Source organism: Pseudophryne corroboree, chromosome 12 (genome assembly GCF_028390025.1).
Source record: "Pseudophryne corroboree isolate aPseCor3 chromosome 12, aPseCor3.hap2, whole genome shotgun sequence".
NCBI classification, from domain to species: Eukaryota; Metazoa; Chordata; class Amphibia; order Anura; family Myobatrachidae; genus Pseudophryne; species Pseudophryne corroboree.
Window position 1 is genome coordinate 141,134,348 of NC_086455.1, and position 60,948 is coordinate 141,195,295.

Genomic DNA, 60,948 nt, shown 5'->3' on the forward strand with positions numbered 1-60,948 from the left:
GGTTGATAAAGAGATAGTAGTATACTCGTAACAACTAGTATGACGACGGTATAAAGAATGAAAAAAAAACCACGGTTAGGTGGTATATATTATAATACAATTATGGTTGGACGGACTGCCTGCCGAGTGCCGACACAGAGGTAGCCACAGCCGTGAACTACCGCACTGTACACTGGTTGATAAAGAGATAGTAGTATACTCGTAACAACTAGTATGACGACGGTATAAAGAATGAAAAAAAAACCACGGTTAGGTGGTATATATTATAATACAATTATGGTTGGACGGACTGCCTGCCGAGTGCCGACACAGAGGTAGCCACAGCCGTGAACTACCGCACTGTACACTGGTTGATAAAGAGATAGTAGTATACTCGTAACAACTAGTATGACGACGGTATAAAGAATGAAAAAAAAACCACGGTTAGGTGGTATATATTATAATACAATTATGGATGGACGGACTGCCTGCCGAGTGCCGACACAGAGGTAGCCACAGCCGTGAACTACCGCACTGTACTGTGTCTGCTGCTAATATAGACTGGTTGATAAAGAGATAGTATACAATACTACTAATATACTGGTGGTCAGGCACTGGTCACCACTAGTCACACTGGCAGTGGCACTCCTGCAGCAAAAGTGTGCACTGTTTAATTTTAATATAATATTATTTATCATGTACTCCTGGCTCCTGCTATAACAACCTGCAGTGCTCCCCAGTCTCCCCCACAATTATAAGCTTTATATACAATACATTGATGTGCAGCACACTGGGCTGAGCAGTGCACACAGACTGAGTCACTGTGTGACTGTGTATCGTTTTTTTCAGGCAGAGAACGGATATATTAAATAAAACAAACAACTGCACTGTCTCTGGTGGTCACTGGTCACTGTGGTCGTCAGTCACTAAACTCTGTCTGCACTCTCTTCTAATCTACAGTATCACAGCAATCTCTCTCTCTCTCTCTCTTCTAAATCTAATCTAAATGGAGAGGACGCCAGCCACGTCCTCTCCCTATCAATCTCAATGCACGTGTGAAAATGGCGGCGACGCGCGGCTCCTTATATAGAATCCGAGTCTCGCGAGAATCCGACAGCGTCATGATGACGTTCGGGCGCGCTCGGGTTAACCGAGCAAGGCGGGAAGATCCGAGTCGCTCGGACCCGTGAAAAAAAAAGTGAAGTTCGTGCGGGTTCGGATTCAAAGAAACCGAACCCGCTCATCTCTAGTGAATAGTGGGATATCCAGCTGGGAACACCATCTGTGTGGTGATATATGCTTTTTTAATATTCCTTATGTGAGTGCAATTGTTCATTAAAATTTTGTCTTTTATAAAACGATATTGCACCATATATCTGTCTCTCTAAAGTTTCCAGCTCCCCGATGATTCATTTTGGGGTGTGGAGTTACATCTTGTGAGGATGACATGCACATTTGATTTGCACCCATGTGAGTGGAACCAATAAAAGGATCCATAATGCCAAATATCATCTGGTGTTGCACTATTTTTCTTCTGTTTTTAATTTATAGATTATTGGGAGGAAGTTATCCTCCTTGACAGAAGGATTGTATATTTGAACCATTGGTTATAATGTGTGAGCAATTCCTTTAATGTATCGAGTGTGTTTGGTTTATAGTAGTGCCACGTGTTTTTGACTTGTGTTGGTTTTTTTAGACAGACATTAGGTCGACAGGGTCAAATGGTTGACAGGGTCTAAAGGTAGACGTCTAACATGTGGTGTCTAACTATTGACTGTCCATCTAGACACTGTCTATCTATTATATAGTACACCCAGGTGTTTTGGAGTCAGGTTTGAGACACTTTCCTGTATGTATCCCTGGTTTTGTGTGGGTCTTGTCAACGTGATTATTCACCCTTTTTCTTACCATTTTGTGTGTTTTTTTCTGTTGTATTGACTGTTTTTATTGATTTTTTTTATATTTTTGGTGATTGTTTAGTCAATATATTTTTAACATTTACCATTTGAACTATCTTGTTATATGACACATTTCTCCCGAGGGTCTGATTCTATATACCACGGTGGAATCAAGGTTTCTTAAAAGGCATGGGGATGAACACATGTGACTGCAGTTTATGGGCATGAAAGTGGAGGCCAGTAAAGAAAGCCATCCTCAGATGCCTGAAGAAACCTTTATGTGAACATTGGTCACCTGTATTAGATGAATGCCACAGAAGTCTTCTTCCTTCTCTATGCACTGGAAACGTGAAAGGTTACGTCCAAAGTATTGTATGAAGAAGTCCTTTTATGATTGATGCCATTATGTGGATTTATTTAAGAAAAGACAGCGCCTTTGAATCCTTTTCATTGTATTAATTGGGTATTGTATATGAGTGACTCGGGAAAAGGACTATGCAACAGGCTTAGGTGCATGTTGTAAATGTTGATTTATTTTTGATCCTAACTAGAAGGCTCCACACAAACATAAAAAGTGTAATGCAAGTTTATTGAAAATTAATTATGCTGGAATAAAAAGCTAAAAGTTCTTCATGAAGTCCTTGATTGTATCCAATGTACTTTTGTGCCATGATGAACATTGAAGAAGTTTAGTTAAGGTGAGCAGCTAATGATCTGGTTGATCAGATAAGCTTTAAACTCTTTTATACTGTGAGCAGCTAATTTTTAGCTTTCTAATCTGGAACAAATTAGTTTTTATTAATACTACACTGAAGTGGCCTTCTGTGGTATTTGACTTTTTCATAGAATCCAGTTGAAAAGGTCATATGGTTGGAGGATTATGGAGACAGCTAGATATCTCATAAATATACAGATGAGCTCAAATTACACTTTTTAAATTACGCTTCTATATAATATGTTAGAATTTTAACACCATCACTCTGTGGGTCTTATTAAGGTTTGTCAGCAAACCAAATAAAGCACACTAGTGGGCAAAACCATGTTACACTGCAATATGTGCAGAGAGATTTAGATTTGGGTAAGGGGAAATCTAAATTGCCGTTTAAAATAAATCAACCAGTATTTACTATGCACAGAAAAAATATAACCCACCCAAATCAATCTAATGGTGCCCATACACTTGTGCGATTGCATTCGACGCGATATCGGGTCCGATTTCCCTTGAAGCTCACCTTGAGATAAATCGCATCGAAAGTGCTTTTTTTGTGCATTTGATGCGCATACAATTTTGAGATTTATCGCATGCCCCTTACGACCAGAAATCGGATGGCATCGGATGATCGAATGCGCGCGCATCTCATGCTGACCAAAGCACACCAGATTTATCTGCAAGATTTCTAAAATTGAAATAAAGGCTGGCCTATCTGGGGGATATATAAACAAGCAGCCATTTTATAGTCTGTGCACTTCTGTTTGCTCTGTGACTAGAGAAGTTTGGTTTATACCTGCTGCTCGTTCCACATTGCTAGCTACCGTGCACTGCTTTGTTCTGCTTGCATTACAAAGTGTTTTGATACTGCTGTGTGTGTAGAGATGGATTCTACTCGCTATCAGGCTCTCATGTGCTACTCTGTGCTGAAGATGAGGGGAGACAGGGAGAGGGCCCAGCAAAGGCGGAGAGAGAGATCTTGCTGGACGAAGGAGTGTCTGTTTAAGCGACCTACTCATTCCTACATGCCCCTCCTGGATGAGAACAACCCAAATAACTACCACAACTTCCTTCCAGGAGTTGCTGCGTCTGGTGACCCCCCTCATACAGAAGCGGGATACCAAATGGCGGGTTCCTATCCCTGCTGAGGAGAGGCTCGTGGCTACCCTGCGGTTCCTTGCTACTGGACAGGCATTTCAGGAGCTGAAGTTTGGGACCCGTATCTCTGCGCAGGCTTTGGGACACATCATACCTGAAACCTGCAAAACTATTATCAAAGTGCTTCAGTACAAGTACTGCAAGGTAAGAAAATTACACCACATATTGCTTGTCGTGTAACAAAATGTTTTATTTTGAAAACTGTATTTGGTAGAAAAAATTTGCTTTTTATTTCAAGACATAATTGTATTAAATATGTGGCCAACATGGCTAAACTTTAGCAAACCGTTTACATTTTCATAAGGCAGAAGTAAAAAAGACAAATTAAGGCGCACCCTGCAGCTGAAAAATATGTTGCTCTGGAGGTATCACCAACCTCTATTTATAGACAGAAATGGATACAGAAAATGGGCAAACACATAACATCAAGCGCTGGGAGATAAAATTTCAAACCTTCCCTTGTGAGTGTAAAAAGAAAGGTTTCAATAAAAGGCGATTTTCCTCTACTTCTTAGGGTGGGGACTCCAATCCTTCATTCACATCAGGAATCATGACATGTAAGAGAATACAGTACAATGGTGTAGTATGTCTTCACAGGATCACACTTCACCCCAGTGGTTCTAATTAAATAGACAATGGGTGTTGAGCCTCCACCAGATCTTCATAAAATTTAATAGAAAAAGAGTGTACCCAAACTCACAATGGAAATGGGTGTAGTAAATATATAAAGGTATCTTTGTGTGAATAAGGAGTCAGAAAAGACCGTCTAAAGGGCGTACCCCAACTCACAGTGACTAGGGGTGAATGAAGCCTATAAAGGTTTCTTTTAGTAGGTACTTCGAATCACAGCGTACCCCAACTCACAGTTTAACAGGTGTTCGTAATCATATCATAGTTTCTTTCATTCTCCAGATAGCCAGACAGAAAAATTGATGCAAAAAGGATTTATTCCATAAAATAGTTCATAAAATATTCCCGCAGGAAATAAACAAATGACAAAACTTATTTAAAAAGGAGCAAAGATGAACGATCACACCACCTGGTTAGGACACCTGGTGTATATCACCTGAGCATGCAGATTCCGGAATTCTTATCGGTGCATCCAGGGTCCAAAATCCGGGTGGGGAGATCGTGCATAAATGATGAAAAAAAGCGCTCCTGTCTGCTCCCAACGCGTTTCAATCTCTACAAGAGATCTTTGTCAAGGCCTGCAGACCAGGAGCCCATGTACCGGTATTTATACCCACAGTGAGCAATGAAACAGGAAATGAGGTCACACAATGGTGGTATTCACATATAATGATAATCTTTACATAGAGTCAGTATTACAATCAATTAGTGGCTATATCCAGTTGGAAATGTAGAAAAACACAGTTTGACTTGATTCCGCTGTGCATTAGCTTAGCTTTGCGGTACAATAAACCACAATGGCGGAAGAGGAAGTAAATACCCGTGGAACGCATGCGTTCCACCGGTCACATGGCACGCCAATCATATGACGCGCCGGCCATGTACTAGATGCCGAAGTCCTTCACCATTCTAAAACATAATGAAAGCGGGCGGAAACACTCGTCCGTGAACCGCATACGTTCCACCTCCCGAGGGGTCAGTCATGTGACACCACCCAGGAACTGAGTGTACGTGGAACGCAAAAACGGGAAATCAGACAACTTCACCAGTATTTAAAACATTTCCAACTGCATGTACATGTTTGCATATCTCAGCATAAGGAAAATACAACATCCACAGTATGGATAGTGAAGCAAAATGATCATAATCATATTAACATTAAAGATCTTGATTTTCGATATTTTCTTGCAAGTACCTTTTTCTTTTAAAGAAAGGAAGTCCATACACAGTCCATACAAAGACCATAAATAGTTTTAAAACTAAAAAGGTTTTATCTATCTTCATCATATCGTAGCCACTTGCTCGAAATTTCTCACACATTAAACTGTACCGATATGGAAGTGTTTTTGACACATTGAAATGTGTGAGAAATTTAGAGCAAGTGGCTACGATATGATGAAGATAGATAAAACCTTTAGAGAGGTAAAGGAGATTGATAGAACTACACTCCTTAGACCCAAGTCTGTTGATAAGAATGATCAAAAAGCAAATCGGTTTGAATGGGCATTTGTGACGAATTATAACTGCCAATATCGGGGTATAGAGAAAATCCTTAACAAACATTGGGGACTATTAACTAAAGACCCCATTATTGGCACTCAAATCCCAAAGAAACCAGTTTGTATTTATAGGAAGGCATCTAATCTGAAGAATCAGCTGGTCACAAGTAGGTTACGAGGACCAGAGAGAAAAGGAAAAATTGTATCCAAGGGTTTTTTTTAGATGCGGCCTTTGTCAGGGATGCAAGAACATCAAAGGTGAGGGCCGCAATAAAATTGATAAGGTGGATTTAAATGGAAAGGAATTTGTTATTAATCAATTTATTACTTGCAACAGCAAGAATGTCATCTATGCTGTGAAATGTTCATGCGAAAAATTTTACATAGGGAGGACATCGAGACCATTAAATGTGAGAATAGGTGAACACATAAGAAATGTTAAGAATGGTCTGGAGACTCATGCCTTATCACTTCATTTTAAACAAAATCATCAATGTTCAAATTCACATATTCTAGGCTTCTACGGCTTAGCCATTGTTGAATATGATGTTAGAAATAAGGATATTGCCAGTAAATTAGCCAACAAAGAAATGTCTTTTATTTACAATTATAAAACACTTATACCAAATGGTCTCAACAGTGACTTTGAGACCAAGTGGTTTCTGTGAATGATTCGAATTGTTTTTTTTCCTCTTTTTAGTTTTAAAACTATTTATGGTCTTTGTATGGACTGTGTATGGACTTCCTTTCTTTAAAAGAAAAAGGTACTTGCAAGAAAATATCGAAAATCAAGATCTTTAATGTTAATATGATTATGATCATTTTGCTTCACTATCCATACTGTGGATGTTGTATTTTCCTTATGCTGAGATATGCAAACATGTACATGCAGTTGGAAATGTTTTAAATACTGGTGAAGTTGTCTGATTTCCCGTTTTTGCGTTCCACGTACACTCAGTTCCTGGGTGGTGTCACATGACTGACCCCTCGGGAGGTGGAACGTATGCGGTTCACGGACGAGTGTTTCCGCCCGCTTTCATTATGTTTTAGAATGGTGAAGGACTTCGGCATCTAGTACATGGCCGGCGCGTCATATGATTGGCGTGCCATGTGACCGGTGGAACGCATGCGTTCCACGGGTATTTACTTCCTCTTCCGCCATTGTGGTTTATTGTACCGCAAAGCTAAGCTAATGCACAGCGGAATCAAGTCAAACTGTGTTTTTCTACATTTCCAACTGGATATAGCCACTAATTGATTGTAATACTGACTCTATGTAAAGATTATCATTATATGTGAATACCACCATTGTGTGACCTCATTTCCTGTTTCATTGCTCACTGTGGGTATAAATACCGGTACATGGGCTCCTGGTCTGCAGGCCTTGACAAAGATCTCTTGTAGAGATTGAAACGCATTGGGAGCAGACAGAAGCGCTTTTTTTCATCATTTATGCACAATCTCCCCACCCGGATTTTGGACCCTGGATGCACCGATAAGAATTCCGGAATCTGCATGCTCAGGTGATATACACCAGGTGTCCTAACCAGGTGGTGTGATCATTCATCTTTGCTCCTTTTTAAATAAGTTTTGTCATTTGTTTATTTCCTGCGAGAATATTTTATGAACTATTTTATGGAATAAATCCTTTTTGCATTGATTTTTCTGTCTGGCTATCTGGAGAATGAAAGAAACCATGATATGATTACGAACACCTGTTAAACTGTGAGTTGGGGTACGCTGTGATTTGAAGTACCTACTAAAAGAAACCTTTATAGGCTTCATTCACCCCTAGTCACTGTGAGTTGGGGTACGCCCTTTAGACGGTCTTTTCTGACTCCATATTCACACAAAGATACCTTTATATGTTTACTACACCCATTTCCATTGTGAGTTTGGGTACGCTCTTTTTCTATTAAATTTTATGAAGATCTGGTGGAGGCTCAACACCTATTGTCTATTTAATTAGAACCACTGGGGTGAAGAGTAATCCTGTGATGACATACTACACCATTGTACTGTATTCTCTTACATGTCATGATTCCTGATGTGAATGGAGGATTGGAGTCCCCACCCTAAGAAGTAGAGGAAAAACGCCTTCTATTGAAACCTTTTTTTTTTTTACACTCACAAGGGAAGGTTTGAAATTTTATCTCCCAGCGCTTGATGTTATGTGTTTGCCCATTTTCTGTATCCATTTTCATAATGCAGCACATGTGCATCATTACACTTCTGAAAAAAACCAAAAACCTATATATAGCGACAAATGTGGTGCATTCTGATACTACGGCGTTGAGTGGTACCGCAGCCAGGGGCACAGTGCACACATGCAGCTTGGGGTAGGAAGATAGGTCCCCGGTACCATCAACCTGCACCAAGTTGCATGTGTGCATCGTGCCCCTGCCTGCGATGCCACTCAACGCCGTAGTATCACAATGCACCACATCTGTTGCTATATATAGCAATGGCAGCATTACATTTGTGTAACGTAAAAAAAAATGCCATATATATATATCAATATAACTATTTTTATAAATATGCAGCCAACATGGCTGAACTTTTTCAAACAGTATCTTTATAGTAGCATCTGGTGCAGTATGAGATATGGTGGTAGTGGCACATGATTTCAGACTATATCGTGAGGAAGAGTGCCTGTGGGTGACTGAACAAACAGAAGAGAGAGACTGCCTATAACCGCCTGGTGGAGTAGTCAAAGCCCACCTTCTTAGCGGACACTGTAGCCTGGGTCTGGAAAAATATTGCAAATTTACGGACTGTCAATACACACATGAAGGTAGGTGCAGATTGAGGTTCCCGAAACCAACAACCTGCCCCTAGCAGCATGTGTGTATTGCGCGCCTGAAAGCGGTGCCACTCTTAACCATGGTTTTCATGATGCATCATTACATTTATGAAATGAAAAAAAATTACTATATATAGCAGCAGATGTAGTGCATTCTGATTCTACGGCGTTGAGTGGCACCGCAGCCAGGGGCACAATGCACACATGCAGCTTGGGGTAGGAAGATGGGTCCCCGGTTCCATCAACCTGCACCAAGATGCATGTGTGCATTGTGCTCCTGCCCAGGGGCGGATCCAGAACAAAATGACAGGGGGGGCACCATGACAGGGGAAGGCGGGGGGGGACTTTTGCGCACGTTCCTGGGAAGGTGGGTGTGGTCTCATAACAAGGGTTGTGGCGTCACAGTGCCATACCAACGAGCCACAACCTCATTTTATCACGCTGTGGGCATGGAGTACAGGTCTGGTGTCTGGTGAGTGACAGGGTGAGTATACAAGGACAGGTCTGGTAGGGGATGGAGTGAGTGTGCGGGGACAGGTCTGGTAGGGGATGGAGTGAGTGTGCGGGGACAGGTCTGGTAGGGGATGGAGTGAGTGTGCGGGGACAGGTCTGGTAGGGGATGGAGTGAGTGTGCGGGGACAGGTCTGGTAAGGGATGGAGTGAGTGTGCGGGGACAGGTCTGGTAGGGGATGGAGTGAGTGTGTGGGGACAGGTCTGGTAGGGGATGGAGTGAGTGTGCGGGGACAGGTCTGGTAGGGGATGGAGTGAGTGTGCGGGGACAGGTCTGGTAGGGGATGGAGTGAGTGTGTGGGGACAGGTCTGGTAGGGGATGGAGTGAGTGTGCGGGGACAGGTCTGGTAGGGGATGGAGTGAGTGTGCGGGGACAGGTCTGGTAGGGGATGGAGTGAGTGTGCGGGGACAGGTCTGGTAGGGGATGGAGTGAGTGTGCGGGGACAGGTCTGGTAGGGGATGGAGTGAGTGTGCGGGGACAGGTCTGGTAGGGGATGGAGTGAGTGTGTGGGGACAGGTCTGGTAGGGGATGGAGTGAGTGTGTGGGGACAGGTCTGGTAAGGGATGGAGTGAGTGTGCGGGGACAGGTCTGGTAAGGGACGGGGTGAGTGTGTGGGGACAGGTCTGGTAGGGGATGGAGTGAGTGTGCGGGGACAGGTCTGGTAGGGGATGGAGTGAGTGTGTGGGGACAGGTCTGGTAGGGGATGGAGTGAGTGTGTGGGGACAGGTCTGGTAAGGGATGGAGTGAGTGTGCGGGGACAGGTCTGGTAAGGGACGGGGTGAGTGTGCGGGGACAGGTCTGGTAGGGGATGGAGAGTGTGTGGGGACAGGTCTGGTAAGGGATGGAGTGAGTGTGTGGGGACAGGTCTGGTAGGGGATGGAGTGAGTGTGCGGGGACAGGTCTGGTAAGGGACGGGGTGAGTGTGCGGGGACAGGTCTGGTAGGGGATGGAGAGTGTGTGGGGACAGGTCTGGTAAGGGATGGAGTGAGTGTGTGGGGACAGGTCTGGTAGGGGATGGAGTGAGTGTGCGGGGACAGGTCTGGTAGGGGATGGAGTGAGTGTGCGGGGACAGGTCTGGTAGGGGATGGAGTGAGTGTGTGGGGACAGGTCTGGTAGGGGATGGAGTGAGTGTGTGGGGACAGGTCTGGTAGGGGATGGAGTGAGTGTGCGGGGACAGGTCTGGTAGGGGATGGAGTGAGTGTGCGGGGACAGGTCTGGTAGGGGATGGAGTGAGTGTGCGGGGACAGGTCTGGTAGGGGATGGAGTGAGTGTGCGGGGACAGGTCTGGTAGGGGATGGAGTGAGTGTGCGGGGACAGGTCTGGTAAGGGATGGAGTGAGTGTGCGGGGACAGGTCTGGTAGGGGATGGAGTGAGTGTGTGGGGACAGGTCTGGTAGGGGATGGAGTGAGTGTGCGGGGACAGGTCTGGTAGGGGATGGAGTGAGTGTGCGGGGACAGGTCTGGTAGGGGATGGAGTGAGTGTGTGGGGACAGGTCTGGTAGGGGATGGAGTGAGTGTGCGGGGACAGGTCTGGTAGGGGATGGAGTGAGTGTGCGGGGACAGGTCTGGTAGGGGATGGAGTGAGTGTGCGGGGACAGGTCTGGTAGGGGATGGAGTGAGTGTGCGGGGACAGGTCTGGTAGGGGATGGAGTGAGTGTGCGGGGACAGGTCTGGTAGGGGATGGAGTGAGTGTGTGGGGACAGGTCTGGTAGGGGATGGAGTGAGTGTGTGGGGACAGGTCTGGTAAGGGATGGAGTGAGTGTGCGGGGACAGGTCTGGTAAGGGACGGGGTGAGTGTGTGGGGACAGGTCTGGTAGGGGATGGAGTGAGTGTGCGGGGACAGGTCTGGTAGGGGATGGAGTGAGTGTGTGGGGACAGGTCTGGTAGGGGATGGAGTGAGTGTGTGGGGACAGGTCTGGTAAGGGATGGAGTGAGTGTGCGGGGACAGGTCTGGTAAGGGACGGGGTGAGTGTGCGGGGACAGGTCTGGTAGGGGATGGAGAGTGTGTGGGGACAGGTCTGGTAAGGGATGGAGTGAGTGTGTGGGGACAGGTCTGGTAGGGGATGGAGTGAGTGTGCGGGGACAGGTCTGGTAAGGGACGGGGTGAGTGTGCGGGGACAGGTCTGGTAGGGGATGGAGAGTGTGTGGGGACAGGTCTGGTAAGGGATGGAGTGAGTGTGTGGGGACAGGTCTGGTAGGGGATGGAGTGAGTGTGCGGGGACAGGTCTGGTAGGGGATGGAGTGAGTGTGCGGGGACAGGTCTGGTAGGGGATGGAGTGAGTGTGTGGGGACAGGTCTGGTAGGGGATGGAGTGAGTGTGTGGGGACAGGTCTGGTAGGGGATGGAGTGAGTGTGCGGGGACAGGTCTGGTAGGGGATGGAGTGAGTGTGTGGGGACAGGTCTGGTAGGGGATGGAGTGAGTGTGTGGGGACAGGTCTGGTAAGGGATGGAGTGAGTGTGCGGGGACAGGTCTGGTAAGGGACGGGGTGAGTGTGTGGGGACAGGTCTGGTAGGGGATGGAGTGAGTGTGCGGGGACAGGTCTGGTAGGGGATGGAGTGAGTGTGTGGGGACAGGTCTGGTAGGGGATGGAGTGAGTGTGTGGGGACAGGTCTGGTAAGGGATGGAGTGAGTGTGCGGGGACAGGTCTGGTAAGGGACGGGGTGAGTGTGCGGGGACAGGTCTGGTAGGGGATGGAGAGTGTGTGGGGACAGGTCTGGTAAGGGATGGAGTGAGTGTGTGGGGACAGGTCTGGTAGGGGATGGAGTGAGTGTGCGGGGACAGGTCTGGTAAGGGACGGGGTGAGTGTGCGGGGACAGGTCTGGTAGGGGATGGAGAGTGTGTGGGGACAGGTCTGGTAAGGGATGGAGTGAGTGTGTGGGGACAGGTCTGGTAGGGGATGGAGTGAGTGTGTGGGGACAGGTCTGGTAGGGGATGGAGTGAGTGTGCGGGGACAGGTCTGGTAAGGGACGGGGTGAGTGTGTGGGGACAGGTCTGGTAGGGGATGGAGTGAGTGTGTGGGGACAGGTCTGGTAGGGGATGGAGTGAGTGTGTGGGGACAGGTCTGGTAGGGGATGGAGTGAGTGTGTGGGGACAGGTCTGGTAGGGGATGGAGTGAGTGTGCGGGGACAGGTCTGGTAAGGGACGGGGTGAGTGTGCGGGGACAGGTCTGGTAGGGGATGGAGAGTGTGTGGGGACAGGTCTGGTAAGGGATGGAGTGAGTGTGTGGGGACAGGTCTGGTAGGGGATGGAGTGAGTGTGTGGGGACAGGTCTGGTAGGGGATGGAGTGAGTGTGCGGGGACAGGTCTGGTAAGGGACGGGGTGAGTGTGTGGGGACAGGTCTGGTAGGGGATGGAGTGAGTGTGTGGGGACAGGTCTGGTAGGGGATGGAGTGAGTGTGCGGGGACAGGTCTGGTAAGGGACGGGGTGAGTGTGTGGGGACAGGTCTGGTAGGGGATGGAGAGTGTGTGGGGACAGGTCTGGTAGGGGACGCAGTGAGTGTGCGGGGAGAGGTCTGGTGGGTGACAGGGTGAGTATACAAGGACAGGTCTGGTAAGGGACGGAGTGAGTGTGTGGGGACAGGTCTGGTAGGGGATGGAGTGAGTGTGCGGGGACAGGTCTGGTAGGGGATGGAGTGAGTGTGCGGGGACAGGTCTGGCAAGGGACGGGGTGAGTATGCGGGGACAGGTCTGGTAGGGGATGGAGAGTGTGTGGGGGCAGGTCTGCTAAGGGACAGGGGGGGGGGATTGGGGGTACTCTTTCTAGGGGGCTGACACACAGAGACAGAAGCTGACACACAGGTGCTGACACTCAGACAGATACTGACACACTGTTGCTGACAGATACACACAGAAACATGCTGACAGAAAGCTGTTGACACACAGACGCTAACACAGACAGACACTGACACTGACACACAGAAACATGCTGACACACTGACACAGACAGATGTTGACACAGACACTGACACACAGATGCTGATACATTGACAAACAGATGTTGACACAGATGCTGACTTACTGATATACACAAACTGACACTGAGGATTCAGGAATAACTTTCCTGCAGCTCTCCTAGGCATCCAAACCCTGACCTCCTATCATAGCACAGTCCCATCTTACACAGTGTGCAGGGAGAGGACGCATTGCAAAGTCAGACATACTCACGGTGATCAGCGTCACTTGCATATGCTTCCGGTCGCGATTCCAGTTCCTACAGGCTGCTGGTGATCAAGGGATGTATTGCTCCAGGGTGCCCCGTGCTATAACACTGTTTGTCAGGCCCTGGATACCTGGCTCCTCGGTGCGCTCGCTGCCGCTGGTTATTTGCCTTGAGGGCAGCAGCCAGCAGATACTCTAGTCTTCTCTGCCGCGGCTCCGGCTTGAATGAGTTTCTGAGCATGCGCAGAAGCTCTTATCGCCGCAGCCGCGGATATAGGAGCCAGCCAAAGTGAAGGGGGAGCAGCACGGCCACTGAAGTGAACAGGGAAGCCGGCCGACTGGTAGTATGTACCGGCATCCCAATCCGCCGCTGTGACCACACTACTCCGCTCCGGCCAGACCTGCTTCCTGGTGACACGCTATATTCATAATACAGTAGCTGCATGGGCTGTGGGGACCGCAGGTTGCATGTGGTCCCCACAGCCCATGCAGCGTCTGTATTATGAATATATCCTAAATGACAGGGGGGGCACGTGCCTGGGTGCCCCCCCCCTAAATCCGCCACTGCTCCTGCCTGTGGTGCCACTCAAAGCCGTAGTATCACAATGCACCGCATCTGCTGCAATGTATAAGTGCATGAATACACTTGTGAACCCAAAAAAAATTGTATATTTATTAGAGATGAGCGGGTTTGGTTCTCCGAGATCCGAAACCCCCCGAACTATCACATATTTTACACGGGTCCGAGGCAGCCTCGGATCTTCCAGCCTTGCTCGGTTAACGAACGTCATCCTCCCGCTGTCGGATTCTCGCGAGATTCGTATTCTATATAAAGAGCCGCGCGCCGCCGCCATTTTTTTCACTCGTGCATTGGAGATTGAACGGAGAGGACGTGGCTGCGTTCTCTCCCTGAAAAGCTCCGTAATCTGTGCTCAGTGTGCTGCAAATATCTGTGCTCAGTGTGCTGCAAATATCTGTCCTCAGTGTGCTGAAAATATCTACGTTCCCTGCTTGAAAACGCTCCATATCTGTGCTCAGTGTGCTGCAAATATCTGTGCTCAGTGTGCTGCATTGTGGGGACTGGGGACCACCAGTATATAATTATAGTAGTACAGTACAGTAGGCCATTGCTGTATCTTGCAGCTCTGTGTCAAGTATACTATCTCTGTGCTGCATTATTGTGACCAGTATGTATACTGTACTGTGCGATGTGTGTTATACACTTGGTGATTTTATACATCCTGTAATCTGTACTGAGCGATGTGTGAGATACACCTGGGGATTATACTAGAGATGAGCGGGTTCGGTTTCTCTGAAACCGAACCCGCACGAACTTCATGTTTTTTTCACGGGTCCGAGCAGACTCGGATCCTCCCGCCTTGCTCGGTTAACCCGAGCGCGCCCGAACGTCATCATGACGCTGTCGGATTCTCGCGAGACTCGGATTCTATATAAGGAGCCGCGCGTCGCCGCCATTTTCACACGTGCATTGAGATTGATAGGGAGAGGACGTGGCTGGCGTCCTCTCCATTAGAAATTAGATTAGAAGAGAGAGAGAGATTGTGCAGAGTCAGACAGAGTTTACCACAGTGACCAGTGCAGTTGTTGTTAGTTAACTTTTATTTATTTTAATATAATATATCCGTTCTCTGCTATATCCGTTCTCTGCCTGAAAAAAAACGATACACAGCAGCAGCCAGTCACACAGTGTGACTCAGTCTGTGTGCACTCAGCTCAGCCCAGTGTGCTGCACATCAATGTATAAAAGGCAAAGCTTATAATAATTGTGGGGGAGACTGGGGAGCACTGCAGGTTGTTATAGCAGGAGCCCCCAGGAGTACATAATATTATATTAATTTAAAATTAAACAGTGCACACTTTTGCTGCAGGAGTGCCACTGCCAGTGTGACTAGTGGTGACCAGTGCCTGACCACCAGTATATTAGTAGTATTGTATACTATCTCTTTATCAACCAGTCTATATTAGCAGCAGACACAGTACAGTGCGGTAGTTCACGGCAGTGGCTACCTCTGTGTCGGCACTCGGCAGGCAGTCCGTCCATCCATAATTGTATTATATACCACCTAACCGTGGTTTTTTTTTTCTTTCTTTATACCGTCGTCATAGTCATACTAGTTGTTACGAGTATACTACTATCTCTTTATCAACCAGTGTACAGTGCGGTAGTTCACGGCTGTGGCTACCTCTGTGTCGGAACTCGGCAGGCAGTCCGTCCATCCATAATTGTATTATAATATATACCACCTAACCGTGGTTTTTTTTTCGTTCTTTATACCGTCGTCATACTAGTTGTTACGAGTATACTACTATCTCTTTATCAACCAGTGTACAGTGCGGTAGTTCACGGCTGTGGCTACCTCTGTGTCGGAACTCGGCAGGCAGTCCGTCCATCCATAATTGTATTATAATATATACCACCTAACCGTGGTTTTTTTTTCGTTCTTTATACCGTCGTCATACTAGTTGTTACGAGTATACTACTATCTCTTTATCAACCAGTGTACAGTGCGGTAGTTCACGGCTGTGGCTACCTCTGTGTCGGAACTCGGCAGGCAGTCCGTCCATCCATAATTGTATTATAATATATACCACCTAACCGTGGTTTTTTTTTCGTTCTTTATACCGTCGTCATACTAGTTGTTACGAGTATACTACTATCTCTTTATCAACCAGTGTACAGTGCGGTAGTTCACGGCTGTGGCTACCTCTGTGTCGGCACTCGGCAGGCAGTCCGTCCAACCATAATTGTATTATATACCACCTAACCGTGGTTTTTTTTTCATTCTTTATACCGTCGTCATACTAGTTGTTACGAGTATACTACTATCTCTTTATCAACCAGTGTACAGTGCGGTAGTTCACGGCTGTGGCTACCTCTGTGTCGGCACTCGGCAGGCAGTCCGTCCAACCATAATTGTATTATATACCACCTAACCGTGGTTTTTTTTTCATTCTTTATACCGTCGTCATACTAGTTGTTACGAGTATACTACTATCTCTTTATCAACCAGTGTACAGTGCGGTAGTTCACGGCTGTGGCTACCTCTGTGTCGGCACTCGGCAGCCCGTCCATAATTGTATATACCAGTGACCTAACCGTGGTTTTTTTTTCTTTCTTTATACATACATACTAGTTACGAGTATACTATCTCTTTATCAACCAGTCTATATATTAGCAGCAGACACAGTACAGTGCGGTAGTTCACGGCTGTGGCTACCTCTGTGTCGGCACTCGGCAGCCCGTCCATAATTGTATATACCAGTGACCTAACCGTGGTTTTTTTTTCTTTCTTTATACATACATACTAGTTACGAGTATACTATCTCTTTATCAACCAGTCTATATATTAGCAGCAGACACAGTACAGTGCGGTAGTTCACGGCTGTGGCTACCTCTGTGTCGGCACTCCGCAGCCCGTCCATAATTGTATATACCAGTGACCTAACCGTGGTTTTTTTTTCTTTCTTTATACATACATACTAGTTACGAGTATACTATCTCTTTATCAACCAGTCTATATATTAGCAGCAGACACAGTACAGTGCGGTAGTTCACGGCTGTGGCTACCTCTGTGTCGGCACTCGGCAGCCCGTCCATAATTGTATATACCAGTGACCTAACCGTGGTTTTTTTTTCTTTCTTTATACATACATACTAGTTACGAGTATACTATCTCTTTATCAACCAGTCTATATATTAGCAGCAGACACAGTACAGTGCGGTAGTTCACGGCTGTGGCTACCTCTGTGTCGGCACTCGGCAGCCCGTCCATAATTGTATATACCAGTGACCTAACCGTGGTTTTTTTTTCTTTCTTTATACATACATACTAGTTACGAGTATACTATCTCTTTATCAACCAGTCTATATATTAGCAGCAGACACAGTACAGTGCGGTAGTTCACGGCTGTGGCTACCTCTGTGTCGGCACTCGGCAGCCCGTCCATAATTGTATATACCACCTAACCGTGGTTTTTTTTTCTTTCTTTATACATACATACTAGTTACGAGTATACTATCTCTTTATCAACCAGTCTATATATTAGCAGCAGACACAGTACAGTGCGGTAGTTCACGGCTGTGGCTACCTCTGTGTCGGCACTCGGCAGCCCGTCCATAATTGTATATACCAGTGACCTAACCGTGGTTTTTTTTTCTTTCTTTATACATACATACTAGTTACGAGTATACTATCTCTTTATCAACCAGTCTATATATTAGCAGCAGACACAGTACAGTGCGGTAGTTCACGGCTGTGGCTACCTCTGTGTCGGCACTCGGCAGCCCGTCCATAATTGTATACTAGTATCCAATCCATCCATCTGCATTGTTTACCTGAGGTGCCTTTTAGTTGTGCCTATTTAAATATGGAGAACAAAAATGTTGAGGTTCCAAAATTAGGGAAAGATCAAGATCCACTTCCACCTCGTGCTGAAGCTGCTGCCACTAGTCATGGCCGAGACGATGAAATGCCAGCAACGTCGTCTGCCAAGGCCGATGCCCAATGTCATAGTACAGAGCATGTCAAATCCAAAACACCAAATATCAGTAAAAAGCCTCTTTTTTTCTTTGCGTCATGTGCTGTTTGGGGAGGGTTTTTTGGAAGGGACATCCTGCGTGACACTGCAGTGCCACTCCTAGATGGGCCCGGTGTTTGTGTCGGCCACTAGGGTCGCTAATCTTACTCACACAGTCAGCTACCTCATTGCGCCTCTTTTTTTCTTTGCGTCATGTGCTGTTTGGGGAGGGTTTTTTGGAAGGGCCATCCTGCGTGACACTGCAGTGCCACTCCTAGATGGGCCCGGTGTTTGTGTCGGCCACTAGGGTCGCTAATCTTACTCACACAGTCAGCTACCTCATTGCGCCTCTTTTTTTCTTTGCGTCATGTGCTGTTTGGGGAGGGTTTTTTGGAAGGGCCATCCTGCGTGACACTGCAGTGCCACTCCTAGATGGGCCCGGTGTTTGTGTCGGCCACTAGGGTCGCTAATCTTACTCACACAGCTACCTCATTGCGCCTCTTTTTTTCTTTGCGTCATGTGCTGTTTGGGGAGGGTTTTTTGGAAGGGACATCCTGCGTGACACTGCAGTGCCACTCCTAGATGGGCCCGGTGTTTGTGTCGGCCACTAGGGTCGCTTATCTTACTCACACAGCGACCTCGGTGCAAATTTTAGGACTAAAAATAATATTGTGAGGTGTGATGTGTTCAGAATAGGCTGAAAATGAGTGTAAATTATGTTTTTTGAGGTTAATAATACTTTGGGATCAAAATTACCCCCAAATTCTATGATTTAAGCTGTTTTTTAGGGTTTTTTGAAAAAAACACCCGAATCCAAAACACACCCGAATCCGACAAAAAAAATTCGGTGAGGTTTTGCCAAAACGCGGTCGAACCCAAAACACGGCCGCAGAACCGAACCCAAAACCAAAACACAAAACCCGAAAAATTTCCGGCGCTCATCTCTAGATTATACTAGGGATGTGCACTTGAAATTTTTCGGGTTTTGTGTTTTGGTTTTGGGTTCGGTTCCGCGGCCGTGTTTTGGGTTCGACCGCGTTTTGGCAAAACCTCACCGAATTTTTTTTGTCGGATTCGGGTGTGTTTTGGATTCGGGTGTTTTTTTCAAAAAACCCTAAAAAACAGCTTAAATCATAGAATTTGGGGGTCATTTTGATCCCAAAGTATTATTAACCTCAAAAACCATAATTTCCACTCATTTTCAGTCTATTCTGAATACCTCACACCTCACAATATTATTTTTAGTCCTAAAATTTGCACCGAGGTCGCTGGATGACTAAGCTAAGCGACCCTAGTGGCCGACACAAACACCTGGCCCATCTAGGAGTGGCACTGCAGTGTCACGCAGGATGGCCCTTCCAAAAAACACTCCCCAAACAGCACATGACGCAAAGAAGAAAAAAAGAGGCGCAATGAGGTAGCTGTGTGAGTAAGCTAAGCGACCCTAGTGGCCGACACAAACACCTGGCCCATCTAGGAGTGGCACTGCAGTGTCACGCAGGATGGCCCTTCCAAAAAACACTCCCCAAACAGCAAATGACGCAAAGAAGAAAAAAAGAGGCGCAATGAGGTAGCTGTGTGAGTAAGATAAGCGACCCTAGTGGCCGACACAAACACCTGGCCCATCTAGGAGTGGCACTGCAGTGTCACGCAGGATGGCCCTTCCAAAAAACACTCCCCAAACAGCACATGACGCAAAGAAGAAAAAAAGAGGCGCAATGAGGTAGCTGTGTGAGTAAGCTAAGCGACCCTAGTGGCCGACACAAACACCTGGCCCATCTAGGAGTGGCACTGCAGTGTCACGCAGGATGGCCCTTCCAAAAAACACTCCCCAAACAGCACATGACGCAAAGAAGAAAAAAAGAGGCGCAATGAGGTAGCTGTGTGAGTAAGCTAAGCGACCCTAGTGGCCGACACAAACACCTGGCCCATCTAGGAGTGGCACTGCAGTGTCACGCAGGATGGCCCTTCCAAAAAACACTCCCCAAACAGCACATGACGCAAATAAAAATGAAAGAAAAAAGAGGTGCAAGATGGAATTGTCCTTGGGCCCTCCCACCCACCCTTATGTTGTATAAACAGGACATGCACACTTTAACCAACCCATCATTTCAGTGACAGGGTCTGCCACACGACTGTGACTGAAATGACGGGTTGGTTTGGACTCCCACCGAAAAAGAAGCAATTAATCTCTCCTTGCACAAACTGGCTCTACAGAGGCAAGATGTCCACCTCATCATCATCCTCCGATATATCACCGTGTACATCCCGCTCCTCACAGATTATCAATTCGTCCCCACTGGAATCCACCATCTCAGCTCCCTGTGTACTTTGTGGAGGCAATTGCTGCTGGTCAATGTCTCCACGGAGGAATTGATTATAATTCATTTTAATGAACATCATCTTCTCCACATTTTCTGGAAGTAACCTCGTACGCAGATTGCTGACAAGGTGAGCGGCGGCACTAAACACTCTTTCGGAGTACACACTTGTGGGAGGGCAACTTAGGTAGAATAAAGCCAGTTTGTGCAAGGGCCTCCAAATTGCCTCTTTTTCCTGCCAGTATAAGTACGGACTGTCTGACGTGCCTACTTGGATGCGGTCACTCATATAATCCTCCACCATTCTTTCAATGGTGAGAGAATCATATGCAGTGACAGTAGACGACATGTCCGTAATCGTTGTCAGGTCCTTCAGTCCGGACCAGATGTCAGCATCAGCAGTCGCTCCAGACTGCCCTGCATCACCGCCAGCGGGTGGGCTCGGAATTCTGATCCTTTTCCTCGCACCCCCAGTTGCGGGAGAATGTGAAGGAGGAGATGTTGACAGGTCGCGTTCCGCTTGACTTGACAATTTTGTCACCAGCAGGTCTTTGAACCCCAGCAGACTTGTGTCTGCCGGAAAGAGAGATCCAAGGTAGGTTTTAAATCTAGGATCGAGCACGGTGGCCAAAATGTAGTGCTCTGATTTCAACAGATTGACCACCCGTGAATCCTTGTTAAGCGAATTAAGGGCTCCATCCACAAGTCCCACATGCCTAGCGGAATCGCTCCCTTTTAGCTCCTCCTTCAATGCCTCCAGCTTCTTCTGCAAAAGCCTGATGAGGGGAATGACCTGACTCAGGCTGGCAGTGTCTGAACTGACTTCACGTGTGGCAAGTTTAAAAGGTTGCAGAACCTTGCACAACGTTGAAATCATTCTCCACTGCGCTTGAGACAGGTACATTCCACCTCCTATATCGTGCTCAATTGTATAGGCTTGAATGGCCTTTTGCTGCTCCTCCAACCTCTGAAGCATATAGAGGGTTGAATTCCACCTCGTTACCACTTCTTGCTTCAGATGATGGCAGGGCAGGTTCAGGCATTTTTGGTGGTGCTCCAGTCTTCTGTACGTGGTGCCTGTACGCCGAAAGTGTCCCGCAATTCTTCTGGCCACCGACAGCATCTCTTGCACGCCCCTGTCGTTTTTCAAAAAATTCTGCACCACCAAATTCAAGGTATGTGCAAAACATGGGACGTGCTGGAATTTGCCCATATTTAATGCACACACAATATTGCTGGCGTTGTCCGATGCCACAAATCCACAGGAGAGTCCAATTGGGGTAAGCCATTCCGCGATGATCTTCCTCAGTTGCCGTAAGAGGTTTTCAGCTGTGTGCGTATTCTGGAAACCGGTGATACAAAGCGTAGCCTGCCTAGGAAAGAGTTGGCGTTTGCGAGATGCTGCTACTGGTGCCGCCGCTGCTGTTCTTGCGGCGGGAGTCCATACATCTACCCAGTGGGCTGTCACAGTCATATAGTCCTGACCCTGCCCTGCTCCACTTGTCCACATGTCCGTGGTTAAGTGGACATTGGGTACAACTGCATTTTTTAGGACACTGGTGAGTCTTTTTCTGACGTCCGTGTACATTCTCGGTATCACCTGCCTAGAGAAGTGGAACCTAGATGGTATTTGGTAACGGGGGCACACTGCCTCAATAAATTGTCTAGTTCCCTGTGAACTAACGGCGGATACCGGACGCACGTCTAACACCAACATAGTTGTCAAGGCCTCAGTTATCCGCTTTGCAACAGGATGACTGCTGTGATATTTCATCTTCCTCGCAAAGGACTGTTGGACAGTCAATTGCTTGGTGGAAGTAGTAAAAGTGGGCTTACGACTTCCCCTCTGGGATGACCATCGACTCCCAGCAGCAACAACAGCAGCGCCAGCAGCAGTAGGCGTTACATGCAAGGATGCATCGGAGGAATCCCAGGCAGGAGAGGACTCGTCAGAATTGCCAGTGACATGGCATGCAGGACTATTGGCATTCCTGGGGAAGGAGGAAATTGACACTGAGGGAGTTGGTGGGGTGGTTTGCGTGAGCTTGGTTACAAGAGGAAGGGATTTACTGGTCAGTGGACTGCTTCCGCTGTCGCCCAAAGTTTTTGAACTTGTCACTGACTTATTATGAATGCGCTGCAGGTGACGTATAAGGGAGGATGTTCCGAGGTGGTTAACGTCCTTACCCCTACTTATTACAGCTTGACAAAGGCAACACACGGCTTGACAAATGTTGTCCGCATTTCTGGTGAAATACTTCCACACCGAAGAGCTGATTTTTTTGGTATTTTCACCAGGCATGTCAACGGCCCTATTCCTCCCACGGACAACAGGTGTCTCCCCGGGTGCCTGACTTAAACAAACCACCTCACCATCAGAATCCTCCTTGTCAATTTCCTCCCCAGCGCCAGCAACACCCATATCCTCCTCATCCTGGTGTACTTCAACACTGACATCTTCAATCTGACTATCAGGAACTGGACTGCGGGTGCTCCTTCCAGCACTTGCAGGGGGCGTGCAAATGGTGGAAGGCGCATGCTCTTCACGTCCAGTGTTGGGAAGGTCAGGCATCGCAACCGACACAATTGGACTCTCCTTGTGGATTTGGGATTTCGAAGAACGCACAGTTCTTTGCGGTGCTTTTGCCAGCTTGAGTCTTTTCAGTTTTCTAGCGAGAGGCTGTGTGCTTCCATCCTCATGTGAAGCTGAACCACTAGCCATGAACATAGGCCAGGGCCTCAGCCGTTCCTTGCCACTCCGTGTGGTAAATGGCATATTGGCAAGTTTACGCTTCTCCTCCGACAATTTTATTTTAGATTTTGGAGTCCTTTTTTTACTGATATTTGGTGTTTTGGATTTTACATGCTCTGTACTATGACATTGGGCATCGGCCTTGGCAGACGACGTTGCTGGCATTTCATCGTCTCGGCCATGACTAGTGGCAGCAGCTTCAGCACGAGGTGGAAGTGGATCTTGATCTTTCCCTAATTTTGGAACCTCAACATTTTTGTTCTCCATATTTTAATAGGCACAACTAAAAGGCACCTCAGGTAAACAATGTAGATGGATGGATACTAGTATACTTATGGATGGACGAGCGACTGCCGACACAGAGGTAGCTACAGCCGTGGACTACCGTACTGTGTCTGCTGCTAATATAGACTGGATGATAATGAGATGAAATCAATATATATATATATATATAATGGGGGGATAAGGGTACCGGCGACCAATGTTGTGTGAGTGTACTGAAATCTAAGATTTATAAGCCAAAAAATATAAAATTTGAACAAACAGTTTAATAGCACGTATAAATAAAATACATAAAATTTCCAGATAAAGAAATTTTAAAACACACAGGTAAAAGATTAAGTAAAAAATGTAAAGGTAAGGACTTAGCTTTTTAAAATAGGCAAGGGGGTCACTGCAGGGAGCCCAACGCGTTTCGTCAAATCTGTGTTTTAAAATTTCTTTATCTGGAAATTTTATGTATTTTATTTATACGTGCTATTAAACTGTTTGTTCAAATTTTATATTTTTTGGCTTATAAATCTTAGATTTCAGTACACTCACACAACATTGGTCGCCGGTACCCTTATCCCCCCACTGTATATCTCTTTGGCAGCACTGTACTAGCGTTGCAATCTTAAGGGGTGGCAGACGCCTATAACAAGGATCGTTGTGTTTTTAGTATCTTTTAACTAATTTATATTCAAATTATTACTGAGGTCATACCCCACAAGTGGCGCCGTATCATCCTTTGCAATATATATATATAATATCACTAGTACTGCAGCCGGACAGGTATATATATTTATTATGTAATGACTGATGACGGACCTGCTGGACACTGTCAGCTCAGCAGCACCGCAGACTGCTACAGTAAGCTACTATAGTAGTATGTATAAAAAAGAAAGAAAAGAAAAAAACCACGGGTAGGTGGTATACAATTATGGATGGACGAGCGACTGCCGACACAGAGGTAGCTACAGCCGTGGACTACCGTACTGTGTCTGCCGCTAATATAGACTGGATGATAAGGAGATGAAATCAATATATATTATATCACACTAGTACTGCAGCCGGACAGGTAGATATATTTATTATGTAATGACTGATGACGGACCTGCTGGACACTGTCAGCTCAGCAGCACCGCAGACTGCTACAGTAAGCTACTATAGTAGTATGTATAAAGAAGAAAGAAAAAAAAAAAAAACACGGGTAGGTGGTATACAATTATGGATGGACGAGCGACTGCCGACACAGAGGTAGCTACAGCCGTGGACTACCGTACTGTGTCTGCTGCTAATATAGACTGGATGATAAGGAGATGAAATCAATATATATATATATATATATATAATATCACTAGTACTGCAGCCGGACAGGTATATATATTTATTATGTAATGACTGATGACGGACCTGCTGGACACTGTCAGCTCAGCAGCACCGCAGACTGCTACAGTAAGCTACTATAGTAGTATGTATAAAGAAGAAAAAAAACCACGGGTAGGTGGTATACAATTATGGATGGACGAGCGACTGCCGACACAGAGGTAGCTACAGCCGTGGACTACCGTACTGTGTCTGCTGCTAATATAGACTGGATGATAAGGAGATGAAATCAATATATATTATATCACACTAGTACTGCAGCCGGACAGGTAGATATATTTATTATGTAATGACTGATGACGGACCTGCTGGACACTGTCAGCTCAGCAGCACCGCAGACTGCTACAGTAAGCTACTATAGTAGTATGTATAAAGAAGAAAGAAAAAAAAAACCACGGGTAGGTGGTATACAATTATGGATGGACGAGCGACTGCCGACACAGAGGTAGCTACAGCTGTGGACTACCGTACTGTGTCTGCTGCTAATATAGACTGGATGATAAGGAGATGAAATCAATATATATATATATATATATAATATCACTAGTACTGCAGCCGGACAGGTATATATATTTATTATGTAATGACTGATGACGGACCTGCTGGACACTGTCAGCTCAGCAGCACCGCAGACTGCTACAGTAAGCTACTATAGTAGTATGTATAAAGAAGAAAGAAAAAAAAAAAAACACGGGTAGGTGGTATACAATTATGGATGGACGAGCGACTGCCGACACAGAGGTAGCTACAGCCGTGGACTACCGTACTGTGTCTGCTGCTAATATAGACTGGATGATAAGGAGAAGAAATCAATATATATATATATATATATATAATATCACTAGTACTGCAGCCGGACAGGTATATATAATTTATTATGTAATGACTGATGACGGACCTGCTGGACACTGTCAGCTCAGCAGCACCGCAGACTGCTACAGTAAGCTACTATAGTAGTATGTATAAAGAAGAAAGAAAAAGAAAAAACCACGGGTAGGTGGTATACAATTATGGATGGACGAGCGACTGCCGACACAGAGGTAGCTACAGCCGTGGACTACCGTACTGTGTCTGCTGCTAATATAGACTGGATGATAAGGAGATGAAATCAATATATATATATATATATATAATATCACTAGTACTGCAGCCGGACAGGTATATATATTTATTATGTAATGACTGATGACGGACCTGCTGGACACTGTCAGCTCAGCAGCACCGCAGACTGCTACAGTAAGCTACTATAGTAGTATGTATAAAGAAGAAAGAAAAAAAAAACCACGGGTAGGTGGTATACAATTATGGATGGACGAGCGACTGCCGACACAGAGGTAGCTACAGCCGTGGACTACCGTACTGTGTCTGCTGCTAATATAGACTGGATGATAAGGAGATGAAATCAATATATATATATATATATATATATATATAATATCACTAGTACTGCAGCCGGACAGGTATATATATTTATTATGTAATGACTGATGACGGACCTGCTGGACACTGTCAGCTCAGCAGCACCGCAGACTGCTACAGTAAGCTACTATAGTAGTATGTATAAAGAAGAAAGAAAAAAAAAAAACACGGGTAGGTGGTATACAATTATGGATGGACGAGCGACTGCCGACACAGAGGTAGCTACAGCCGTGGACTACCGTACTGTGTCTGCTGCTAATATAGACTGGATGATAATGAGATGAAATCAATATATATATATATAATATCACTAGTACTGCAGCCGGACAGGTATATATATTTATTATGTAATGACTGATGACGGACCAGCTGGACACAGTCAGCTCAGCAGCACCGCAGACTGCTACAGTAAGCTACTATAGTAGTATGTATAAAGAAGAAAGAAAAAAAAAACCACGGGTAGGTGGTATACAATATTATATATATATTATATACAATTATATATATATATATACCATAGTTCCCAATGCTTACCCTGAAAGGGTTTAGACAAAAGGAGACCAGCACACCACCATATGAAAAAATATGAATAAGTATCGACATACAGGTTATTTTTCATTATGTCCTATAATATACTTTTTATTATGTGTTATTTTCTTTTTTCATTTGATATTCTTATGCTGTATTTTTTATTTTTATTTTTATGTACAGATTAATGTATGTGACAAGTTGTGTACCTTGAACACATAGGCGGTGACATTGCCAGTGATCTGAGGCCGTTTTTTGTATTGGCGGAAGTTGATTGTCGCGATGACGCGACATCACTTCCGGCACAGCGGTACTTATGCTAGTGCCGTGGAAACGTACTCCGGCACTTGAGTTCCGTTACATGGCGGATGTTGACAAACGCGGTCGCGTGTTGTCACTTCCGGTACAACGGAACTGTTGATAGTGGTCTGGGCAACTTTGTCTTGCTTTTGTAGTTCCACACTGGTCTGTTCACATACCCCTGGGAGGTTTTTGAATCACTGGTGATTGGGCAAAACAGGTGTATCTGATTTATGCAAATTGCACAGCTTTATAAGGTTCTCTGTTTGAACATTATGTTGTAGCTGACCCCATGATGAAGGTGTGACAACCGAAACGGGCCGTTGGGATGGCTGTTCTGCTTGAATACTGCTGAAAGCCTCATGATGAGTACTAAAATTTTTTTTCAAAAGGCCTGATAATGCTACTGATTCATTAAATGCTTTTCATATTTTTTCATATGGTGGTGTGCTGGTCTCCTTTTGTCTAAACCCTTTCAGGGTAAGCATTGGGAACTATGGTATCAATAACAATTGACACGGCACCCTTCTAACATCCTTTAAGTGTGTGCGCTTCACCTCTGGACTTTATATATATATATATATATATTAAACTGGTGGTGACTGGTGGTCAGGTCACTGGTCACACTATCAGCAACTTGCAAGTAGTACTCCTAAGCAGACAATCACAATATATATTATACTGGTGGTCAGTGTGGTCACAATGGCAGTGTGGCACTCTGGCAGCAAAAGTGTGCACTGTACGTTATATGTACTCCTGAGTCCTGCTCTCAGACTCTAACTGCTCCCCACTGTCAGTGTCTCCCCCACAAGTCAGATAATATACAGTCACACTATCTATCACTTCAGCAAGTAACTAGTACTCCTCCTAATGCTCCCCAAAATTACTACTGTGTCTCTCTCTACTGTCTCACTCTCTTCTCTATAAACGGAGAGGACGCCAGCCACGTCCTCTCCCTATGAATCTCAATGCACGTGTGAAAATGGCGGCGACGCGCGGCTCCTTATATAGAATCCGAGTCTCGCGATAGAATCCGAGCCTCGCGAGAATCCGACAGCGGGATGATGACGTTCGGGCGCGCTCGGGTTAACCGAGCAAGGCGGGAAGATCCGAGTCGCTCGGCCCCGTGTAAAAAAACATGAAGTTCGGGCGGGTTCGGATTCCGAGGAACCCGCTCATCCCTAGATTATACACCCTGTATACTGTACTGTGCAACGTTTGTGATACACCTGGTGATTATACACCCTGTATACTGTACTGAGCGATGTGTGAGATACACCTTGGGATTATACACCCTATATACTGTACTTTGTGATGTGTGAGATACACCTGGGGATTATACACCATATATATTGTACTGTGCGATGTGTGTGATACACCTGGTAATTAATTATACACCCTGTGCGACGTGTGTTATACACCTGGTGATACTGATTATACATCCTGTAATCTGTACTGAGCGATGTTTGAGATACACCTGGGGATTATACACCCTATATACTGTACTGTGTGATGTGTGAGATACACCTGGGGATTATACACCCTATATACTGTACTGAGCAATGTGTGAGATACACCTGGGGATTATACACCCTATATTATTATTATTATTATTATTATCCTTTATTTATATGGCGCCGCAAGGGTTCCGCAGCGCCCAATTACAGAGTACATAAATAATCAAACAGGAAAACAGCAATTTACAGTTGATGACAATATAGGACAAGTACAGGGTAAATAAACATAGTTACATCAGCAGATGACACTGGAATAAGTATCAGGTGGCAGTAGACTGCTGGATGTGGTACAGTTGAAGATTAGAGATGAGCGCCTGAAATTTTTCGGGTTTTGTGTTTTGGTTTTGGGTTCGGTTCCGCGGCCGTGTTTTGGGTTCGAACGCGTTTTGGCAAAACCTCACCGAATTTTTTTTGTCGGATTCGGGTGTGTTTTGGATTCGGGTGTTTTTTTCAAAAAACACTAAAAAACTGCTTAAATCATAGAATTTGGGGGTCATTTTGATCCCAAAGTATTATTAACCTCAAAAACCATAATTTACACTCATTTTCAGTCTATTCTGAATACCTCACACCTCACAATATTATTTTTAGTCCTAAAATTTGCACCGAGGTCGCTGTGTGAGTAAGATAAGCGACCCTAGTGGCCGACACAAACACCGGGCCCATCTAGGAGTGGCACTGCAGTGTCACGCAGGATGTCCCTTCCAAAAAACCCTCCCCAAACAGCACATGACGCAAAGAAAAAAAGAGGCGCAATGAGGTAGCTGTGTGAGTAAGATTAGCGACCCTAGTGGCCGACACAAACACCGGGCCCATCTAGGAGTGGCACTGCAGTGTCACGCAGGATGGCCCTTCCAAAAAACCCTCCCCAAACAGCACATGACGCAAAGAAAAAAAGAGGCGCAATGAGGTAGCTGTGTGAGTAAGATTAGCGACCCTAGTGGCCGACACAAACACCGGGCCCATCTAGGAGTGGCACTGCAGTGTCACGCAGGATGTCCCTTCCAAAAAACCCTCCCCAAACAGCACATGACGCAAAGAAAAAAAGAGGCGCAATGAGGTAGCTGTGTGAGTAAGATTAGCGACCCTAGTGGCCGACACAAACACCGGGCCCATCTAGGAGTGGCACTGCAGTGTCACGCAGGATGTCCCTTCCAAAAAACCCTCCCCAAACAGCACATGACGCAAAGAAAAAAAGAGGCGCAATGAGGTAGCTGTGTGAGTAAGATTAGCGACCCTAGTGGCCGACACAAACACCGGGCCCATCTAGGAATGGCACTGCAGTGTCACGCAGGATGGCCCTTCCAAAAAACCCTCCCCAAACAGCACATGACGCAAAGAAAAAAAGAGGCGCAATGAGGTAGCTGTGTGAGTAAGATTAGCGACCCTAGTGGCCGACACAAACACCGGGCCCATCTAGGAGTGGCACTGCAGTGTCACGCAGGATGTCCCTTCCAAAAAACCCTCCCCAAACAGCACATGACGCAAAGAAAAAAAGAGGCGCAATGAGGTAGCTGACTGTGTGAGTAAGATTAGCGACCCTAGTGGCCGACACAAACACCGGGCCCATCTAGGAGTGGCACTGCAGTGTCACGCAGGATGTCCCTTCCAAAAAACCCTCCCCAATCAGCACATGATGCAAAGAAAAAGAAAAGAATAAAGAGGTGCAAGATGGAATTGTCCTTGGGCCCTCCCACCCACCCTTATGTTGTATAAACAAAACAGGACATGCACACTTTAACCAACCCATCATTTCAGTGACAGGGTCTGCCACACGACTGTGACTGATATGACGGGTTGGTTTGGACCCCCCCCAAAAAAGAAGCAATTAATCTCTCCTTGCACAAACTGGCTCTACAGAGGCAAGATGTCCACCTCATCTTCACCCTCCGATATATCACCGTGTACATCCCCCTCCTCACAGATTATCAATTCGTCCCCACTGGAATCCACCATCTCAGCTCCCTGTGTACTTTGTGGAGGCAATTGCTGCTGGTCAATGTCTCCGCGGAGGAATTGATTATAATTCATTTTAATGAACATCATCTTCTCCACATTTTCTGGATGTAACCTCGTACGCCGATTGCTGACAAGGTGAGCGGCGGCACTAAACACTCTTTCGGAGTACACACTTGTGGGAGGGCAACTTAGGTAGAATAAAGCCAGTTTGTGCAAGGGCCTCCAAATTGCCTCTTTTTCCTGCCAGTATAAGTACGGACTGTGTGACGTGCCTACTTGGATGCGGTCACTCATATAATCCTCCACCATTCTATCAATGTTGAGAGAATCATATGCAGTGACAGTAGACGACATGTCCGTAATCGTTGTCAGGTCCTTCAGTCCGGACCAGATGTCAGCATCAGCAGTCGCTCCAGACTGCCCTGCATCACCGCCAGCGGGTGGGCTCGGAATTCTGAGCCTTTTCCTCGCACCCCCAGTTGCGGGAGAATGTGAAGGAGGAGATGTTGACAGGTCGCGTTCCGCTTGACTTGACAATTTTGTCACCAGCAGGTCTTTCAACCCCAGCAGACTTGTGTCTGCCGGAAAGAGAGATCCAAGGTAGGCTTTAAATCTAGGATCGAGCACGGTGGCCAAAATGTAGTGCTCTGATTTCAACAGATTGACCACCCGTGAATCCTTGTTAAGCGAATTAAGGGCTGCATCCACAAGTCCCACATGCCTAGCGGAATCGCTCCCTTTTAGCTCCTTCTTCAATGCCTCCAGCTTCTTCTGCAAAAGCCTGATGAGGGGAATGACCTGACTCAGGCTGGCAGTGTCTGAACTGACTTCACGTGTGGCAAGTTCAAAGGGCATCAGAACCTTGCACAACGTTGAAATCATTCTCCACTGCACTTGAGACAGGTGCATTCCACCTCCTATATCGTGCTCAATTGTATAGGCTTGAATGGCCTTTTGCTGCTCCTCCAACCTCTGAAGCATATAGAGGGTTGAATTCCACCTCGTTACCACTTCTTGCTTCAGATGATGGCAGGGCAGGTTCAGTAGTTTTTGGTGGTGCTCCAGTCTTCTGTACGTGGTGCCTGTACGCCGAAAGTGTCCCGCAATTCTTCTGGCCACCGACAGCATCTCTTGCACGCCCCTGTCGTTTTTTAAAAAATTCTGCACCACCAAATTCAAGGTATGTGCAAAACATGGGACGTGCTGGAATTTGCCCATATTTAATGCACACACAATATTGCTGGCGTTGTCCGATGCCACAAATCCACAGGAGAGTCCAATTGGGGTAAGCCATTCCGCGATGATCTTCCTCAGTTGCCGTAAGAGGTTTTCAGCTGTGTGCGTATTCTGGAAAGCGGTGATACAAAGCGTAGCCTGCCTAGGAAAGAGTTGGCGTTTGCGAGATGCTGCTACTGGTGCCGCCGCTGCTGTTCTTGCGGCGGGAGTCCATACATCTACCCAGTGGGCTGTCACAGTCATATAGTCCTGACCCTGCCCTGCTCCACTTGTCCACATGTCCGTGGTTAAGTGGACATTGGGTACAACTGCATTTTTTAGGACACTGGTGAGTCTTTTTCTGACGTCCGTGTACATTCTCGGTATCGCCTGCCTAGAGAAGTGGAACCTAGATGGTATTTGGTAACGGGGGCACACTGCCTCAATAAATTGTCTAGTTCCCTGTGAACTAACGGCGGATACCGGACGCACGTCTAACACCAACATAGTTGTCAAGGCCTCAGTTATCCGCTTTGCAGTAGGATGACTGCTGTGATATTTCATCTTCCTCGCAAAGGACTGTTGAACAGTCAATTGCTTACTGGAAGTAGTACAAGTGGGCTTACGACTTCCCCTCTGGGATGACCATCGACTCCCAGCGGCAACAACAGCAGCGCCAGCAGCAGTAGGCGTTACACGCAAGGATGCATCGGAGGAATCCCAGGCAGGAGAGGACTCGTCAGAATTGCCAGTGACATGGCCTGCAGGACTATTGGCATTCCTGGGGAAGGAGGAAATTGACACTGAGGGAGTTGGTGGGGTGGTTTGCGTGAGCTTGGTTACAAGAGGAAGGGATTTACTGGTCAGTGGACTGCTTCCGCTGTCACCCAAAGTTTTTGAACTTGTCACTGACTTATTATGAATGCGCTGCAGGTGACGTATAAGGGAGGATGTTCCGAGGTGGTTAACGTCCTTACCCCTACTTATTACAGCTTGACAAAGGGAACACACGGCTTGACACCTGTTGTCCGCATTTCTGGTGAAATACCTCCACACCGAAGAGCTGATTTTTTTGGTATTTTCACCTGGCATGTCAACGGCCATATTCCTCCCACGGACAACAGGTGTCTCCCCGGGTGCCTGACTTAAACAAACCACCTCACCATCAGAATCCTCCTGGTCAATTTCCTCCCCAGCGCCAGCAACACCCATATCCTCCTCATCCTGGTGTACTTCAACACTGACATCTTCAATCTGACTATCAGGAACTGGACTGCGGGTGCTCCTTCCAGCACTTGCAGGGGGCGTGCAAATGGTGGAAGGCGCATGCTCTTCACGTCCAGTGTTGGGAAGGTCAGGCATCGCAACCGACACAATTGGACTCTCCTTGTGGATTTGGGATTTCGAAGAACGCACAGTTCTTTGCTGTGCTTTTTCCAGCTTGAGTCTTTTCATTTTTCTAGCGAGAGGCTGAGTGCTTCCATCCTCATGTGAAGCTGAACCACTAGCCATGAACATAGGCCAGGGCCTCAGCCGTTCCTTGCCACTCCGTGTGGTAAATGGCATATTGGCAAGTTTACGCTTCTCCTCCGACAATTTTATTTTAGGTTTTGGAGTCCTTTTTTTTCTGATATTTGGTGTTTTGGATTTGACATGCTCTGTACTATGACATTGGGCATCGGCCTTGGCAGACGACGTTGCTGGCATTTCATCGTCTCGGCCATGACTAGTGGCAGCAGCTTCAGCACGAGGTGGAAGTGGATCTTGATCTTTCCCTAATTTTGGAACCTCAACATTTTTGTTCTCCATATTTTAATAGGCACAACTAAAAGGCACCTCAGGTAAACAATGGAGATGGATACTAGTATACAATTATGGACTGCCTGCCGACTGCAGACACAGAGGTAGCCACAGCCGTGAACTACCGTACTGTACTGTGTCTGCAGCTAATATAGACTGGTTGATAAAGAGAAGATGTCTATGTAACTATGTATGTATAAAGAAGAATGAAAAAAAACCACGGTTAGGTGGTATACAATTATGGACGGACTGCCTGCCGAGTGCAGACACAGAGGTAGCCACAGCCGTGAACTACCGTACTGTACTGTGTCTGCAGCTAATATAGACTGGTTGATAAAGAGAAGATGTCTATGTAACTATGTATGTATAAAGAAGAATGAAAAAAATCCACGGTTAGGTGGTATTACAATTATGGACGGACTGCCTGCCGAGTGCAGAGACACAGAGGTAGCCACAGCCGTGAACTACCGTACTGTGTCTGCTGCGACTGGATGATAAATGATATAAAAAATATATATATATCACTACTGCAGCCGGACAGGTATATATTATATATTATATAATGACGGACCTGCTGGACACTGTCTGTCAGCAGAATGAGTTTTATTTTTATAGAATAAAAAAAAAAAAAACACACAAGTGAAGTCACACGACGAGTGTTTAACTTTTTCAGGCAATCACAATATAAGTATACTACTAACTATACTGGTGGTCAGTGTGGTCAGGTCACTGGTCAGTCACACTGGCAGTGGCACTCCTGCAGCAAAAGTGTGCACTGTTTAATTTTAATATAATATGTTCTCCTGGCTCCTGCTATAACCTATAACTGGCACTGCAGTAGTGCTCCCCAGTCTCCCCCACAATTATAAGCTGTGTGAGCTGAGCAGTCAGACAGATATATAATATATATAGATGATGCAGCACACTGGCCTGAGCCTGAGCAGTGCACACAGATATGGTATGTGACTGACTGAGTCACTGTGTGTATCGCTTTTTTCAGGCAGAGAACGGATATATTAAATAAACTGCACTGTGTGTCTGGTGGTCACTCACTATATAATATATTATGTACTCCTGGCTCCTGCTATAACCTATAACTGGCACTGCAGTAGTGCTCCCCAGTCTCCCCCACAATTATAAGCTGTGTGAGCTGAGCAGTCAGACAGATATATAATATATATATATAGATGATGCAGCACACTGGCCTGAGCCTGAGCAGTGCACACAGATATGGTATGTGACTGACTGAGTCACTGTGTGTATCGCTTTTTTCAGGCAGAGAACGGATATATTAAATAAACTGCACTGTGTGTCTGGTGGTCACTCACTATATAATATATTATGTACTCCTGGCTCCTGCTATAACCTATAACTGGCACTGCAGTAGTGCTCCCCAGTCTCCCCCACAATTATAAGCTGTGTGAGCTGAGCAGTCAGACAGATATATATAATATTATATATAGATAATAGATGATGCAGCACACTGGCCTGAGCCTGAGCAGTGCACACAGATATGGTATGTGACTGACTGAGTCACTGTGTGTATCGCTTTTTTCAGGCAGAGAACGGATATATTAAATAAACTGCACTGTGTGTCTGGTGGTCACTCACTATATAATATATTATGTACTCCTGGCTCCTGCTATAACCTATAACTGGCACTGCAGTAGTGCTCCCCAGTCTCCCCCACAATTATAAGCTGTGTGAGCTGAGCAGTCAGACAGATATATATAATATTATATATAGATAATAGATGATGCAGCACACTGGCCTGAGCCTGAGCAGTGCACACAGATATGGTATGTGACTGAGTCACTGTGTGCTGTGTATCGCTTTTTTCAGGCAGAGAACGGATTATAAAGTAAACTGCACTGTCCTCACTAGTAAACTCTCTCCACTCAGTCTCTACACTTCTACAGTAACAGTACTCCTCCTAGTCAGCTCCAGTAAATCTCTCTCAGTCTCTTATAATCTAAATGGAGAGGACGCCAGCCACGTCCTCTCCCTATCAATCTCAATGCACGTGTGAAAATGGCGGCGACGCGCGGCTCCTTATATAGAATCCGAGTCTCGCGATAGAATCCGAGCCTCGCGAGAATCCGACAGCGTCATGATGACGTTCGGGCGCGCTCGGGTTAACCGAGCAAGGCTGGAAGATCCGAGTCGCTCGGACCCGTGAAAAAAAACATGAAGTTCTGGCGGGTTCGGATTCAGAGAAACCGAACCCGCTCATCTCTATTGAAGATTATTAAAGTAAGACAAAGGATAAGCACATGAGGGAAGAGGGCCCTGCTCGTGAGAGCTTACAATCTAAAGGGGAGGGGTAGACAGACATGGGTGACACAGATGGGGTACATAGAGAACGTGGAACAGAGGGTTAGGATGAGATTTGGCTGGGTTTGGTGAAGAAGTGGACCCACAGAAGGCACAAGTCAATACTTAACATTGCAACATTTTACTGGGCTATGCAGGAGAAAATTAAAAATAGGGGAAAATAAAAAAAAAGAATCGATAACTTCAATACCATTGATTAGAACGAATAATTCCACTGATTTTGTCATTTTCTTCCAGTGATTTGGACCAATAATACCATTGATTAGAACGAATAATTCCTGTGATATTGAGGTGTTTGTGTTGCTTAGCTTAGCCGTCCAGCGACCACAGTGCACCTCTTTTTCTCTTTTCTTTGCATCATGTGCTGTTTGGGGCCAATTTTTTTAAGTGCCATCCTGTCTGACACTGCAGTGCCACTCCTAGATGGGCCAGGTGTTTGTGCCGCCCTCTTGGTTCGCTTAGCTTAGTCATCCAGCGACCTTGGTGCAAATTTGAGGACTAAAAATAGTATTGTGAGGTGTTCGGTGTTCAGAATAGACTGGAAATGAGTGGAAATTGTGGTTATTGAGGTTAATAATACTATAGGATCAAAATTACCCCCGAATTCTATGATTTAAGCTGTTTTTGAGGGGTTTTTGTAAAAAAACACCTGAATCCAAAACACACCCGAATCCGCCAAAAAGTTTTCAGGGAGGTTTTGCCAAAACACGTCCAAATCCAAAACACGGCCGCGGAACCGAATCCAAAACCAAAACACAAAACCCGAAAAATGTCCGGTGCACATCTCTAATATTTATATATAAACATGAGTATTTTAGTAATATGCGGCCAACATAGCTGAATTTTTTCAAACACTAGAACTTTATATTAATGTTTCTTCAAATTTTAATTTTGAATATAAACATGGTGCAGTATGATATACAGTGATATTTGAGTGGTAGCGCTTTCAGGGGCACAATGCACACATGCAGGTCGGCCCGGCTTCAGGCTCGCCGGCACCATCAACCTGACCCAAGCTGCATGTGTGCATTGTCCACCTAAAAGCGGCGCCAATAAAACACTGTATATCATAGTGCACCAGATCTATCACAGTATATACCAGGGCAACAGGAATTTTATATATACAGGTGGGCAGGCTCATATACTGGCCAATATATGCCAAGAACCTCAAATATTATATTATGGTTATAATAATTTTAATGGTGTATGGTGCACCTGCACCCTTTGTTCCTATGTTGTAGTATTACAGTACTTAGTCCCAGCAAGGTAGCACAGCCCATTATAATAAGCTAGGGTGTGCAGTCCAGGCCCCGTTTCCATATAGTCTATATTATGTGTGTGTATACACACCTGAGGGATTGGGACAGCCCTCATCTCTGGATTAGCACCCCACCCACTGCCTCTCAGGCTTTTAAACAGGGAACCAGCACATTCTGACTGCACAAAAGACATAGGTATAATCCTTTTAATTATATACAAAGTCAGTTTGGGGGTGAGCTTTTGGGGCGTGGAGCTCCCTGTATTGCTCTGGCTGGGCCACCTTGGGGCATCACCACCTTACATTTACATTTAACACTTATATCACATTGGGGTATATTTACTAAAATTCGTATTTTCCCGATTGAGGTTAAATTCAATCACGAATGACATCGAAAGTGTAAAGTTGCAACTTTTTGAATTTAGGCCCTCATTCCGAGTTGATCGGTCGCAAGGCGAATTTAGCAGAGTTACACACGCTAAGCCGCCGCCTACTGGGAGTGAATCTTAGCTTCTTAAAATTGCGACCGATGTATTCGCAATATTGCGATTACTAACTACTTAGCAGTTTCAGAGTAGCTCCAGACTTACTCTGCATGTGCGATCAGTTCAGTGCTTGTCGTTCCTGGTTGACGTCACAAACACACCCAGCGTTCGCCCAGGCACTCCCACCGTTTCTCCGGCCACTCCTGCGTTTTTTCCGGAAACGGTAGCGTTTTCAGCCACACGCCCCTGAAACGCCGTGTTTCCGCCCAGTAACACCCATTTCCTGTCAATCACATTACGATCGCCGGAGCGATGAAAAAGCCGTGAGTAAAATTACTTTCTACATAGCAAAGTTACTTGGCGCAGTCGCAGTGCGAACATTGCGCATGCGTACTAAGCGGATTTTCATTGCGATGCGATGAAAAATACCGAGCGAACAACTCGGAATGAGGGCCTTATTACGACTAATTTACTAAGCTGTCGTATTCTGCATTTTCGTATTTACCGATGTCGATGTCATTCGTATTTTTTTGCAGTGTTTTACGTGAGTGACTTGTAAAACACTGCAGACTTTAACACAATGAATCTCGGCCGGATCTGTGAGATCCGTGCTGGGCTTCATTGTGCACCTTTATCAAAAAATAAATCATTGTTAAAATCTTGAAAAAAAATGCGTGGAGTCCACCCTCCTAAGCAAAACCAGCCTCGGGCTCTTTGAGCCGGTCCTGGTTGTAAAAATATGGGGAAAAAAGTGACAGGGGTTCCCCCATATTTAAACAACCAGCACCGGGCTCTGCGCCTGGTCCTGGTTCCAAAAATACGGGGGACTAAAAGCGTAGGGGTCCCCCGTATTTCTGAAACCAGCACCGGGCTCCACTAGCCAGATACATAATGCCACAGCCGGGGGACACTTTTATATTGGTCCCTGCGGCCCTGGCATTACACACCCAACTAGTCACCCCTGGCGGGGTACCCTGGAGGAGTGGGGACCCCTTCAATCAAGGGGTCCCTCCCCTCCAGCCACCCAAGGGCCAGGGGTGAAGCCCGAGGCTGTCCCCCCCATCCAAGGGCTGCGGATGGAAGGCTGATAGCCTTTTTGTCAAAAATTGAATATTGTTTTTTGTAGCAGTACTACAAGTCCCAGCAAGCCTCCCCCGCAAGCTGGTACTTGGAGAACCACAAGTACCAGCATGCGGTGGAAAACCGGGCCCGCTGGTACCTGTAGTACTACTACTAAAAAAATACCCCAATAAAAACAGAAGACACACACCTTGAAAGTAAAAGTTTAATACATACATCCACACCTCCATACACACATACTTACCTATGTTCACATGAGGGTCGGTCCTCTTCTCCATGTAGAATCCATGGGGTACATGTTGGAAAAATTATACTCACATAATCCAGTGTAGTTCGGTCCTCTTCTTTTCTATTTGTAATCCACGTACTTTGCAAAATAAAAAAACGGATACACGACCACGCACTGAAAGGGGCCCCATGTTTTCACATGGGACCCCTTTCCCCGACTGCCAGGAACCCCCCCTGACTTCTGTCTAAGAGGGTTCCTTCAGCCAATCAGGGAGCGCCACGTTGTGGCACTCTCCTGATTGGCTGTGTGCTCCTGTAGTGTATGTCAGGCAGCACACGGCAATGTTACAATGTAGCGCCTATGCGCTCCATTGTAACCAATGGAGGGAACTTTGTGGTCAGCGGTGAGGTTACTTTCGGTCAACCGCTGACCACAAAGTTCCCACCATTGGTTACAATGGAGCGCATAGGTGCTACATTGTAACACTGCCGTGTGCTGCCTGACATACACTACAGGAGCACACAGCCAATCAGGAGGGTGCCACAACGTGGCGCTCCCTGATTGGCTGAAGGAACCCTCTTAGACAGAAGTCAGGGGGGGTTCCTGGCAGTCGGGGAAATGGGTCCCATGTGAAAACGTGGGGCCCCTTTCAGTGCGTGGTCGTGTATCCGTTTTTATATTTTGCAAAGTACGTGGATTACAAATAGAAAAGAAGAGAACCGAACTACACTGGATTCTGTGAGTATAATTTTTCCAACAGGTACCCCATGGATTCTACATGGAGAAGAGGACCGACCCTCGTGTGAGCATAGGTAAGTATGTGTGTATGGAGGTGTGGATGTATGTATTAAACTTTACCTTTCAAGGTGTGTCTTCTGTTTTTATTGGGGTATTTTTTTAGTAGTAGTACTACAGGTACCAGCGGGCCCGGTTTTCCACCGCATGCTGGTACTTGTGGTTCTCCAAGTACCAGCTTGCGGGGGAGGCTTGCTGGGACTTGTAGTACTGCTACTAAAAACAATATTAAATTTTTGACAAAAAGGCTATCAGCCCCCCATCCGCAGCCCTTGGATGGGGGGGACAGCCTCGGGCTTCACCCCTGGCCATTGGGTGGCTTGAGGGGGGGACCCCTTGATTGAAGGGGTCCCCACTCCTCCAGGGTACCCCAGCCAGGGGTGACTAGTTGGGTATGTAATGCCAGGGCAGCAGGGACCAATATAAAAGTGTCCCCCGGCTGTGGCATTATGTATCTGGCTAGTGGAGCCCGGTGCTGGTTTCAGAAATACGGGGGACCCCTACGCTTTTTGTCCCCCGTATTTTTGGAACCAGGACCAGGCGCAGAGCCTGGTGCTGGTTGTTTAAATATGGGGGAACCCCTGTCACTTTTTCCCCCATATTTTTACAACCAGGGCCGGCTCAAAGAGCCCGAGGCTGGTATTGCTTAGGAGGGGGGACCCCACGCATTTTTTTGGGGAAAAAATAACACTTTCCCACCCCTTCCCACTGAAAAACATGCACGGATCTCATGGATCTGTGCATGCCTATCCGAACACGGTAAAAAAAAGCAAGTCTGTTTTTTTTAGCACTTTTTCACGATTTGTATTTTATCACGGCAGTGTTTGGCTATTGTCGGCAGTGTTTGTGATTTGCACTTTTTAGTAAATGACCGATTTCTACCAAATTCCAGGCGTATTTGACCGATGGTGTATTCATTCGTAATTTTTTCCTAGGACTTCCAAAAAAATATGAATGCCCCCATCACTGCCGTGATTTGAGTTTAGTAAATTCCCGAGATGACACTTTGAAGAAAAAACACCATCTCGGTCAAAATCGGGACCTTAGTAAATATACCCCATTGTGTTTGTTTTATATTTATGTAGCTTTTTTCACATATTTTTTACACTTCTAACACTGCTCAGCTAAACTTCACATTCTAACACTTTACTGCTGTCCTCTTCTTTTCTTTTACATTCAGCAGCCTCTTTCATTTGCTTAACACTGATCTTTCACTCCTATCCTTTTTTCTGTGTGATGCCCTGGGGTGGTTTGGCTGGGGTGGTCTGTGGGTGCTCTGCGTCCCGGAGGTGTACCCCTATAGTGTTAGGGACCTGTCCAATGAGGTCACCGTGAAGCAGGTGGGCAGGCTCATATACTGGCCAATATATGCTAAGAACCTCAAATATTATATTATGGTTATAATAATTTTAATGGTGTATGGTGCACCTGCACCCTTTGTTCCTATTTTATATATACCAACAGATGTGGTGCATTCTGATACTGCGGTGTTGAGCGTCACTGGTGCCAGGGACACAATGCACACATGCAACTTGGTGCAGGAAGATGGGTCCCTGGTACCATCAACCTGTCCTAGCAGCATGTGTGCATTGTTCGCCTGAAAGCGTTGACACTCACCTTAGTATCAGAATGCACCACATCTGTTGGTATGTATAACAAGGACAGCAGTAAATGAGAATCACCCTAAATTTGAAAGAGACTTGTCTCCTCCACCTCCTCTTGTCCCCCCTATGACATCAAGGAGGTCAAAATTGTGGAGGGGATGTGTGGCTGGCTTTGGAAGGGAAGCTGGGTTGAGGAGGAGATTAGTTAGTGGGGGAAGGGTGGGTGGATGGGGGTGGGGGTTGACGATAATGGGAAGGGTGGCTGGTTTGATGAGGGGGGGTTTGAGGAGGATGGAAAGTGGAGTAGGTGAATGGGGTCTGCGGTTGTGGATAACTGGAATGGAAGCTGGGATGCGGAGGAGGATGGGTACTGGAGGAAGAGTAGGTGGGTGGTGAACTGAAGGTAAATTGGAGATGAGGAGCAGGTGCTTGAGGTTCTGGCCCATAAACGTTCCACTCTGGTGTCAGTTGTCCTGTGAGTATTTTGTCCAAAACCTGTGACATCAGGCGCTGCCACTCTACTTGCTGCTGCTCGGAAACCTTACGCATGGTTTTGCTAACATATGACGCAAAGTCATCAAATTCATCAGGTTTCCGGAGCAGCTGTGAACGGGCCTCCAATAGTAGCTGGTCTTCCACAAATTTGTTTTCCGTGGCTTTTTCCTGGAACCCTGTAGCTGTGGAGATTTTGGTTCCTCTGGTGATGTGTTGTTGAGGTCAGGGGTACGGCTGAGGTCTTCAGTTGTCTGTAGGGTAAAAAAAACATATTTAGTAAATATTCAATCATTTTTTTTTCTTTTACAGTTCCCTACAAGTGTGGAAGAATGGAAAGCTATTGCAGAGGACTTTGACAGGCGGTGGAATTTCCCAAACTGTGGTGATGCAATAGACGGGAAACATGTGCGCATCACCAAACCCACCAACAGTGGGTCGGACTACTTCTATTATAAAGGCTACTTTAGCATTGTTCTCATGGTGATGGTCAATGCAACTATGAATTTATTTTCCTGGATGTTGGGAAAAATGGTCATTGCTCGGATGGTGGATCCTTGAAAAATACGCGCTTCTGTGATAGGCTCACCACCAACTCCATTCATCTGCCGCCTGTGGAGCAAACAAAGAATGGCCTGGGATTTGTGTTTGTGGCAGATGGGGCTTTCGCATAGACTGCAGCTCTAATCTGCCACCAGCCACGCATATGCGCATCATGGAATGGACATCAAGCCACCATCAGACTTCTGAAAAACCCTAATATTGGTCAGAATGTCCACCGGAATTTGGTTGCCGGGGTCAGATGAACGTCTGGCACAGTCCCTGATATCGGCATGTCCCCAACACACTCACCAAGTCAAGATAAACCTTTGACACCATCCAGGAATGAATATCGGAATCGTCCATACAGTTCCAGCAATGACCATCAGAACATATGCACACTGGGCCCGATTCATACCTGATCGCGAAAACGCACAGCGGGCAATTATCGAACTACTGCACATGCACGTCCACTGCAATGCATACGCGCATCGCCAAACAGCGACAGGATGGTGCAAACATTTCGATCACACGGCCGTTCTGAAGGTGATTGACAGGAAGAGGACATTTGTGGGTGGTAAATGACCATTTTCTGAGAGAGTCTGGAAAAACGCGGGCATTTCCAAGCGATTTCAGGGCGGGTGTGTGACGTCAGCTCTGGCCCCGATCAGCCTGTTTGTATTGCACTCTAGGAGTCAGTCTTGGGCTGGACACAGACTGTACAGAATGGTAAAAACATTTGATTGTGAGAGTGGTGCGAATGGTTTTGCAGCTGTCCGCTGACTGAGGGGAATTTTCACACAGCACACACATGCAATGGCACACTTGCACAGGGCAAATTTTCAACTCCCCCTGGGCGGCGACTATCTGATAGCAGGACAGTGTCATTTGCAGCACAATGATCAGGTCTGAATTAAGCCCAGTCTGTCTTAGACATGTGCATAAGTAAAACATTGAGCACTTATGCCCGTTGTTTTCCTAGCGTCAGGGTCTGCATCAGACGATAAGGTATCATTTCCAATATGCATTGCACAATTTAGTAGTTAAAGGACGTCATATTATTAATAAAGAAGAGAATAAGTCAGAAAGATGATTCACAGGTTGAATTTATTCCCAGTTAAATAAAAGTTCAAGTATGTACAGTATGTCTGTTTTCAGTCTACTGTCTAAGGGGGACATTTACTAAGCAGTGATAAGAGCGGAGAAGTGAGTCAGTGGAGAAGTTGCCCCATCAACCAATCAGCAGCTCTGTATAATTTTGTAGTATGCAAATTATAGATGTTACTTCAGTGCTGATTGGTTGCCATGGGCACTTCTCCACTGACTCACTTCTCCACTCTTATCACTGCTTAGTAAATGTCCCCCTAAATGTCTACATAATATACTGTATAATTCTCCAGGTTCACACGCATTTATACCGGAGCAGAAATGGCACATTTATACAGATATAAACACTCCTTTTGTTCTTACACAGCAGAGAAGGTGACAGCAGCCTGATGTAAGCAGACCTGTGAATTTGATTAATACGCATAATAAGGCTGTCATGGGAATGTATACATACAGTACGTGTGTCATCCATCTCCCAGCTGTAATAAATTCATTGCTTGCACAGTCTGCTCCTGCCAAGGAAACCACTCGACTGCATAAAGAGGAACAAACAAGACTGAAAACTTCTCATTCCTTCCCCTCCGACCTGATAGTGACTCCTCGGGCTCATCTGTGGCTGCTCATGTCATAGCTATATTGAAGGCTGATCACAAATTCTGTTTTATTATCTAGTTATGAAATTGCTGGACCTAACAGTGCGCTGTACAAACATTACCATTGTAATACCCTACACACTATACTACTCTAACATCCCATGTTATACCACCACTGTAATACCCCACACACCATACTATACCTCCCCAACATCACATATTACACCACCACTGTAATACCCTACACACTATACTACTCTAACATCCCATGTTATACCACCACTGTAATACCCCACACACCATACTATACCTCCCCAACATCGCATATTACACCACCACTGTAATACCCTACACACTATACTACTCTAACATCCCATGTTATACCACCACTGTAATACCCCACACACCATACTATACCTCCCCAACATCGCATATTACACCACCACTGTAATACCCCACACACTATACTACTCTAACATCCCATATTATACCACCACTGTAATACCCCACACACCATACTATACCTCCCCAACATCACATATTACACCACCACTGTAATACCCCACACACCATACTATACCTCCCCAACATCACTATACTACTCTAACATCCCATATTATACCACCACTGTAATACCCCACACACCATACTATACCTCCCCAACATCCCATATTATACCACCACTGTAATACCCCACACACCATACTATACCTCCCCAACATCCTATATTATACCACCACTGTAATACCCCACCCACCATTCTACCATCCTAACATTCTGTATTATACCACCACTGTAATACCCCACACACCATACTATACCTCCCCAACATCCCCTATTATACCACCACTGTAATACCCCACACACTATACTACTCTAACATCCCATGTTATACCACCACTGTAATACCCCACACACCATACTATACCTCCCCAACATCGCATATTACACCACCACTGTAATACCCTACACACTATACTACTCTAACATCCCATGTTATACCACCACTGTAATACCCCACACACCATACTATACCTCCCCAACATCGCATATTACACCACCACTGTAATACCCCACACACTATACTACTCTAACATCCCATATTATACCACCACTGTAATACCCCACACACCATACTATACCTCCCCAACATCACATATTACACCACCACTGTAATACCCCACACACCATACTATACCTCCCCAACATCACTATACTACTCTAACATCCCATATTATACCACCACTGTAATACCCCACACACCATACTATACCTCCCCAACATCCCATATTATACCACCACTGTAATACCCCACACACCATACTATACCTCCCCAACATCCTATATTATACCACCACTGTAATACCCCACCCACCATTCTACCATCCTAACATTCTGTATTATACCACCACTGTAATACCCCACACACCATACTATACCTCCCCAACATCCCCTATTATACCACCACTGTAATACCCCACACACTATACTACTCTAACATCCCATGTTATACCACCACTGTAATACCCCACACACCATACTATACCTCCCCAACATCGTATATTACACCACCACTGTAATACCCCACACACTATACTACTCTAACATCCCATATTATACCACCACACCATACTATACCTCCCCAACATCCTATATTATAGCACCACTGTAATACCCCACACACCATACTATACCTCCCCAACATCGCATATTACACCACCACTGTAATACCCTACACACTATACTACTCTAACATCCCATGTTATACCACCACTGTAATACCCCACACACCATACTATACCTCCCCAACATCGCATATTACACCACCACTGTAATACCCTACACACTATACTACTCTAACATCCCATGTTATACCACCACTGTAATACCCCACACACCATACTATACCTCCCCAACATCGCATATTACACCACCACTGTAATACCCCACACACTATACTACTCTAACATCCCATATTATACCACCACACCATACTATACCTCCCCAACATCCTATATTATAGCACCACTGTAATACCCCACACACCATACTATACCTCCCCAACATCCTATATTATACCACCACTGTAATACCCCACACACCATACTATACCTCCCCAACATCCTATATTATACTACCACTGTAATATCCCACACACCATACTATACCTCCCCAACATCCCATATTATACCACCACTGTAATACCCCACACACTATACTACTCTAACATCCCATATTATACCACCACTGTAATACCCCACACACCATTCTGACATCCTAACATTCTGTATTATACTACCACTGTAATACCCCACACACCATTCTGCTATACCAACATTCCGTATTATACCACCACTGTAATACTCCACACACCATTCTGCCATCCTAACATCTGTATTATACCACCACTGTAATACCCCACACATTATACTACTCTAACATCCCTGACATGACATTTTGTCAGTATATGAGCTATTATTTGTCATCATTTGTCAGTATATGAGCCATTATCTCTATATGCTCCTGCCTTGTCCCTGTGGCTGGATACATACAGACTTCTCTGTTTGCCATCTGGGACCCTTGGATGGGCTGTTTTCCTGATGAGACCTGTACCGGGTCTCTGGCTTACTCTACAGATATCTGTGAGTCTGCCACTTATTACTGTCCTATATCATATCTCTGTTTGTGCCATTGGGTTCCACTAAGTATAAGATTCTACTGCCATGCGCTAAAGTCTTTGGGGCAATGACGTACTGAAGAGTAGATTTCAATCTATGGGAAAGATGTTTCTATCAGTTAACAATACAACCAGCTTGTTATAGTAATCTTAACATTTATTAATATAGCACCAAGATATAAAATAAGCCAGGGTAATAACAGGTAGGTAAGGTAAGTGGGCGCTGCTCACATCCCACCTACACCGCAATACCCAATACAACATCCTATTATTCAGCAAACGTATCCTGCACCATTCCAATTACACTGTAAAACAACCCACAAATCCCCCTGTACAAGATATCACCCTTGTAGCCCACACTGTGCTGCCATCAATACTATACTGTAACTGGACTATCCAAAACAAGATAACAAGATGCTTTCAGCCCTACACCCCATGCTACACTGCCACCTGCTCTATATTACCAGGGTGATGTAGTCAAAAGGTCGACAGAAACAATATTGGCATTTATAATGTTGATAACACGATGCCAACAGTTATGAAGCCAATATTGTTAAAATGCAGAACATTTTCATTTAGAAAATGTCAACATCGGAAAGGTTGTAAAAAAAAAAGGAGTGTTGCAGTGTAATCTGGAAGAGCTCTGTAAAAACTGCAAGTGGAAGAACACTTGGGGGGGGGGGGGGGGGGAATAGAGCTACAGACCACCTTGCAGTGGTCATCAGAAGCAGGGGGGTTGCCACTGTCACCAGCCCAGAGAGCAGACTTGGAGCCTTGGGTCCTGGCACCTGCGCAATGGATCCGACAGGTGTCGGGGATTGCAGGGCTGCGTGAAAGGCAGGAAGTGACATCCTACAGGAAGCCAGCTCTCTGCTTATTGCAGCCCGGTCTGGCAATCATGAAGGGAGGAAACACCTCCCAATGGGACTGCCTTGTGTATCTGTGACGGCAGGTAAGACTTCCATTAGGAAGTCACCGCCCAGTCACAGTGAAGTCAGTGCAGTCATGGCGGTTTTTTGCAGTGCTGCGATCAGGTAGTTGCCACCTACAGGGGGAGGGGAGCAGGGGTGTGATCGCTTGTGCAGAGAGCTGCACAAACAAATGTTTGTGCAGTCTCTGAACAGCTCAGGACTTACTCAGCCGATGCGATGATCCAGCCAGGAGCTGACGTCAGGAATCCTCCCTCCAAACGGCTGGACACGCCTGCGTTTTTCCGGACACTCCCTAGAAACGGTTGGTTGACACCCACAAATGGCCTCTTCCTGTTAATCTTCTTGCAATCGCTGGTGCGATCGCTTTCTTCATTAAATCCATCGCTGTCCTGTCCGGCGATCCCCATCGCCGGCGGCCGACACGCCTGCACATTGTGGAGCATATGCATGCGCAGTTCATACCCGATCGCACCGCTGCAAAAAAAGCTTGTGTGTGATCGGGTCTGAATGACCCCTATTGAGACGAAGGCCCTCATTCCGAGTCGTTCGCTCGCTAGCTGCTTTTAGCAGCCATGCAAATGCTAAGCCGCCGCCCTTTGGAAGTGTATTTTAGCTTAGCAGAAGTGCGAACGAAAGGATCGCAGAGCAGCTACAAACTATTTTTGAGCAGTTTCAGTTAGCTTCAGACCTACTCAGCGCTTGCGATCACTTCAGACCATTCAGTTCCTGTTTTGACGTCACAAACACGCCCTGCATTCTCCCAGCCACGCCTGAGTTTTCCCTGGCACGCCTGTGTTTTTTGAACACTCCCTGAAAACGGTCAGTTGACACCCAGAAACTCCCCCTTCCTGTCAATCACTCTGTGGACAGCAGTGCGACTGAAAAGCTTCGCTAGACCTTGTGTAAAAAACCATCGGCTGTTGTGAAAGTACTTCACGCATGCGCATTGCGCCGCATACGCATGCGCAGAAGTGCTGCCTTTTTGCCTAATTGCTGCGCTCCGAGCGAAAACAGCTAGCGAACAACTCGGAATGACCACCGAAGTCTGCCTCCCAGCCTGCTGAAACTTGAGAGCTGTGACTGTGGGAGACTCGGGAGCTGTCCGGTGCTGAACTTAAAGGTACCCAACACAACACTAACCGTTTAATGGGGGTCATTCCGAGTTGATCGCTAGCTGCCGTTGTTCACAGCGTAGCGATCTGGCTAAAAATCGGCATTTCTGCGCATGCGTATGGGGCGCAGTGCGCACGCGCGACGTACTTTCACAAAAAACGATGCAGTTTCACACAAGGCCGAGCGACTCTTTTCAGTCGCTCTGTTGATCGGTGAGTGATTGACAGGAATGGGGCGTTTCTGGGAGGTAACTGACCGTTTTCCGGGAGTGTGCTAAAAAACGCAGGCATGTCAGATAAAAACGCAGGTGTGCCTGGGGAAACGGGAGAGTGGCTGGCCGGACGCAGGGCGTGTTTGTGACGTCAAAACAGGAACTAAATAGACTGAAGTGATCGCAAGGTAGGAGTAGGTCTGCAGCTACTCTGAAACTGCTTGAAAAAATTCTGCACTGTTCTGCTAACCTTTCGATTGCACTTCTGCTAAGCTAAGATACACACCCAGAGGGCGGCTTAGCGTTTGCACTGCTGCTAAAAGCAGCTAGCGAGCAATCAACTCGGAATGAGGGCCAATGTGCAAAGGAATCTCCTCATTTACAGGGGCCACTTAAAAGGCTAACTAGAGACCGTAATAGGACCAATTCTCATCACCACAAATTTGAAAGACCCCTACCATATATTCCTATTCCATGCTCAGATTCCTATCTGTGCCATATAATACCTATGCTACAGTAACTAATGGCACCAATTCTCTTAAACAACAGAAGCCCATCAGTACTAAACCTTGTGCAGGAGATATTCCCTATCTGTTAACTAAAAGATAGAGTTAGAGGTTATACTGCTCTCAGCGGACATACAGTATCTCTTTTATACAAAGACACAGATATCAACTGCGAGTTTGAGTGCAGACAACCTGACATACTGTGTAGAAAGATATATAGATTCACTTAATGTGGGACTAAAAAAGAAGTTAATCTCTACAATTTTGATTTTATTTTTCCTAACACAAGTGTACTCAGAGTAATTATTGAGATAAATGGCCCCAATCATCAGTGGCATCACAGTCCTTGGCAGTAAACAGAGTTACAACAACTAACTGCTTGGACCTTTTAACCTCGGTCCAATCAATTGACTTCATTGTGTGCACAATAGATATGTTGGCCGTATCCTGCATGCAAGGTTTAATTGTATATAGGTTTGTGAAATATTAACTGTACCGTACATTGTAAAGTTTGTTATATATGGGATGGTTAACTAACCTGTATAAATAATACAAATTTGGGGTGTTGTTTGTAGTTTTTTTAAGGAATATACCCAGGGGTGCCAGAATGTTTTAAGGTTGGGGTGGGGGGTGAGTAGAAAAAAGGAGAGTTATGGTAGACTTACCATTGTTAACTCTCTTTTTGCAAGTTACATTGGGTTCCACAGGGAAACATCGGGGTGCAGAGTGGATCTTGATCCAGAGGTACCAACAGGCTAAAGCTTTAGGCTGTCCCAGGATGCATTGGGAGCTCCTCTATAACCCCGCCTCCAGGCACTGTGAGCTCAGTTTCATTAACCAGTCCAATGCAGGAGCAGGTAAGAGAGAAGGAGATGTTAGTCACATAGAACCACATTCGCACGACAGGAGAAGGGGCCAGCGGCTAATGCTATACAAATCCATAGAAGCTAGGTGCGTCAGGATGGGTGCCCTGTGGAACCCAATGTACCTCTTAGAAAGAGAGTTAACAATGGTAAGTCTACCATAACTCTCCTTTTCTGCAGTAGGTTACATTGGTTTCCACAGGGAAACATCGGTGAAGTCCTGAAGCAGTTCCTCAAGGGAGGGGACGAGCCTTAGCGGGTATGAGAACCCAGCATCCAAAGGAAGCATCCTGGGAGGTGGAAGTATCAAAGGCATAGAGCCTAATAAACTTGTTAACAGAGAACCACGTAGCTTCCTTGCACAATTGTTCTGCGGACGCACCATGGCGGGCCGCCCAAGAAGATCCAACAGACCGAATAGAATGGGCATTAATATCAGCAGGAGCTTGGAGACCAGCCTGTGCGTAAACTTGTGCAATCACCATTGTAATCCATCTGGCTAAGGTTTGCTTATTCGCAGGCCAGCCACGTTTCTGAAAACCAAACAAAACAAAAAGGGAATCTGACCTCCTGATAGAGGCAGCCCTCTCCACATATATACAGAGAGCCCGTACCACATCCAAAGACAGCTCTTTGGAGAACAAATCAGAAGAGATAAAAGCCGGAACCACAATCTCTTGGTTAAGGTGAAAAGATGACACCACCTTAGGTAAATAACCTGGGCGAGTTCTAAGAACTGCCCGGTCACGATGAAATATTAGAAAGGGTGGATGACAGGACAATGCACCTAAGTCTGGCACCCTTCTTGCAGAGGCAATAGCCATTAAAAACAAGACCATGCCCGTGAGCCATTTAAGGTCCACCATCTCAAGAGGTTCAAATGAAGACTCTTGCAGGGCATTCAGGACAACAGACAGATCCCATGGAGCCACAGGAGGGACATACATAAGACACCCTGAGTGACTGTATGAACGTCAGATATAGATGCAATTTGTCTCTGAAACCACACCGACAAGGAAGATATGTGAACCTTAAGGAAGGCAAGATGAAGGCCTAAGTCCAGGACTCTTTGCAGAAAAGCCTGAATTCTGGAAGTTCTGAATCTGTATGCATCATAATTTTTATCAGCACACCAGGTGAAGTAAGAATTCCAGACCCTGTAATAAAGCAGATGCCAGTTTGCGGGCTTTTAACATAGTTGGATGACCATCTCAAAGAATCCTTTGGCTCTCAGGAGTGATGCCTCAAGAGCCACGTGGTCAAAGCCAGCCTGGAAAGTTCTGGAAAAAGACAAGGGCCCTGTACGAGGAAGTCTGGGTGCTGATGGCGTAGAAGAGGACTCTGTTGATAGACCCTGCTGGTATGAGAACCAATGCCATCTGGGCCATGCTGAAGTGACTAGAAGTAGAAATCATCCTTCTTGTTTGAACTTCTGCATGACCCTGGACAGGAGTGACACTGGAAGGAACACGTAGGGCAGCCAAAAGTTCCATGGAATTGCCAGTGCATCCACGAATGCTGCTTGAGGATCCCTGTTGGTGCCTCTGGATCAAGATCCACTCTTCACCTGTGGAAACCAATGTAACCTGCTGCAGAAAAAAATGATTTTGGTGCCCCCATGGTGTCTGAATCCTCTCCCTTTTTAGCCCCCCACCCCAGGACGGATGAGCGCTTATCTCCAGATCCATGCGGGTGGCATCACCTTTTTAAAACAGTCTGCTACTGCAGGGTGCTGTGTCCTCCTCCTATTTTCTGTTCTGTCTGATCCGGCTGTCTCTCCTTCACAAATGCATTACTGATAGGAGGCGTGGCCAGGCTGGGACATCCCGGGACCATAGCCATGCCTCCTCCCAGTAATGCAACTGTGAAGGAGATACAGCTGGCTAGGACAGAACTGAAGATAGGAGGACGACACAGCACCCTGCAGTAGCAGACTGTTTTTAAAGGAGATGCCATCTGTGGAGGTAAGCGCTCCCCCGCACCTTTGTCTCTGTCATATTTGGGTGGGCAAGCCACATTCCGACGCCCTTGAGTATACCTTATAGTAATATATTTCCTTTGTTACAAGGTTTCAACTAAAATTGTTAAAGGGTTGTGACAGATTGTTGTTCTTTATAATTGTATGAACCTGTATACTGAGAACATGCGCGTGCCCCGTGGCAAATGAGTTGCAGGCGCACCTAGTCACAGGGTACCACAGTAAGACAAAGGGGGTAGATGTACTAAGCAGCACTGGAGAGTAAGTGTAAATATATATGTAAATAGATAAAAGGGCCTAATTCATGTTTGCATGCAATGGGCGATCATCACGCGACAGAACGGTTATCGGCAGACTGCGTATGTGCCATGATCACAATGTGCATTCGTCAGGGTCCTGCTGTGATCCCCCTAACAATGAGGATATCACTGCAAAGTGACCGCCATAAAGTGACCATTCGAGGGTGTTAGCAGGGAGTTTGGGAGAACACCAACGTGTCATGGCCGTTATTTAGGGCATGTATCTGCTGTCAGCTGCGAGCTCGTTTGTGCAAAAACATGGCGTCCGAGTCACTACTGCTGTGTCCAGTCTGTGTAGCGATAGTGCTGCCATTAACCTCGATGTTCCTTGTTTTTGCATGTGAGCTGCAAATGTGTACGCAATGTTTGTTTTTTGTTTTTTGGGCGCCACCTTCACTTGCTAACATTTGCAATTCCGCAGCTTAGAAAATTGCAATTGCATTTGTGTACAAACATGAATGAGACCCACAGTACAAACCAAGCAGCTCCTTACTGCCATTTGTCAAACACAGCCTGTAACATGACAGTTAGGAGCTGATTGCTTGGTACTTTATCTCTCTCTGCTTCATCACTCTCCAAGGTTTAGTACATTTTAATAGAGCTATTTAAACATGCTTGGGATAGGCATATGAATGAATACCCCTACAAAGAACTGAGGATCAAATAGGGTTGGGGTTACCTAAAGGATAAAAATAAAGGTGCAGACTAGATGAGCTAAGTGGTTCTTATCTGTCATTGAATTCTATGTTTCAATCTCCCCAGGGTGACAGCGGTGGTCACTGGTGATGGTTGGGGCAGCAGCAACACAGGTAATGTGTCTGACCTGAGGGCTAAATACTGCATATGTGTACTGTACACATATTTTAGCCTATGAGTTGACACCAAGAAAAATAAGAGCTCCACCACTCCCCATTATTCTTGTGGTGCTTGACAGAGGTGGAACTACCATTGGTGCAGCAGGTGCATTTTACCTGGGCCCTTGAGGACTAGGGGCCCACTGCTCCCCAGACCAGCAGTGACTTATCCCCTGCCCCCTCCACATTCTAAGCAATGTTGGATGAAGGGCCCAGTGCATAGAGCAGAGTGGGCTCCACTGTCTGAGGGACCTGCCCCTTCCCTTTTAGGCAGGCAGGGCTGACCTTGTGTGCGTCGGACTAATAGAGGAGTCCTGCCACCTATCAGTGCTGATGATCACAGTCACATACTGCCTCTAATTAAAACACAGCTGTACATTTTTTTCTGATTCACCGCTGTCTGTAAATTAAAGGCAGCTCACAACTGGTGTAACTGCTGTGGTACCCCAACAGGGACCATTTCCATTTTAACAGTTGAAACTGCCTGTGGGTACCCTGCAGGACTGGCACTGCAGGAGTTAATCTCCCCCCTTGCTTAGGTTGCTAGGCAACGCCAGCAACCAAAGGACAGCAACTTGTGGAGCATTAGGACCCAGGAGGACAAGTACTGCTGTCAGACAGATTACAAAGCCTGGGTTGCATCTGATTGGCTGCCGCTGGGCGGGAAGAGAAGAAGGCGGAGTCACTGCTTGAGAGTGTGCCCTGAGGTAACGGCGTGGAGGGAGAGATGCACTGTACAGTGGGAGTTGTGCAGTGAGCTGTTCGGGGTGCCAGAGGATGAGGAGAGCAGTGACCTGAGTGAAGTCAGTAACCGAAGATTGGGAGGAGCACGCCCCCAATGTGGATAGAGGTAACCGCTGGAAGAGGCACTACTTGCGGTAAGTCCCAACCTGTGACCATCAGTCAGAGGAGCAGCGTGAGGAGCGTCAGCACTGAGGAGACTGAGACCCGCCGGGAACGGGAGCAGCTCCGGAAAAACATACAGCCGCATTGGAGCCATTGTATGCTGATCTATAACAAGTTGCAAGGCAGCTGTATAAGGAACCAATCAGGAGTGGGGTGGTGGTTAGTCACGTGGGGGCACATCTCGGGGTTTTGTCACGGCCAGTGGAGCAGTGATAGGAACAGGCAGCCTGACGGAGAGACTAAGCTCAGCTCCTTAACCACATCCATCCTGATACTAACCCTGCAGCATAGACTGAGAAGCCAACTAGGTACAGTTCCAGCCACACCAGCTTTATTACTCAGAGTTACAGAAGTGAGGGACATCAGCGGCCATAGTGATCCAGACCTAGGAGCCTGATTGTAACACATAATAACTGCATTTCTCCTTGTAGATCTGCTCCCCAACACAGAGGTATTGATTCTGCAGGCAAAGGCAATAGGAAGCATATCCACAGCAACAGAAGATAATTTAGATCAAAACCAAATAAACATAGGCAGAGATAAGAACATAGCTAGGAACAGGAAAATCACAAACAAGACTCTAAAAGCTATGTGTGCAAATACTAGGAGCTTAGGAAATAAAATCCCAGAACGAACTGCAATAATGACAAGGGATGATCTAGATATTGTGGCAATTACAGAGTCACGGTGCAATGAAAATCATGACTGGGACATAGCTATACCGGGATATACTTTATTTAGGAAGGACAGATTGGGAAAAATCGGAGGAGGGGTAGCAATGTATGTTAAAAAAAAGCATAAATACTACATTAATACAAAGTATTGAAGAAAAAACTGAGGCCCTTTGGATGACCATAGAAACAGGGGAGAAGTCGATTATTCGTATTGGAGTGATATACAGGCCTCCAGGTCAGGAAGAGGAACTGGACAAGAACCTATTGCAGGACATAACTAAAATGGCATTAAAAAGAGAGGTAATAATCATGGGAGACTTTAATCTTCCTGATGTAAACTGGGAGGCGTCTGTTGCTACAGTAGTTCCACTAGAAGTAGGGACATTTTAAATTCCCTTCATTGAGCATCCCTCCACCAATTGGTGAGGGAGCCCACTCAGAAAGATGCCTTATTAGACTTAATACTTACAAATGGAGACAGAATATCGGATGTAAAAGTGGGTGAAAATCTGGGATCCAGTGATCATCAAGCAGTATGGTTCAGCATAAAGACAGAGACTGATTTATCCCATACAAAAACAAAGGTGTTGAATTTTAAGAAAGCTGATTTTGTAGGGATGGGAATATATGTAAGCGATTCTATAGCAGAGTGGAAGAACCTGGAAGCAGTTCAGAAGAGGTGGGAAACATTAAAAAGAGCAATATTGAAGGCAACAGACCTTTGTATCAAAAGTGTTCGGAAAAACAAAATGAAAAGGAAGCCAGTGTGGGATTGCGAAAGAAGTAGCAAATATTGTGAAAGCAAAAAAGATGGCTTTTAGGAAATATAAGCAGACACAAAAAAATGAAGACAAAGAGATATATCTTGTTAGACAGAAGGAGACTAAGAAGGTAATCAGATGTGCAAAGGCACAAGCTGAGGAGAAAATGGGCCAGTCAGTGGGTAATGGAGGCAAAACTTTTTTTTAGGTATATAAGCGAAAGGAGAAAAACAAAAGGCGGAATAATAAAACTAAAGACAGAGTCTTGTTGAAGGAGACAATGTAATAGCAGATCATCTTAAGAATTATTTTTGCTCAGTATTCACTACTGAAAAAGTGGGGAAGGGGCCACAGTTAAGTTGCAGGGATATTCAGGAAAATGAAACAAGTACATTTACAGAGGAGAAGGTCCTAACAACTCTCAAAGCTGGAAGTGGACAAATCTATGGGGCCAGATGGTATACTGTACATCCATGGGTACTAAAAGAGCTTAAAGAGGTGCTGGTAGCGCCATTATTTAACCAATCATTAGCTACAGGAGTAATTCCAGAGGACTGGAAAAGAGTGAATGTAGTCCCACTGCACAAAAGTGGAAGCAAGAGGCAAACAACTGCAGACCAGTGAGTCTTACATCAGTAGTAGGGAAATTTATGGAAACACTCTTAAAAGAAAGAGTTGTAGATTATCTAAAATCCAGCAATTTACAGGATCCCAAACAGCATGGATTCACTGGGGGGAGATCATGTCAAACAAATCTTATTGTCTTTTTTGACTGTGTGACTAAAGTGGTGGATAAAGGTGGAGCCGTGAATATAGCTTTTCTAGACTTTAGTAAGGATTTTAACACTGTTCCACATTGCAGACTGCTAAATAAACTTGAAAGTTTGGGATTGGATATTAGGATTATTGAATGGATAAAATCTTGGTTGCAGGATAGAAAACAGAAAGTTGTGGAAAATGGAGTGCACTCACAGGAGGGGAATGTTACCAGTGGAGTATCCCAGGGATCTGTACTTGGACCAGTGCTTTTTAATATCTTTATTAGTGACATTGTAAATGGCAATAAAGGGAAAGTATGCCTCTTTGCAGATGACACAAAGGTATGCAACAGGGTAGACACACCAGGAGGGGTAAAACAAATGATTAAGGATCTAGGTAGACTAGAGAAATGGTCAAGTGTGTGGCAATTACAGTTTAATGCCAAAAAATGCTAAATCATGCACTTGGGTCTTAAAAATCCAAAAGCTAAATATAGTATTAATGGCACTATACTGGAAACTACTGAGGAGGAAAGGGATTTAGGAGTCACTATTTCAGGTGACTTAAAGTCAGGTAAGCAATGTAACAAAGCAATGAGGAAGGCTAGTCAGATGCTTGGCTGCACTGGGAGAGGAATCGGCAGCAGAAAGAAGTAATAATGCCACTGTATAGGTCATTGGCACGGCATCATCTAGAATACTGTGTTCAATTCTGGAGGCCATATCTTCAAAAGGATATTAATACAGAGAATGTACAAAGAAGGGAATTAAAATGGTGCATGGCCTACATCACAAAACATACCCAGAAAGACTAAAAAATCTCAATATGTATATTTTGGAGCAAAGAAGGGAAAGGGGGGACATGATAGAAACTTTCAAATATAGCAAGGGTTTTAACAACAAGGTCCAGGAGGGAAACATTTTCCAAATGAAGAGAAGCAATAGGACACGAGGACATGCACTGAGACTGGAGGGAAGGTGGGGGGGAGGTTCAGGGGAAATTTGAGGAAAAATTACTAGACAGAAAGGGTAGTGGACAAGTGGAATAGCCTCCCATCAGAGGTGGTAGAGGCTAAGACAGTAGAGCAATTTAAACATGCATGGGATAGACATAAGGATATTCTTACAAAGAAATAAGGATCAAATAAGGTTTGTGATACAAAAAATATGGTGAAAAAAAAAAGGGGCAGACTAGATGGGCCAAGTGGTTCTTATCTGCTGTCAAATTCTATGTATCTATGTTTCTAACTTTGTGTCAGAATCTTAACCAGGAACAGACTTATGTGCATACGCAGGGAGTTACACTAAGGCTCTTTTCAGTTCAATGCCAGTGAGAGCTTTTTTCTTATTAGAGTGAGACATTTTATCCTAGTGATACATAGAAACTGATTTAACAGTAATAGGAACAGAATACCCCTAACATTTACTACTTTAATTGCTTTGGCCGGCTGTTATACAAAACTCAAGGGACTGCATCTTTCTCTCCATAGTTCATAAACTGTCTTCCTTCACTTATTTGCATGCTATTGATGGCTACCCCCATTATACCCTGCTTGAACTGTCTTAACTTGTAACAAACACGATGAGGGATCTTACTGCATGACTCTTGTAGCTTGCTGCTTGAACTGCTTTTATTACTTCACACTCGCTTAATGAACTAACTGTGAAACTGCAAATGTGTCATTACCGCCATTCTGAATAAAGACTCCCTCCTTGGTGGAACTTACAGCAATTGAATGGTGCCATCTTGCTATAGACCATAAACTTTAGTAGCAAGGAATATTTTCATATGGAAAGGTTCTATAGGTTCAGAGACTAAGGGGGTGTTCAATGCTCGTCGGAAACTGCCGTCTTGTCGGAAAGACGGCAGTTTCTGACTTTTTTAGGTCAGAAGGTGTTCGACCTATTCAATCCTCCCTCCGTTCTTCCGACAAGACAGGAATTCCGGCTTGTCGGAAAACACGTGGATCGGCGAATTAGCCGTGGATCCACGTGTTTTGTCGGATTCGCGGCTAAAATCAGACAAATTTTAGCCCCGTTTCCGACAATGTCAATCTGACTTTTAAAAAAGTCGGATTGGCATTGTCGGAAACGGCCAAATCCGTTAGGATTTGGTCGCTCATTGAATACTGCATTGTCGGATCCTTTCCTTTGGAAACGATCAGACAAGCATTGAATACCCAGGGTATTACAGTACGATTGTAACTGAAAATGCATACTTTCTTTGAAGTCTAGTGATTTGCATTGAAAGTACCTCTTCTTTTATTCTTACTCATTTATGATAATCATTTATGCAGTGTTATTGGATATGCTTTTGAATACTTAACCAGCAGAATTTAGCAGTGACCAGTTACGTTCCTGAACAATAAATACACAATCACTGTCCTAACGTGTGGTGATTATTTGGGGCTGTCTTTTGGGGATCCTCTGTCCTTCTGCCTAGGTACTCATGGTGGAAGCTGTGAGGCGCAGAGATCTACGTTGCCGCAGAATCAGGTATGGTTGACACCAGCACAGACACTCTACAACCAACTACTAGTGACTTATTACACTGGCACTGCCAGAGTCTGCCTGACCGAGTGCCAAACTGAAGAAATCACAAAGGGAGAGGGCCCCTGTCACAGGCCGCTGTGTTCCTGGCCCCAACACACAGGACATTGTGTTTGTACCCCTGTTACCCACTGCCTCCACTTGCCTTACACTGTCACCCTCTGCCCTCCCCTGCAACCCATCAGTGGTCAAATTTCTCATTAGGGGCTAACGTTTCGAAGGACAATACATCCTACTACATCTCTGTCGCTTCAAACAATACCGGAAAGGAAAATTCAACAGCATTAATTATACTGTTGGCAGTGGTATCGCGGTCACTACTGTGATGTTTATCTGACTTCCTCCAACAATAGGCTTTCATGTGTCAGCCTATTTAAGGAGAGAGAGAGAGAGAGAGAGAGAGAGAGAGAGAGAGAGACACTAGTAGGTGGTAACTTTTCAAGAGGCAATCAGAGCAATTCCAGTACAAAAATATTTATTTAACATGTGTTCACAATATATACACACACCTATATCTCAGACCTGATATGCTCTATGCCGTCCCTATACCTAAGATCACATCACCATTATAGGATATTATGGCATATAACCGAGCTAGTCCATGCTGTTATTAAAGTTAACCCCCACCCCCCAAAAAAAAAAAAAAAGAAAAGAAAAAAGATTATAATCTCTACACAATACTTGTGTGTTTGATACAGTACTGTATATTTTTTATTACCAGTTATTTATATAGCACATACTATTCCGCCACGCATTACGAGAGAGTAACTGGCCCTTCCTAAGTACAGAAAAGAAAACGCTGCCTTTGGCACGAGTTTGCAAATAATTCTTAATTATAGTAAATAATAGCTGCAAAGTCTCAGAGATCAAAGATACCTATTATATATAAACAAAACCACATAACAATGACCTGTGTATATATAACATGATATAAAAATCTACATAAAAATTATTTTTTTCAGAGAATTCACTGTAACTATATATATTTAATATGTCTCAAACACCAATAGTAATAGACAAATAAAAATATACAATTATAGAAATATGCATAAATTAAAACATTCACAGCAGTTATGTATAGTCTGCTACTGCAAATAACACAATGCATAGACGTTCTGGGAAGCAATAAAAGAAGCATATAAATCCAAATAACACACAGTCACTCTTAAGGCACCAATTAGGGCGTAAATCCCCTTATTACACATTTATAGTACCTCCAACTGTCCAGCTTAAGATGGTAGCAGTTTATACGTGCTGGTGGATTAAAGTACCATTAGAAAGTAGCAAAAATTGAGAAAAGGATGTCACAGCTTGTTGCCCTGCAGTCCTCCACTAAAGCGGTTATGTGTTTGTATTCCCACTATAACGGTACTGGTAGTAGTCATGTGACGTACCAGTCTTCTGAAAGCAGGTATAGTAGGGCAGATATTACTGAGTCCTCCATTACAAGAGATCACTCTATACCAGAGCCGGATTAAGGCTATGGGGGGCCCGGGGCACTTCAGAAATGGGGCCCCTAATAAAGAGGCAGGCACATAAATTTTATATATATATATGTGTGTGTGTGTGTGTGTGTGTGTGTGTGTGTGTGTGTGTGTGTGTGTGTGTGTGTGTGTACACACACACACACACACACACATATATATATATATATATATATGTGTGTGTGTGTGTATATATATATATATATATGTATATGTATATATGTGTGTGTGACCCAGAGCCTACGGTCAGTGTAAATTTATGTCAGCAGACAATACAGGCAGCCTTACTTGTTACTTGTTAGGCTGCTGTGACACAGGCACAGGAGAGCAAGATCCTCTGCCTCCACGCTGCCAGGGACATCTTCCTTCTTCCCTTCACTCACTGTACAGCCTGCGCGCTCAGCCAATGACTGAGCCGCAGGCTGCTGCTTCAGACACTATTGGACAGCTGAGCCGTCGCTCAGCTGCCCTGTATAAGTTCCTGCTATGCGGCACCGGCGGCTGGCGGCTGCTGCTGTCAGTG

General features: G+C 45.6%; 1 long non-coding RNA gene across 1 annotated transcript; it reads left to right on the forward strand.

The window, feature by feature from the left end:
* Positions 1 to 7,060: 7,060 nt before the first annotated feature.
* Positions 7,061 to 45,001, forward strand: LOC134981008 (uncharacterized). The gene is made up of 2 exons (XR_010190501.1): positions 7,061 to 7,396; positions 41,932 to 45,001. It is a non-coding gene; the product is annotated as an uncharacterized LOC134981008 (long non-coding RNA).
* The last annotated feature ends 15,947 nt before the right edge of the window (positions 45,002 to 60,948 follow it).